Source organism: Lactuca saligna, chromosome 2 (genome assembly GCF_052625555.1).
Source record: "Lactuca saligna cultivar CGN05327 chromosome 2, ASM5262555v1, whole genome shotgun sequence".
Lineage (NCBI taxonomy): Eukaryota > Viridiplantae > Streptophyta > Magnoliopsida > Asterales > Asteraceae > Lactuca > Lactuca saligna.
In genome coordinates this window covers 161,443,674-161,515,762 of record NC_136418.1, presented here as the reverse complement: position 1 = coordinate 161,515,762, position 72,089 = coordinate 161,443,674, and the positions used below count along the sequence as shown (strand labels likewise).

Sequence of the window (72,089 nt, the reverse complement as noted above, 5' to 3'; positions counted from 1 at the left end):
TGAACCCTAATAAAATATTGCTGATCTTACATCATCACAGAAACCCTAATCATTGCTGATGTTTTTCCATAGTAGTAGATTAATTTAACGTGCATGTACCCTAATAAATTACTATTATAAATGTCCATTTGCAGTTAGAAAACGTTGCATTGATCTTTAGAAACGAAACACTTGAATATACCAAAGCCCTTCTGGTAGTCGCAAACTCTCGTCGGATTTCCATTTGACTTTTTTTGAAGGGGAATCTTTGACATTTTCCACCATCGCCATGAAGATAGTTGACTTGAACATGTAAAGAATTGATGATATCTAAGTTCTCTTTGTAATTTGTAATTACAAGTTATATCAAATTGTAATAGTATTTTCCTTGTGGTTTTCTTACAATTCAAAAGTGCCATAATAATTAATATATGATTACATAAAATATTTTATAAAAACTATTAAAATCCTGAACTTTTATCAAAAAAATATGTTGTGATGTCAAAGATAGAGATATGTTGTCATACCAAAGATAAAGATACTGGATTGAGAGACTTTCAAACATACAGAAGAACTATATCTTCACATTACATTTCTTTCACCAAGTTCATAAAAGCTAATAATCAGAATAGATTTCTTATATAAATATACAAATTAATGTATAAACAGTAGTACTATGCACGAAAAACAAGCATCCACCTCATGTGTTATGTGTTAACTTGATGGAATGCTTACTAAACACTAAGTTTGGGTCGAAAATCAGATTTAGCAAATGGAGCTGTGAAGTCATCAGCACAAGCCATCCGGATTCTCTCAGGAGTTGCAGGATTGTCAAGAGGAAACCAGCCATGAAACCCTGATTCAGCTCTTGCACCTATAATCGCATCTTTAATGGCAAAAAACACAGATGAAGCAAGAAAGAATGGAGGTTCACCAACAGCTTTTGATGAATGTATCGCCTTGTCATTTGGAGCATCCTGTATATATTACAATTTACAAACATTCAATTGATATTCATTCTTTTGTTTGGATTTTTACAAGTATATATGTATAATAAGTTGTACCTTCAATAGGGAAACCTTGAATTTGAAAGGAACATCATTAACAGATGGAATCTTGTAATTTCCAGGACCAGATGTAAACAAGAAACCAGGTTGAATCCATTTATGAGCTTCATCTCCCCATTTCAACTCCTCAAGAGCCACCCATCCCATACCTTGCACAAATGCTCCTTCAATCTGTGTATGCAAATCAAAAACACAAATATGATTATAGCGTTTGAAGATCAGGGTCAAGAATGTAAATTAACACGTACCTGTCCAACATCAATGGCTGGATTAATGGAGAATCCAAGGTCCAAGATGACATCAGCAGCCCTTGTGTGGAAATCTCCGGTCAGTGTATCGATTTCAACCTCGGAAAATGCAGCCCCGTATGTGAAGTACCTGAATGGATTACCTTTTCCAGTTGTCCAATCGAACCCAATGTCAGGGATGATGTGAAACCCGTGTGCAGAAAGATCTATACGCTCACAATAACATGTGTTTACCAACTGAAAACGAATCAAAAAGTCAAAAAATGAGAATAATCATGAATTGTTCTGTTGTAAAGTGTTGTTGATGATTGATATATACCTCCTTGAAAGAAGTGTGTTGTTTCTTGGATGCAATCGGCTCCATTCTTGATTTTATTTGGTTACACGCGTCCAAAACTGCTGCACCATACATATCTGAGCTGGCTGAAGCTGCTGTTGGAGACGCATTTGGGACCTAACAAATGTAAAGAAATAGAAACAGAATTAAAGGTTTTTGTTTGGTAGGATGGAATGGAATAACCAAGTAATTCAAAAAAAGAATTCACAGTGCCACATTATACTTTTGAAATGCCACTTTCAACCCCTCAACATTTTTTGTAGAATGGTATTTTCCACCCCTCTACTTTTGAAATGCCACTTTCAACCCCTCAACTTTGAACACCAATATTATCCACCCATCTACTTTGTAAAACGCCACTTTCCACCCCTATACTTTGTAAAATGTCACTTTTACTCCCTCAAGGTAGAACTTCCTAAATTGTCACTTTCACCCCCTCCATTTCCTAAACTTTTGTGTTTACCACCATAGTATTTATAATATGATTTTCCTACAGTTACCACCCCTCAACTTTGTAAAATTACACTTTCACCCCCTCGATTTTGTAAACTTTCGTGTTTATCCCATCCACCAACAGTGGAATCAGTGGTACCGACCTTGTATATTTATCTACTAACAAATGCAACGGTGTCTAACTTTTATCAATACAATCACCAAAATTCAATTTACAAAAAAGATTGGCCACACCACGACACGTGCTGGGCAAAATACTAGTTTAAAAGTAATTCTTATAATTTTCATGTACTTATAATACATTATTTATTACCTTGTCAGTACTAGTTTCTGAAATAAATACAGAACTAAGTGGAATTTCAAAGGCAGATGCAGCAATTTGAGCCACTTTTGTATGTAAACCCTGGCCCATCTCAACACCGCCATGCGTCACCAACACAGTTCCATCTGTATACACTTGAACAAGCGCACCTGCCTGCAGCCAATAAAAAAATTATATTTAAGCTAAAGTTAACTACTGAAACCTTAAAAAACAATAACCAATCATTTCAAACACAACTTCACCTGGTTCATGAACTTTGTAGTAAATGAAATACCAAATTTAGTTGGAACCATAGCAATTCCACGTTTCTTCCATCGATTATGAAGATTAAACTCATCAACTTCACTTCGAATTTTCAAGAAGTTGCAAGATTTCTTGAGTTCATCCCATAGCCGATGCAAAGTACAGTCTTGAATTTGTTGACCATAGTGTAATATCGACCCATCACCAATAAAATTCATTTCCTAAAATAGAATTAATTGATACTTATATTAGTAATATAATAATGTTTATGACACATACGAATAATGATTCAGTTTACAAACGTACTCTGATTTCTTCCGGACTTTTCTCAACTTCCATGGCAATTCTTTGGATCCAATTTTCAGCAATCAACATACCTTGGGGCCCACCAAATCCTCTAAAAGCAGTATTACTAGGATAATTAGTGAAACAAACACTTCCGGAAACTCTAACATTTGGAATCTCATAAACATTATCCGAATGATACATTGCACGTTCAAGTATCGCTTGAGACAAATCAAGTGAATTCCCTCCATTGTTATAGATTTCAAGATCTAAAGCAACCACCTTTCCATCATTTGTGAACCCAACCTAATTACCAAAATACCCCCATGTTAGCAAACATAAAACAACCAAAATGTCGATTGATTCAAATCATGAAAAAACGTTACCTTGTACTTTCCAAGAAAACTATGTCGCTGACCGGATATCATCATGTCTACATCCCTATCCAATGTGAGTTTCACGGGTCGGTTCAAAATGTATGCGGGGACCGCCGCCACCGCAGCAAAAAAAGCAGATCTCGTCTCCTTCCCGCCAAATCCGCCGCCAATTCGCTTCACTTTGCAAACCACTTTTGACATCGGTAGACCGAGCACATGGGAAACGAATTTTTGATGCTTTTGTGGTGCCTAAAAACACGCAAAATCCGTTCAATTTTCCCCAATTTTGGTTTTAAATTATTCTGTTTTAATTGTAAAATCACGTCACGCGATTTCCTTAAATCACGCTATTAGTTGGTTATTTGATTTCGATATGGCGATACCTGCCAAATTAAGATCCACCCTACATTAAGGGTTTAAGGGGTTGGCTAAAAAGACACCCTATTTTACCATTTAGACAACCCTAATTAATGTTTGAAATATTTTTATTGGTTGAAATTGTATTGTTTTCCGAAATAGATGATTACAAGAAGTTGATTATAGGTTGACTTTTTATAAAAAATATTATAGGGTGTCTAAGGGGTGTCTTATTAGCAACACCCAGGGTTTAATGTATGCTTTTAAATTGACCTTGAAAATTAATAAAATTATTGTTTGTGAAACTTTAAAAGAGTGTGATCTTACTTGAGTCGATGAGATCATGTGAACCTCATTGCCACCATCCATGGTCCAAACGAATGAACTTTGTGGCTCCAAATAGAAGTGTTCTTGACCACCAACATGAACCTCACCCTCGATGATTTTATCACATTGGTTTGACTCAAAACAGAGGTCAACATCCCCTTTACTTAATATCCTATTCGAATTTGGAAAAAAGCTTTTGGAGTTCACAGCATCTTTTATGGATAAGATCGGTGGTAAAACTTCGTATTCAATGACCACTTTTCTTGCTGCAAGTTTCGCATTTTCATGAGTATCAGCAACAACGACTCCTATAACCTGAAAACATTTGGCAATAATTTCAAAATCAAGATACGATTAATACAAATCAACCCGATTTCTTTATTAAGAATTAGTTAGAGAGTACCTGGCCGACACAAGTGACAATATCAGAAGCAAAGACTTGTTCATCTTCAACAACAGGGCCAGTGGCATTATCTCCCGGAATGTCTTTGGCAAAAAAGATTCCGGCAAATCCAGGTGATGATCTGGCACCGGAATCATCAATTGAAAGCAAACGAGCATGAGGCTTCTTGCTTAATATCATAGCAGCATGTAAACTGCCAGGTGGCATAGGGGTGTCATCTGTGTACTCAGCCTCTCCTGTTACCTGAAGTCTAGCTGACATATGAACTTCAGGGGACCCCACAGAAGTTCCCTGTTTTGTGATTTCATAATTTTGACTACCCATTACAGATGGACGATGAAATGGCTCAAAAGCTGATAAATGGGAAATGGGTATGGGTTCTTCAAAGAAATCTTGACCTTTCATTTGATGAGATACCCACAAAAAGAATTTGAAAAAGAAACTTAAAGTTAAAGATTTACGAAACTCCACCATGCCACCTGGCGCATCTTCTGAAATCACAACATCCTGTTTCAAGATTTCCATGGCATTTTCCACCATTGCCTTATTCCATGGCTTCCCGATTAGGTAAGCTTTTGTTTTTACAGCTGATAAAGAAACAGGAGCAACACCACCATAAACAACACACGCATCAGAAACAATCCATTTCTGATCTTTTTCTTCAAGAAAAACACGTATTCCAGCATTTACAAGGGCAATATCGTCTTCTCTTCTGTGAGCTTGTTTAAATTCTTTGACATACTCAAACCTTCGATTCCATGGAAGTAAAACCGAATAAAGAATCTCGTTTTTCCCCAAATCCACTTTTCGATACCCCAAAAAGAAATTTTCAGCTAAAGTGGTTCTAAAGTTTCCATTACAATCAACGATTTTAAACTTTGCTTTTGAAGCCATCCAAAGAGGATTCAAATCTGAAATCGGACTTGCAGTACATATATTCCCACCAACAGATGCAACATTTCTTATCTGAGTTCCAGCAAACCATTTTATCTGTTCAATAATCGCCTTACAAGATGATGTTTCATGAGAAGAACGCTCATTGACAACTTTTTTTAACAACTTTTGAAGCTCTGAAAGCCTAACAGCAGCTCCTATCTCCATTCCATCATCATTAATGGTCAAAATATTAAGTTCAGGTACATGGGTCACGGATACAAAAACGGGGTAATGAAGTTTTTTTAACCTAGTTTCTATTCCAACTTCGGTGTTTCCCACAACTAATTTTGCATCAGGGAATCTTGATTTTAACTCTAAAACATGTTTTAGCTCCAATGGCCTATGCCATTTGATCCCATTAAAACCATTCAAACTTAGATAACTTGGTTTCCTCTTCAAAAGCTGAGGTGGGAATATGATTTCTTTGTTTGTGTATGAACTTCCATCAATTTCGTTATATGAAACAGGTCTATAATCATGGCAAATATCGCCTTTTTTGACAGTTTTTGATCCACAAGAACACGGTTTACCAGTTGAAGGGCAAACAAACTCACCATCTGTTTGTGATGAAACAGAATTGGTCGTGTATAATAAGTCATTAGTCTTGGAAAAGACACGAAATGCATCAAGAATAGGTCGATAACCAGTGCATCGACATAAATTTCCTCCAAGGCTTTCTTCAATTTGCTCTTCAGTAGGTGGGGTTTTGCTAGACCTTAATAACGCATACATGGACATGATGAATCCAGGTGTGCAAAATCCACATTGTGACCCATGACTATGTGCTAATAATTCCTGTATATATTTTAAATCTAAGTTGGAAACAACTTTAATAGAAAAAGACATACTCATAAGGAACTAAAAGAGGGTTACCTGAACTGGATGCAAACCAAATTTGTGATTCCCTAAACCTTCCACTGTGATTACATGCATTCCTTCAACAGAATACAATGGAGCTAAGCAAGCATTGATTGCTTGGTGCCTGAAGAACAAAAAACCAGAATTAGATATGAGTCTATGACTTGAATCTTTGATCATATTTGTATTTGAAACAAAAGAGGAAAAAAAGTGGAAGTGAAAAAGAGAAACTCACACGCATTTCTTTGAATTTTGATCCAAGTAAGAAACCATGACAGTGCATGCCCCACAACCTCCTTCACCACAGCCTAGCTTCGTTCCTGTTAAACCTACATCTATATGTGGACAACAGGGGACGAGAAGAGTGAGATGATTTAGTAGGAAAAGGTGGGGGGAGAAAGAAAGAAAACAGATATTAGCAATAAAGTTGAAAGTATGAAGAAGAAGAAGAAGAAGCAACAGATAACATAGAAATTACGCTCTAAAAGCACGAATGCCATAAAAGAAACATGGAACTAGACATTCACAGATGGACCTAGACATATATCAGAAACAAGCATATATGCAAGCAAGAAAGTAAACAGAAGTAAAGAGTAAAGCTTTTCAGAAGTTCCACAACTGATACAAACACAACACTAAAACGAAGTTGGGGACTTTAGCATCTAGAGTCAACTTGCAACATCAGATAGAAATTGCCAAATCTTGTTTCTATCAGAACATCAGTGATAGAAAAAGGTAAAATAGGTTAATCAGATTCGAAAAGAAAGAAAAAAGATTCAGTTTATGTGTTTTCGTTTACCTCTAAGATACTCGAGCAGAGTTAAGTGGGCTAAACCATCAGGGAGCACTTTACGGACTCCGTTAACATACAGAATAGCATCTTTTGAGACTTCTCCGATCACTTCTAGCTCCTCCTCGGTCTTCAAAGATCCCATGTGAACCCAAAATCAGTGTTTCTGTGAGTTTGCGTAAATTTTATGATACAAATCGCGTTTGATCGAAAACTTGGTGGATGAGTGCAGAAGTAGGAAACCCACCAAAAAATGTGGGAACTGTTTGTGATTGCGAGATTGATTGTGATGTTGCTTGTTTGGTTGAGACTCTTGTTGGCCTTTCTTTTTCTTTTCCTGATTTGGATCGAAAGTCGGAAATCGTGGATTCCTGTGTCTCTTATATCTTTGGGATATCTTCTGAAAGGCGGTTCATCGGTTCTAGATGACATGTCCAATGATCTCGAATCTTTTCTTCTTTGGAAGTATTTCGATTTTCATTGATTGACTCAATGACCGATGAGCACGTGATGATATCATTTTTTATTCAGCTGCTTGATGAGTTGCTAAACTTGAACTGCTCCACCTCACATGGAAAGAGTTAATTTACTATTTTTCGCCGGATCTAATTTCCTCGGATGGAAATCTCATAAAGTAGTTTTATAATGTTTTTATAGAGAGTATATGTTTTATGGATTTAAAAAAATTAATATATTTTTATATTTATCTTTATTATTATATAAATCATATTCAACATTCAACTGTTAGAACAGTTTAGAGGCATAAAATCCAACACATCATATACAATCACGTTATGTTTATTGTTCACTACACATATATAAGGTATCAATTTAATTAAATTAAATTAAAAACCTAGCGTAGCATGAAGGAGCACCTACATAGAAACCCTATTTAGATGCTTCTTTTTTTCTCTCACACCACCATCGACCCAGCAGTGAAGTTGCATCCACTCTCCAACTCGCAACATCCGTCGTTTCCACCGTCTCAATGCCCTCGCTCCATTCTTTTGGTGATAAACTCCTACCACCACTATTCGTCTTTGCCTCTCGTTACCCTAACTTATTATCCATCCCCACGATCACTCATCGTCACGGACAACGCAATCGCCGCTGCCCCCACCTCCGCCATCATTTGGTGGTTAAGTGTCGGCGGCCCACCTCCCTTACCAACGTGTCGTTTTCTCTATGTATTTGGTGATATGGACCTCACCAACACTCATGAACTTTTTAAGAAATAGCATTATACTTTTTATGCTATTTGTAAGGCAGGTGGAGAGTAAACTTACCGAATTTTAAGAAATAGCATTATACTTTTTATGTTGCAAGTGTATTATTATCTTCTCTCATCAACTTAATATTCTAAAAAAAAAATGTGAGCTAATTTTTTTGTAAGGGTATAATTAAACTCATTCTCCCTTTTTTGTAGGAGATGAATGGTTTCACCTGGTTTGGTTTCAACATAGAATTTAAATTATAGTTTCATTTGATGGTTTTCCGTTCAGGGGAAGCTAAAAACTCAAGTTATATTTAAAAAATAGGATGATGATCTTCAATTGTGTTATCCTTTGTACAGTCGTGAACCAGACTTTCACTAACATTTTTTCTTTGATTGTTTTCTGCTAGGGTTGTTTTGAAACGAATTAATAAGAAAAGCAATATTTATGTGACATCCCCAAAATCACGGCCAGAAAAGACCGATTTTCCTTTATGCTTTTAAAATAATTTCAGAGTAAATCCTTTTGATTTGAAAGAGTTGCGGAATTTGTTCCCAAAAACAAAACATGATAAAACAATGTTTACCAAAGCATTTCATAAAAGAAATGTATTTTCATTATATAATCAAAACTCGGGGTGTCATGTTCCGATACAGATCAATAAGCATAAACGATAACATTACAAGTCATTCAACAAATATATACATATACAGACTTGTAAACAAAACAACTTGATGGTTCATCCATCTTACGCCCTTGCGCCACTTCCTGTAATACAAATAAAACTGAGTGGGTCAGGCTTGGGAGCCTGGTGAGCATATAGGGTTTTCAACCCACAATAAATAATTAAATAAATTATTATCAACCAACAATAACCCAATTACCCATTCCCGTTATTCTCACTTTATGTCCCTAAAATAACTAACACAAGGGACCTAGTCTAAGAATATTTCATCGCGGTGACAACACATGCTTCAGGGATTCCTCAGTAATATAAGTCAAATAAGGCAACCATGAGGGGGATGGAATACAGCAAATGAACACCCAAGTTCATTTACACCTACAGGTTATGAGTCTGCTAGCGTTCCACTGGACTGTCTAGAAAAGCCTGTGGTCGTCATCTAAATTCCGCTAGATGACTGGATCAAAACAACATCGAGGCCTCTCATCTGTTTATTACACACCAACTATCTACACATGTTCTACCCAACATATTAGTAGATAAAAATATATATTTTTATACATAGTTTAAAACCTGCATAGCATTCTCATTCAATGCATATTCCAAAACAACAGATGAGACACATACACATAACACGTATTTCATAGAGAATAAATCATATCTATGAGATAGAAGAAAGTGAATATACATTCACACACATAACAACCAAATATACACATAGCACGTATCTCGTATAAAATACTTCATAATCATGCGTTAGAAGAAAATAACAACACATTCACACATATAAACGACAATATACTTAATACACTCAAATCATACTTGTGTTATTATCGTGTTTATGAAAGGTAGTATACACTCACTTGATCAGAAGATGATCAGACAGCACTACGACTTGCAAAAGTAGTAATCCTCAACAGATCTGGAAGATCTCTACAAAAATCGAACTTCTCGCGGGCAGAGCTTCGGCTCGGAAACCGCACTTCTCGGGATCTCGGGACTTGCTTCGGGACTCGGGAATATTACCGGGGCTTCGGGGTGGTTTCGGGGGTAAAAATGCAGAGCTTCGGCACGAAATAGAGGAGAAATGAGCAATTATGCCCGGACCCTTCGCATCCTATTTATAAGAGGCTGGAACCTCCCAGTACGCAGGGGGTACATGCCTCCGAAATCGTCACTGCATGCGTCATCCGAAGTGTCGACATTTCTTGTTGTACGCGGGGCATACTCGAGTACGCGGGGCGTACTCCGGATGTGTCTGGTGACTCGTCTTCGGATAAGGCCGGATTTAATAATTAAATTTAATTATTAATTATTTAATAAACTTCGAAAATTCATATCTTCTTCATACGAACTCCGTTTTCGACGTTCTTTATATCCACGCGAAGGTGAGACTACGCTCTACAACTTTCGTTTAGACTGCATCGGCTAATTTTGACTTTATTTTTATTATTTATTTTTAATAGGCCGGGACAGAAATTTTCGTTATAAATTCATAACTTATTCGTTTGACGTCCGTTCTCGCCTAACTTTTTATCGCTTTGATACTAACAATGAGATCTTTGATTCTCGTTTAGATCACTAAGGCTAAATATCACTCTAACGTAACTTTCACTTTTTACGTCATTCAGCGGTGCCGGTTTTGTCGCGAAACTTCGACAGGTCATAACTTCTTCGTTATAACTCGGATTTCGGCATTCTTTATATCTTCGGAAACCTTGTTTCAACTACTACAACATTATCTAAAGATATCAAGTTTATTTTATACTTAAATTTTGACGCTTATTTTTATTCTTAATTAATCAAACCACATAATTAAGCAATTAAGCACAAAACACATAATACTCAAATATTCACTTCTATTATTTCAAAACGGGTTACAAAGGTTAACCTAGACTATTATATTGCTAAAAATGGCAAGCCCAGAAACACATGCGTTACAATTTATATTGATTGTTCTCGGTCGAAATCACTTTTCTCAGGTAGAGTTCTCGACCGAAATTCCCCAAACAGACTATCTTTTTCCTTCACATTTAAGCAACAAAGTTGATCACTTTTACACTTCCAGTAAACAAAATCCTTCACGTTTTCTCTCAAATTATCAACCTTCTTTTGCTTTCACTTTAAGTTCTTCACAAACATCTTCATGCCACTCCTAAGTTTTGGTAAGTTTTATTCATAAAACTAGTGTTATATAACACTTTAAATCATTAGTTTATCTAATTATTATTCGATATTACATGATAATATTATTAGGATACAGCTATAATCACGTATTGTAACCCGAGAATTTTCACGACCACATTGTAACCAACCGGGAACCCACAAACAAGGTGAGTTCATACCCTTACGTTTTCATGATTTTTCACTGTTTTAGGGGGGAGGAATACAAGTGTAACACAAGAAATTTGTAGTAATATCTAAATGTTTTCAATATTTATTAATTGTTGTCGTTATTAAAATTATATATATATATATATATATATATAGAGAGAGAGAGAAAGAGAGAGAGTTAGGTTCTTATATAACCCCTATCTATTGTGTGAATGTATAACCAATTGTAGACCAATCAATAGAAAGGGGCATTGTAGTAAATTTACTAAATAGTTAGTTAAATACCAAAAAAATCGAAGGCCATAATTGTGGAATTAAATTGAAATTCTTTAATTACACACTCAAATCCTCTACTACGTCATCTCCATCTTGCCGACGAGAATCGGCCACAGAAACCCTTACAACCACCATCACCATCATCCTTATCCAGCCACCCGAAACAACCCTCCAACAACACCACCGACCCCCATCACCAGATTCATCGATGAAGAAACAAACATCGAAACAAGATCTAGTCGATTAGGGTCCTGATCATTTGAAATATCTTCCTTAACTGAAGAATCAACCACTACCATCATCATCATTTCAACAATCACAATCCACATCGCTACCATCTTTATGCCAACCGTATAACTCCATCTCTAATAGACCCTACTTCTCCTCTAACCATCAGGTATCACGCACTAGATAACAAGCAAAAAAGGTTAGGGCTGATCACGACTAGATTAACCATCATTAAATTAATCAACGAAAGAATCACAATGCCATCTTTTACAACCTGAACTTGCTGATAGGGCATCATTCTTGAAGCTTTGCACAACTGTTCATGTATTAGTCACTCCTCTATAATCCACAACAATGGTAAAAGAAAGGAAAAGTACTCTCATTTTCTTGTTTTTCTTTTGACTGTAGTTTTGATGATTGCAACATCTATTTTTGGCAGTTCTATAAATTATTCTCATTACAAATAGCCTTTGTTAAGATATTGAAAGTTTGGTTATTTTGCCTTAAGGCTAAACTTTAGTCTGAAGCCAAACTGCCCAATATGTGTTTGATAAAAGTTCTAAGAGAATTCCATCATCGCCCAACATCATCAATATGATAAAATTCTAACACAACTTTAATTGAAGCCTAGTTGCCCAACATGTTCTTAGTAATAGTTTAAATTATTAGCCCTCGACTAGTTTAATTTTTTTTTTTTGCAAGCTTAACTCCAACCTGCATGTATATCTCTAAGAATTCAGGTAAAGATCTCTTTCTTCACCTTTGTTATTATAGAAACCTCATTCTATATGTTTGTAAAAATGAATTATGATAAAGGGTTATTTTTGTTGATCTTTGATGCCTTGAAGATAATTTAGGAAGATGTTCAATATAAGTGGTGTTTGAAGTGATAAAAGGTTTAATAAAATCCGTGAGACCAGATCCTTAAGATGGGTCTAATGGTGGCTAAACCATTATATTTTTATGCACATGATTACTTGACTTGAAGCAAAACTTCCCGGCATGTGTATGATAAAAGTTCTATGAGAATCCCATCATCTCCCATCAACATCAATATGTTAAAATTTTAGCACAAGTTCAATTAAAGCTCAATTTTCCAACATGTTCTTCATAAAAGTACTAGAAAAAAATCAAGGAGTATCAAATGTTTTATTATTTGTCGCCAATATTTAGCTTTTATTTGCTATATATGTGAATCAAAATGTTTATGAATCTTTTTGTTTCCAGAATAAACCAGGTGGAAATGTGATAGAATGGAATTGATGATTCTTGAAGGAATATGGTGATGGAGTGTGTTTTTTTCCATTGAAATATGAATTTTTAGGAATAATGAAGTCTTGATGGTGGAATTTTTATGCATGTAGATGGCACAAGAGGATAGTAATGCAGGTGGTAATCAATATCCATCAGAGAAAATGGAAAGATAAAGCGTTACACATTGTATTTTTCCAATAATTCTTCAAGAATAGTTAAATCTTTAAGAATTCTTCAGTTTCATAAAAAATTTGTGGTCCTATAGAGCTAAATCATTATATTCTTCAAGAATTTCTTCATTTGTATAAAATATGTATAGTATTACAAAGTTAGAATACTTCATTTCTTCAAGAATTCTAAATAATTTTAGTATTACAAAGTTAGAACACTTCAATTATTTAAGAATTCTTTGGTTGTATAAAGAATGAAATATGTTAAACCATTCTTAATCATAAATTCTAAAAGAATATATACATGAAACTCATATTATAATATGAATCGATATAACGTTGTAGTTGTTAAAAAAGTTAGAATAATAATCAAAATTGATTAATAACATCTTTTTATATGTGAAATGTAATTTACATTTTAATTTCAAAGTTAATTCTCAAAAATCTCTTTAATTAACTTGTATTCTTTAAAAATGTTTAATTCTAAACAAAAGTTGAATAAAGTCTTTTTTAATTATCGTGATCCTACGGTTTGTTAAAATAAATGGTGTAATTATCCATAAATGATGGACGTTTAAATTTTAAATATTAAGATAATTAAATATTTAATTCAAATACAACAAAACTAGGAGATAAATAAGGTATCTTCCTTTTTAAGTTTTGACTAATAAACTAAAATACCCTTATTAGTGTTTAATTAAAAAAAAAAAACTAATTATTTAATTCTCAAATATTTACGGTTATGCCACTAAATCTTAGACCATAGATCATTTAAATCGGATGCTCCACATTTGATCATACGTTCACACAATATATACAATTCACATTAAATCCTAACCCTATATATATATATATATATATATATATATATATATATATATATATATATATATATATATATATATATATATATAGGGTTCAACAGGTTTAGAATTGATAATTTGACTCCATTTCCTGTTCCTTGTTTGGTTGTAGACTTGGGGTAGAATTATTTATTCGACTGTCTATTTAATCATAATTATATAAATATTATATTTATATAAGTATAAAAATCATTTTAAACTTATTAAACAAAAATATAATTTTTGCAAACTATTTTTATACCATTCGCGTATAAATATGGAATTTCATGGGACAACTGTATCACAAATTTTTCGACTTAAACTTACCGAATTGTTAACAATACAAAGGTTTTCGTTTCAGTAGAACACAAATATATAAACTATATATAATAAGTATAGTTTATGGAACTTACATATTGTTTTTTAGAGTTCAGATTACAATATAGAAAACAAACATATAAACTATAATAGATATAGTTTATTGATCATATATATTACTTTATATTTTCAGACTAACTTACAGAAAACAAAGATATACTTACAGTTTATCTATTATGAAGTAACTTTTCATTATTCTACATGTAACCGTCAATATAGCATTTGTGAGACACACTTCACGTACTTATCTAAGTATCAACCAAGTCCTGAAATTATAACCAGAGTCTCTTGGAGGGAAAGCGTGACACTTGTGTATAGATCTATACGGGACTGACAATCTCACACCTGAGCTGCTTACCACAACTAGGCCAGCAGGCCTGAGGTGACATATATCATACCGATTTCGACGCCTGAAGAACGTCGTGTTCAGACCATCTTAGGTCATCAAACATGGTTATAATAACTCACAATTTGGTATTGAACAATACGATTAGTGTAAAAATAAGTAAAAAATTTCACATAGGTTTATTAAATAATAAAACTATAATACATAAATTTACAAGTACATATGGTAAATCCAAGCATTTACAATTACACAGTTTTCATACAAGTACAAATACAAAATATTATGTTAATATAGGGAAAACATATTTTTCATGGTTTCATATGAATTAAAACCACATTATTCTATTCCAGAGTACAATAACATTTACATGTTTTGAGTACAACACATTACAACAGAAAATATAGGATTTTCTGGGAAAATATACTTACACTTTCAAGGAACAAATAATAGATTTCAGTTACAAACATGCTTATGAACTCACCAACTTAATTGTTGACACTCTTTTCAAAACTATTTGTATTCTCAGGGAATTAATAAACAGGTACATCCACAGGTTTTTGAGAAGATGGAGTATTATATACTCATGTCTTTTATCTTTTAATATACATTTTGGTGTCATATATACAATGTCTAAATACATATGTAAAAACTTATAATATATCAATACATGGTTGTTGAACTTTGATTACCATTATGCAATTGTTGTGATAATGTACATGACGTCATCAACCCTTGAGCAAATCCGTTGTTCCGGTTTGGGGGTGTGACACAGCATCATACCCCCGTGTTTAATTTTTCCAATTATTTACAAAAATATCACAAATCATCCTGACTTTCTATTATTTTGATCTAACGGCGCTTATTTGGTTCTCAGCTTTCGGGAAACTATAAGTTCTCAAATGATCCTTCCTATATATATATATATATATATATATATATATATATATATATATATGGAAAAGTGAATATACTCTTAAGGGTATATATACTTAGGTACCCGAATTCACCATAATATGTTGTTTTGTTTGATATATTCATTATAATGTTCTTAAACATCAACCCCTAACTTGATTTACTTTCAAAATTTTCAAAATTTCACTATTATCTTCCTCTTACATCATATCTTTATGTCGAACACCTATTAGGTTATATATATATATATATTAGTTGAAAACGAAAATTATGTAAGAGGAAGATAAATGTAAAATATTGGAATTAAATGAAGTTAGAAGTTGAATTAGAATAACATTGGACAATCACAATATGTATATATGATATAAAACGACGTAATATGGTAAGTTTGTGTACCTAAACTTATATACCCTTAAAGCTATATTCATTTTTCCCTATATATATATATATATATATATATATATATATATATATATATATATATATATATATATATATATATATATATATATATATAGAGAGAGAGAGAGAGAGAGATAGAGAGAGAGGGGGAGAGAGCTAGGTTCGAGTATTCTAACTAATTATTGTATGGATATCGTATGCTATGAGAATTACTAAGAGAATAAGTTGTTTAGCAATGCGAATACGTTCAAACTTACAAAAATATCATCATTTTCATGCATTATCGCTAATTATTATTTATTTTTGTTCTCACACATCGTTTTTCACTCATTTTCATTCTGACAGAATACGACCCAATAAACATTCTGATATAAATGAGAATAATAATAATAAGTGTATAATAACGTTATAGAAGATTTAATTAGTGAGAATGTGTTAATGACAATAGTTGTGTAAGATTGAACGTATTCGCATTGCTAAACAACTTATTCTCTTAGTAATTACCATAGCATATGATATCCGCACAATAGTTAGCTAGAATAGAATAACCTATATATATATATATATATATATATATATATATATATATATATATATATAGAGAGAGAGAGAGAGAGATAGATGTTCATCTGAGACCATGCTAATTTTGTGAGATATGGGGACGCAATACTAGTCGCTCATCTTGAAGATCAAAAAATTCTAAAATGAGAAATAAAAAGAAAAATCCAAAAAAAAAATTATAAATATTATTTTCGTTATTTAATTTACCCAAAAAAAATGCAAAAACTAAAATAAAACAATTGCCTTTTTTATTCTAATAGAACGTTATAAATAATCTAATCAAATTTTTTAAAATTTATAATATTCTAATAAAATTGGTAGATATATTAAAATATTCTAATATTCTATTATAATCATTAGATTTGTTAGAATATTCTAATATTCTATTAGAATTTTTTTAATATTTATAGTTTGATATTCTAATAGAATACATTTAAAAATTCGATTTGAATATTTATAGTATAATATTCTATTAGAATATTTTATATATATTTAAAAAAATGGTAATTTTTTTAAATTTTTTATTTTTAGTGGATAATATAAAGGACAAAAATAATATTTAAAATTTTGAAAATTTTCATATTTTACATTTTAAAAATATTTATTTATCTCTAAAATGAATGGATATGATTGCATCATCATGTCTCACAAAATATAATGGTCTCATTGAACTTAATCATATATATATATATATATATATATATATATATATATATATATATATATATATATATAACTCCTTTATGAACAATACTACCTTCTTATTGGTCCAAAAAAAAAATCACTTTTTTAGTAATCTGGCCCTCTTTTTGTCTCTTATTTTAATTTTCATTTTCCCCTTTTATGAAACTTTACTCGTCTCCTTGGTTTGAGAGCGTTCATGTACACTTGGTGGTAGTCAGGATATCTAGTGACGACGTGTTTTAGGGTTAACTGATCTAATGACTCAAATACAGACACTTCCTCGAAGTTGATCCTACGGATGAAAGTGGGTCCAAACCCGGACCGAATGGACCTGGACCCGAAAAACCCAGAACCGGTTAACGAGAATTTATAGAACTGGAAACCGGACCGGTATATAGGAACTGGTTCCGGTTCGGTTACGGGTACGGTACCGGGTAAAGTGGGTCTAGAACCGGAAAACCCAGAAACATCAAAATGGGTAGGTTGGAACCCAATAAAGTGGGTTTAGAACCGGAAAACCCGAAAAAACCGAAATTTTTTGGTAATTACTTACTACTAAGTGGGTTGAACTTTAAAAATTTTGATATTGATATCCCGACTTTGGGGGACTGTAACTCATTGAATATGAAACCAAAATTAACAAAATTATAGTATAAAATCATGTACAAACTCTAAATACACTCCGGAAATGACCGCATGTCAATCCGATTTTAAACGAAAGAGATATGCATGTGTTAACATTTTCATAGAATACAAAGTACAAAAACAAATAGTTGAAAAGTTGAAAATTTTTAATATTGATATCCCGGCTTCGGTGGACTGTAAATCATTGAATATTAAACCAAAAATGACAAAATTATAGTCTAAACTCATGTACAAACTGTAAACTACAAGTAGGAAAAAACTACATGTCAATCCAACTTTAAACGAATTAGATATGCATGTTTTAAAACTTTCACCTAATACAAAAAACTGAATAACTAAAAACTTCCAACTTTGATATCTCGACTATGGGGGAATGTAATTCAATGAATATAAAACTAAAAATGACAAATTTGTAGTCTAAAATTATGTACAAACTCTAAACTAAATGTTGGAAAAAAAAGCGCATGTCAATCGGAGTTGAAACGAATGAGATATGTATCTTTTAAACGTTTCACAAAAATCGGTTCCGACCCTAAAAGTGGTTCCGGTTCCAAAAATTGGTTCCGGTTTTTAGACCCGGTTTCCCGGACACGGTGGGCCCAAACTCGAATTGCCCGGAACCCGGATAAAGCCAGTTTTTAAACTCAGAACAGGAACCGGTTCTATATATTCCGATTCCAACGATTCTGGTTCCGATTTTGGTCCGGTTTTCTAGTTCTAAATCTCATCCCTAGTTGCTCCCACCACCGCCTATCTTCTACTGCTTCATCTCTTTATTCTTCTTTACCTCCTTCGTTTTACTTCTCGCTTCCATCTCTAATACCATAGGCAGAAGTCAGCTTTCATCGCCAATGCTAATAGTACAACCACCGCCACCATGGCAATATTTTTGGTCTAAATTAATGGTGCATGCTCCACTTCTTCCATATTTTCCCTGATTTAGACATCACGTGCTTTCCCAATTTTTCTTCGTCCCTACAAGCTCTTCGTCTCAAGTTCCTATGATTCGGTCAATGTTTACATGAATAAAAAAGATTTCAGATGTCGAAACAAGCTTGAACAAAGTCTTAAAGCAAAAATCTGGTGAGTTCATGATTTTTCCGTGTATTAATTATTTTTTCTTCTTCATATGTTGTTTATATAATGATTTTGACAATTGTATCTGGTTTATACAAGTTCATCAAACACAACCAACAGCAACTGCAAAATCAAGGCTAAACCTGAATTGGTTCTCGCTACCGCGAGTCCAAAATTTTTAATTTTAATAGAAAACGTTTATAAGAAAACATCATCTATTCATATCATTTCATAAAACAATAATCTCATGTCTGAAATCGTATCATAAGAGTAGTAACAATATCAGAGTACAATCCCAAGAAATCTTAAAATGCGGAAATCCAATGTGTGTGAATGATGTGCAGCTACCGCGTCGGCTCCTTCCCCTTCGCTGAAGAGGTACCTGAAAGAAAACTAAAAATTATAAGCATGAAGCTTAGTGAGTTCCCCCATCACACCACATACCACACAAACATAAAACATACATATTGTCGAGCATATCTGGGTGCTGGAATCCCCTTCGGTCCTTTCGACCGGGCATCGGGAACTATTTCACCCCTCTATTACTACCACATAACATATATCACATAATCATAATCTACCTAGCATGACTGGGTATTACTACCCGTTCGGCCCTGTCGATCGATAATTTGTGGGGCTATATCCCCTACTGCTACTATCACATAACATCACAACATACTAGCACATAAACATATTAGGTACTAGTAAACCTAGATGAATATCACAAAGACAATCATCTAACATACAACTCTTACTGGTGGGCCGACATTGTGGTCATAGACCCACCACTACTGGAAAGTAACTCACCTCGTACAAGTGATTGCTGATAAACTGGGTGAGAAACCTCTGTCTGTTGCTGCTCCGGCGACTTCCCGGTTGTAATTTCCATAAAGACACTTAATTAGAAGCTAACAACTAATCTTAGGGTAAAATGACCATTTTACCCCTTTGACCCAATAGGACATACCAAAGTTCCAATTCTAACTTATTAAGCCTAAATCTCCTGTGGTCCTTTAAGGATTACCTAAGGGCCCACTAACTAACCATTCACCGAATTGGACCTCATTCCTTAAATGGGCCCAAAATATCACAGTCCATCATAATAATCCTCAAGGGCCCAACTTGGCCCAAGAAGGCCCAATACTCGAGTCCTAAGTCCTCAAGTCCGAAATCATGCTTCATAGTGGGCCACGGGGCCCAAAAGTCCTGGCTCATTTCCTTTAGGCCCAAAAGTCCATTAGCTCACGAACTGCAGGCGTACGCGTGGCGTAACGGGCATGTACGCTGCCTTGACCAGAGATCGGGGTTTTTACCCAGTACGCGACGCGTAGCGGGGAGTACACCCAGCGTACTGGCCAGTTCCCTAAAAGCTTAATTTTTGACTTAATCCAGTAAGTCTTTTTGTCCAAACTATAGATCCAGGTCTTTTAAGACATCTTAAACCATAAAGTCACGAACTTTATGTGCATACACGCAATGTTGGGGTCAAAACATGACTTTGGTCCATCTAACTATCCCCAAAATTCACTTACCCTTGCATGGTTGTTGCTTAACCATAAAGATCCGATTTTTATGACTCCTAGTGCAGCTAGAAGCCCAAAAGGATAGGTATTATGGTCTGAAGTCATCAAGATGCAAGAACTCTCAACAATTGAGTCCAAAAGTAACTTTAAACACTCCCAACAACAAATCTAAGAAGATAATGGCCAAGGTTGGAACTTGATACTCAACTAAGTCAGAAAAGGTGCTACTCTTCTGGATCTACAAGCTCTTGGCGGATCCTTGCTCCTTCTTCAAGTTCCTTTTTCTTCCAATGCCCCCAAAACTACACTAAGTTCTCTCCAATAGCTAAGAACACACAAAAGTAGGCTACGGTTTTCGAGATGACTGCTTAAGGGAGTTAGGGAGGTTGGTCCAAGGTCATAACATCCTTTATATAGGGATAAGTCCCCAAAATTAGGTTTTAAGACACAGCGCGTGTACGTTGGGTGTACCATTTGGTACGTTGGGTGTACGCGGTTAAGCTCGCGTCTTGGATCCTAGATTACGTTGGGTGTACATGGGGGTTACGCCATTCGTTCGTCCGCCATCAGTCTTATCATGAAGGCCCAAAGGCCCAAGTCCGAACTCATAAAATTATTTTCCTTAAATAAATACAAATTTAATACCTCATAAATCTCGAGCGCTACAAATCACCCCCACTTGAATTAGACTTCTTCCTCTAAGTCCACTGTTGTTGTTAGAAATAACTCGGGGTAGTGCTCCCTCATCTCGTCTTTTGGATCCCACGTCCATTCTGAACCCTTGCGGTGTTGCCACTGCACCTTCACTAGAACTACTTCTTTGTTCCTCAGCACCTTTGTCTTCCTATCTAGAATGGCTATCGGTCGCTCAATGTAGTTCAGGATCTCATCCACCTGGATATCCTCGAGAGGCACCACTGCAGAGTCGTCACCAGACACTTCCATAGCTGGGAGACATGGAAAATTCTATGGATCTAACTGAGTTCTGATGGTAGATCCAACCTATATGCCACCTTGCCCACCCGAGCTATAACCCTGAAGGGTCCAATATACCTAGGCCCCGGCTTGCCCCGCTTCCTAAATCGAATAACACCCTTCCATGGCGACACCTTCAGGAAGACCATATCCCCAACCTGAAACTCCAGGTCTGAAAGGAGCTTGTAGGCATAACTTTTATGCCGACTCTGTGCAGTCTGAAGTCTGCCCCCTGACCTGCTGAATCCCCTCTGTCGTCTTGAGCACCACTTTGGTGCTCCCCATGACCTTATAGCCCACCTCGCCCCAACATATCAGTGTCCTGCACTTCCTCCCATATAGCATCTCAAAGGGAGAACGATCGATACTCGTGTGGTAACTGTTGTTATGGGAGAATTCAGCTAACGGTAGGAAAGTATCCCAACTACCACCGAAGTCTAGCACACACGCCCACAGCATATCCTCTAGAGTCTGGTTGGTCCGCTCACTCTGAGCATCGGTCTGTGGGTGAAAATTGGTGCTAAAGTGTAGACGAGTACCCAACTCGTCGTGGAATTTCTTCCAGAATCTCAAAGTGAACCGTACATCCCTATCGGAAATCACAGCGACTGGAACTCCGTGACGATCCACCACCTCTCGAATGTAGATGTCGGCCAACTTCTCGGCCGATATACTCTCCTGGATCGGTATAAAATGGGCACTCTTGATCAATCGATCCACGAAGACCAATATGGAATCCACTCCTGCTCGGTCTTGGGGAGTTTGGTGATGAAATCCATGGTAATATCTTCCCATTTCCACATGGGAATATCAAACGGCTGCATCTTGTTGTGAGGCCTCTGGTGCTTGGCCTTGACCTTCCTATAGGTCAAGCACCGCTCCACATACCATGCTACATCCCGCTTCATGCAGGGCCACCAATAGTCAAGACGAAGATCTCTATACATCTTCGTCACCCCGGGATGGAGAGAAAACCTGGATTTGTGCGCCTCATCCATCAATATTTGATGCATGCCTCCATGATATGAGACCCACACCCTACGATGACGAGTCAATAACCCTCGGCTATCATAGTCGAAAGAGGAAACTTGACCCATTATACGCTCGCTCTTCCGATGTTCCTCCTTCATAGCTTCCTGTTGGGCCTCTCGGATCTGCTCCAACAGTGGAGTCACTACTGTCATCCACATGAAAATGTCTCTTATCGATGCTGCCTTCCGGCTAAGCACATCGGCCACCACATTGGCCTTCCCTAGGTAGTAAAGGATCTCACAATCATAATCCTTCACCACATCTAACCATCGATGCTACCTCATGTTCAGATTTGGTTGGTCCATGAGGTATCTCGGACTCTTATGGTCCATGTAAATGGTACATCAAACCCCATAGAGATAGCGTCGCAAAATCTTGAGGGTGAAGACGACCGCCCCAACTCCAAATCGTGCTTCGGGTAGTTCGCCTCATGGGGCTTCAACTGCCTCGAGGTGTAGGCGATAACATGCCCTCTCTACATCAGTACTACGCCCAAGCCCGAAATAGATGCGTCGCAGTATACAACAAAATCCTCCATGCCCTCTAGCAGGGCTAAGATCGGCGCCTCGCACAATCTCTGTCTCAGTGTCTCGAACGTTGCCTGCTGCCCCCAACGAAAGACTACGACCTTCTTCGTTAGCCGAGTCAAGGGTACGACTATCTTGGAGAAATCATGGATGAATCTCCAATAGTAGCCGGCTAATCCAAGGAAACTTCGAGTCTTAGATGGAGACTTCGGAACCTCCCATCTCATCACGGCCTCCACCTTGGCCGGGTCAGAATACCGTTATGGTTGACAAGGTGCCCCGGAAACTGCACCTCGCGCAACCAGAACTCACACTTAGAGAACTTAGTGTACAAGCTCTCCCTCCTCAAAATATCCAAAACCTCTCGTAGATGATCCTCATGCTGCTTCTGTTTCTTGGAGTAGACCAAGATGTAATTAATGAAAACTATCACAGACCGATTTACCACCAGTCTACATACGCGGTTCATGAGGTCCATGAATGCGATAGGAGCATTGGTGAGCCCGAAGGGCATCACCACGAACTCATAGTGGCCATAGCGAGTCCAAAAAGCAGTCTTCTGTATATCCTCATCTCTGACCCTCATCTGATGGTAACCTAACTGTAAGTCTATCTTGAAAAACCAAGATGCTCTCTGAAACTGGTCGAACAAATCGTCTATCCTCGGAAGTGAGTAACGGTTCTTCACCGTTACCTTGTTCAACTCCCGGTAATCTATGCACATGTGATGCGACCTGTCCTTCTTTTTGACCAACAGAATCGGGGATCCCCAAGGATAGCTACTCATCCTGATGAATCCCTTGTCTAGTAGCTCCTGCAGCTGCGTAGACAACTCTTGCATCTCGGGAAGAGCCAACCGATATGGTGCCTTGGCTATCGGAGCGGCACCAGGGACTAGGTTGATCCTGAACTCCACCTGTCGCTCCGAAGGTATCCCAGGAAGCTCCTCTGGGAACACATATGCGTAGTCCCGCACCACCGGAACATCGTTCACCGTCCCCTTACCCACCTCCCAGGTATCCATAACATAGGCGACATACCTAGTGCAGCCTTGTTGTAGGTAGCTCCTAGCCCTTGCTGCTGAACACAATATGGTTCCATGATGTGGCTTCTCGTTGTGGATCACCAACTCACCCCCACTTGGGGTCCTGACCTGCACTAACTGATGTGTGCAGTCTATCACTGCTCCATTAGGGCTCAACCAATCCATGCCTATAATCACCTTGCTCCCACACAACGGGATGGGAACCAAGTCTACCAGGTAGCGCTCCTCGAATAACCTCAGTACACAAACTCTGATTACTGATGATGCTCGCACTGATCGGTCATCAACAATCTCAACCTCTAAAGGGCAATCCAACATTCCCGAAGACTCAAGGAACCTCCTGCTAAGTGCAAGGAAAACGAATGATCGAGTGGTACCCGAGTCAAACAACACTTGTACTAAGATACCTTTCACATGGAACGATCCTAAACATATATACACAGAACACATATAAATAACATAAGTAGCATATAAATATATCGGGGGGGAAAGAATCATACCCGTCACCACATCGGGTGCGGCGCGTGCTTCCTCGATAGTCAACTGGAAGGCTCGGCTCCTCACCACTGGAGCCTCCACCTTAACCTGCCGTCCATCTGTAATCCGTAGGGTCGCTGGAGTAGGCGCCTTCACCGGCACTGCTGCTGTCAACTGGGGACAATTGGCCCTTTTGTGGCCCTGTTAGTTGCAGTGGAAACATAGCAAATCTGATGTCTGAAAAGTGGGCGTAGGGTCGATACAATCCTTGATGAGATGCCCCGCCTTGCCACACTTGTAGTAGCCAGACGATCCCAACCTACAAACCCCCTCATGTGCCTTGGCGCATTTCCTGCAGCATCCTCGACTCTGTGGGCCTTTCGACCCCGTGTCTGATCCCTTTGGCTTCTTCCCCAAAGCCCCAACCATATGCTCCTCCTCTACCTTCCTCTTCCTTATGTGCTCCAAATGAATCATTATCTTCCTTGCCCTGGCAATCATGGAATATAGAGTCGGACAAGCTGAAAAATTGACATGCTCCCGGATATCGGCTCGCAGCATGTCATGGTATCGGGTCCTCCTTATATCCTCGTCTCCTACGTACTAGGGCACCAATAAAGCAATCTCCCGGAACTTAGTAGTGATCTCTGCCACTGTCTCGGTCGTCTGTTTCATGTCAAGGAACTCCTAGGTCAGTTGTTGAAGCTCTACTGTGGGTCCGAACTCTGCCCTGAACCGGATCACGAAATCTGACCATGCCATGGCCTCAATAGCCGGGGAGTACGCCCAGCATACTGGCCAGTTCCCTAAAAGCTTAATTTTTTACTTAATCCAGTAAGTCTTTTTGTCCAAACTGTAGATCCAGGTCTTTTAAGACATCTTAAACCATAAAGTCATGAACTTTATGTGCATGCATGCAAGGTTGGGGTCAAAACATGACTTTGGTCCATCTAACTAGCCCCAAAACTCACTAACCTTTGCATGGTTGTTGCTTAACCATCAAGATCTGATTTTTATGACTCCTAGTGCCTCTAGGAGCCCAAAAGGACAGGTATTATGGTCTGAAGTCTTCAAGATGCAATAACTCTTAATAATGGAGTCCAAAAGTAACTTTAAACACTCCCAACAACAAATCTAAGAAGATAATGGCCAAGTTTGGAACTTGATACCTTAACTAAGTCAGAAACTGTTATACTCTTCTAGATCTACAAGCTCTTGGTGGATCCTTGCTCCTTCTTCAACTTCCTTTTTCTTCCAATGCCCCCAAAACTACACCAAATGCTCTCCAATAGCTAAGAACACACAAAAGTAGGTTAGGGTTTTCGAGATGACTGCTTAAGGGAGTTAGGGAGGTTGGTCCAAGGTCATAACATCCTTTATATAGAGATAAATCCCCAAAATTAGGGTTTAAGACATTACGCGTGTATGTTGCGAGTACCCTTTGGTACGTTGGGCGTACGCGGTTAAGCTCGCGTCTTGGATCCTTGATTATGCTAGGCGTACATAGGGGTTACGCCCCGCGTTCGCCCGTCATCGGCCTTATCATGAAGGCCCAAAGGCCCAAGTCCAAACTCATAAAATTATTTTCCTTAAATAATTACAAATTTAATACCTCATAAATCTCGAGCGCTACAGCTACATGTTGGTCTTTCGGCTTTGCAACTGTCATACTTGAAGAATCATGTGATTGAACATAAGGAATGGGAGGAATTCCTAACTATAGTTTTGGGAAGTGGATTTTGGATAAGAAACATTCATATAAGGCGTTCAATGAAATGTTTGGTCCAATTAAGGTATTCATTCCGCCTTACTGTACCTGATTTATTAGTTGATTATGTTTGTTTGATCATCTATTTTCTTATGTTTTTCAGACTTGCTTAGCAGGATATAATTATAGCTTTTGAGATATAACATGAGTTTGTTTTCCCGTTTTATATATATATATATATATATATATATATATATATATATATATATATATAGAGAAAGAGAGAGAGAGAGAGAGAGAGAGAGAGAGAAAGAGAGATTCATTTGAGACCATGCTAATTTTGTGAGACATGGGGACACGATCTTAGTCGCTCATCTTGAAGATCAAAAAAATTGTAAAATGAGAAAAAAAAAATCTAAAAATTCTTTTTATAAATATTATTTTTGAAATTTGGGATGTTACACAAAATAGACTAAAAAAACACGAAAAATTAAAAGGGGTCAACCTCTAATAAGGGGAATGCATATAGATTTACCCTAGTAGTATTGAACGTCTAGTTCCACTTTTAAGTTATCTTTGTAATTTGTCATTACAAGTATAAAATTGTAATAGTATTTTTCCTTGATGATTTACTTAAAATTCACAAGTCTACTATGATAAATGAAGTTTTTTTGTCGCATGTCACACTCTCATTCAATATGTCAAATGTCATTTTGTCGTTATTTTGAATTAATTTTTTTATTCCACATGTCATTTTATGAGTTTTTGTTTTATTAAATTAACATAATATTAATGTAATAATTACAATAAATATAAGATAAAACTTCAAAAATGGTCCCTGTGGTTTCCAAAAATATCAAGTTTAGTCCCTAATTTCAAAAAACCTCACAGATGGTCCTTGTGGTTTCAAAGCTTTTAACAAATGGTCCTTTTCGCTAACTCCGTTAGCTTTTGGCCGTTAAGTGAAGGGCATTTCTATCATTTCACTATTACAGGGACTATTTATGAAGTTTTGCATTATTTTTTTTATAAAAAAAGAAAAAATATATAATTATTTAATATTAAATGGTCTCTCTCTCTCTCTCTCCTCCCAATCCCCACTGCTGATTGTTGCACCTACACGTGAACCTAAGCAGACGAGCCACCGTCGACTAGAGCTTGATCATCGTAAGCTCAATAAAGGCAGCTCTCAGTTAATCTGATGGTCTCGAGCTCGCATATCAGATCTGGATTGAAACTATATCGACCGGTTCAATGATTATTCCTGCAAAATTAGATCGACCAGTTAATTCGAACATTGCTTATTGGATCGTGGTTGTCCGTTCCTCACTCACTTGTTCTCCTGGGTAATTTCATTGAATATATCAACTTCCACTGATTCTAGTTCATACATGATTCATTCATAATCAAATTTCGTTTTTCAAAAATAACCCAAAATCTCTTAACACGAATTCATATTTGATGTTTCACAATTTGGAATTAGATTAAAGACGTAGATCAACATATGTTTACTAAATTGAATATTTGAAGACAAGGATGGATACAACACATGTGCATAAAACTAATAAAAGAAGGGAAAACGAGTCTTGCACAACATATGTTCGATGAAATGCTCGAAAGAAAAATCTCATCTAAATCATAACCTCAAACAGTTACAGAAAAAGTCAAAATTAAGAACTGTGCGATGAACTTACAGTATGTGTAAACGTAGTCCCAGTTGATATCTCGATGAAGGATAAAAATGGAGATTTGAGAAGAAGACCATTTTCTTAGTGTCCATTTGAGAGTTGTTAACCCTTCTTGTACGTCATTTCCGATTGCTACATACTAACATACACCTTCTCCATCATCTGTGTGTGTGCGTTTCTTGGGGTTGTTTTCACTAAATCAAATCAAATGTGAATAAGCCTGTATAGAGAAATGATTGTTGTTGATGGGTTTTGAAATTTGAGAAATCCATTGGTGGGTAATTTGAAGTGTGGTGATAAGGCATTATGAATTGAGGTAGTAGTGGGTTTTAGATGCAGGTGGTGGATAAAGTGTTTACAGTTCGATTTTTACTGCCCAAAATGCACACAAGTTTGATTTTGATTGTAGGTTTTTCTTTGGTTTTGTTTTTGTTTGAGTTGGTTCAGGTGGTGGCTAATGGTGGTTGTGGAGGTGACTAACGGTGGTTGTTGGTGATACCAATGGAAAAGCACTCACCAAAAAATGGTCAGAGAGAGAGAGAGAGAGCATTTAATATTAAATAATTTTATTTTTTTTTATTTTTTTAAATAAATAAAGCAAAAATTCATAAATGGTCCCTGTAATAGTGAAATGACATAAATGTCATTCACTTAACGTCCAAAAGCTAACGGAGTTAACAAAAATGACCATTAGTGAAAAGTTTTGAAACCACAGGGACCATCTGTGAGGTTTTTTGAAATTATGGACTAAACTTGATATTTTCGAAAACCATAAGGATCATTTTTGAAGTTTTGTCTAAATATAATAATAAATGGATATCAATTTAATTAATGGATTTACTTTCTAATTTTAAAATTCTTAAATTAAAACGCATTAGTTTCTTTTGTTTATTTATTTAACTTTAAAAGATAAAAAAAAAAAAAACATTTCAATTTTAATAATTCATTATTTTTTATATATTCAAAATTCTTAAATATTTAAACATTTATATTTAACTTAAAAAAAAATTAATACATGTAATACATGAATATCACAACCATTATCATAATAACGGCTACAATATTACAATTAAGAACATTCATCATAAAAATACCAAAAAAAAAGTTGTCATTAAAGATGTTGGATTGAAAGACTTTCAAACATATCAAAAATTATATCTAACATTACATTAATTCATTTCATCAAGTCATAAAAGCTAATCAGAATAGATTTTTTATATAAATATACAAACTAATGTACAGAAAAATCATGAGCAAAGTTGAGAAGGAGCAAAGTGAGCAGTTGTATAGGATTCAATTTTTTTTATTATATATTTTTATTTAAAAATAAAAAACTATAATAAAGATAAAGGATATTTTTTTTCATTTCCTAAACCTTTAAGAATATCTAATTTCTCAAGACCTACCCATATAAAAAGTAGTAACCATCACAAAAAAAAAAAGGTAGTAACTATGCACGAAAAACAAACATCCACCTTACGTGTAATGTGTTAACTTGACGGAATCCTTCCTAAACACTAAGTTTCGGTCGAAAATCAGATTTGGCAAATGGAGCTGTGAAGTCATCAGCACAAGCCATCCGGATTCTCTCAGGAGTTGCAGGATTGTCAAGAGGAAACCAGCCATGAAACCCTGATTCAGCTCTTGCACCTATAATCGCATCTTTAATGGCAAAAAACACAGATGAAGCAAGAAAGAATGGAGGTTCACCAACAGCTTTTGATGAATGTATCGCCTTGTCATTTGGAGCATCCTGTATATATTACAATTTACAAACATTCAATTGATATTCATTCTTTTGTTTGGATTTTTACAAGTATATATGTATAATAAGTTGTACCTTCAATAGGGAAACCTTGAATTTGAAAGGAACATCATTAACAGATGGAATCTTGTAATTTCCAGGACCAGATGTAAACAAGAAACCAGGTTGAATCCATTTATGAGCTTCATCTCCCCATTTCAACTCCTCAAGAGCCACCCATCCCATACCTTGCACAAATGCTCCTTCAATCTGTGTATGCAAATCAAAAACACAAATATGATTATAGCGTTTGAAGATCAGGGTCAAGAATGTAAATTAACACGTACCTGTCCAACATCAATGGCTGGATTAATGGAGAATCCAAGGTCCAAGATGACATCAGCAGCCCTTGTGTGGAAATCTCCGGTCAGTGTATCGATTTCAACCTCGGAAAATGCAGCCCCGTATGTGAAGTACCTGTATGGATGACCTTTTCCGGTTGTCCAATCGAAACCGATGTCAGGGATGATGTGAAACCCGTGTGCAGAAAGATCTATACGCTCACAATAACATGTGTTTACCAACTGAAAACGAATCAAAAAGTCAAAAAATGAGAATAATCATGAATTGTTCTGTTGTAAAGTGTTGTTGATGATTGATATATACCTCCTTGAAAGAAGTGTGTTGTTTCATGGATGCAATCGGCTCCATTCTTGATTTTATTTGGTTACACGCGTCCAAAACTGCTGCACCATACATATCCGAGCTGGCTGAAGCTGCTGTTGGAGACGCATTAGGAACCTAACAAATGTAAGGAAATAGAATCAGAATTAAAGTTTTTTGTTTGGTAATCATATTGTGTTACCTTGTCAGTACTTGTTTCTGAAATAAATACAGAAGTAAGAGGGATTTCAAAGGCAGAAGCAGCAATTTGAGCAACTTTTGTATGTAAACCCTGACCCATTTCAACACCACCATGTGTCACCAACACAGTTCCATCTGTATACACTTGAACAAGTGCACCCGCCTGCAGCCAATAAGAACAAAAAAAAATGTTTACACTAAAATCTTAAACAAAAAAACAGTAGTTAATCATTTCAATAACAAAATTACCTGGTTCATGAACTTTGTAGTAAATGAAATACCAAATTTAGTTGGAACCATAGCAATTCCACGTTTCTTCCATCGATTATGAAGATTAAACTCATCAACTTCACTTCGAATTTTCAAGAAGTTGCAAGATTTCTTGAGTTCATCCCATAGCCGATGCAAAGTACAGCCTTGAATTTGTTGACCATAGTGTAATATCGACCCATCACCAATAAAATTCATTTCCTAAAATAGAATTAATGGATACTTATATGAGTAATATAATTTAAGAAGACTAACTTTTAGATATCATATTTAATTTATTATATAAAGATATATTCAATTTATCTTTATTTATCCTTTTTATAAAGTTCAAAATATCATATATTCCTTAAATCCTTATTTTTAATATATTTAAATATATTTTTAATCATTTTAAATCCCTATTTTTAAAAAATATCCTCTTATAAAATAATTCATCTATTCCATATCTTTTTGAGATTTGGAGACGGGATTGTTTCTACTTTCTAGTCCATCTAAATAGATATACCGGTAGATGTTTTTAATTCAGTTGGACGTTTTTATTTTAGTTAGTTACATTATTATTATTATTATTATTATTATTATTATTATTATTATTAAAACACTTTTCTCCAATATGAATTGAAATTTAATTTGGTTTCCATCTCATCAATATTTCTCTTTTTTTGTGCAGCAACAAATAGTTTTCATTTGGTCACCAAATTAAGCCTCAAAATCCATAAACCTAATCGATATTTTAATCAAACAAAACCATTTAATCAACCACCCGTTCTGATGTTAAAAATTTGGCGTTGGATTTCTTGCATCCTCCGTCATAATCAACTTTCATCTCTATATTTTCTTAAATCTTCTTCAATAATCCTTACACCTTCATTGAAACAAAAGACTGTAACTACCGTACAACATGGATGGAGGCTATAATTCAATCCATACGGTTCATAGATGGACTAGAAAGTAGAAATAGCCACGTCTCCAAATCTCAAGAAAGTATGGAAGAGTTAGGTTTATAGAATAGATGATAAATTTATAAGAGGGTATAATACACAATTGATAAAAATAAGAATTTAAATTTGTTAAAAAAAAAATTAAAAATGCTAAAAATAAATATTTTGGCAAATATGATATTTTGAAATTTATAAAGGGTAAATATGATATATATTAAATTAGACCTGATAAATATGATATTTTGATGTTTAAGAATGTTATATACAAAATTCTTCCTAATTATATGACACATACGAATATAGATTCAATTTTATAAACGTACTCTGATTTCTTCGGGACTTTTCTTAACTTCCATTGCAATTCTTTGGATCCAATTTTCAGCAACCAACATACCTTGGGGCCCACCAAACCCTCTAAAAGCAGTATTACTAGGATAATTAGTGAAACAAACACTTCCGGAAACTCTAACATTTGGAATCTCATAAACATTATTTGAATGATACATTGCACGTTCAAGTATCGATTGAGACAAATCAAGTGAATTCCCTCCGTTGTTATAGATTTCCAGATCTAAAGCAACCACCACTCCTTTATTTGTGAACCCAACCTACTTACCAAAATACCCCCATGTTAGTAAACATAATCAACCAAAATTTCGATTCATTCAAATCATGAAAAACGTTACCTTGTATTTCCCAAGAAAACTATGTCGCTGACCGGATATCATCATGTCTACATCCCTATCCAATGTAAGTTTTACGGGTCGGTTCAAAATGTATGCGGGGACTGCCGCAACCGCAGCAAAAAAAGCAGATCTCGTCTCCTTCCCACCAAATCCACCGCCAATTCGCTTCACCCTACAAACCACTTTTGACATCGGGAGACCGAGCACATGGGAAACATACTTTTGATGCTTTTGTGGGGCCTAAAAAAACGCAAAATTGGTTCAATTTCCCCCCATATGTATTTGTTATAATTCATGTGATTTCTTTATATTGGTTATCTTATTTGATTATAGTAGTTATCTGATGTTAAGGGTTTTTATTGAAGGTTTTTTATTATAGTAAATAAGGTTAAATGAATAAGGGTAAGGGTCGACCCTAGGAGGTGGACAAGTTTTGATTTCAGTTTAGTTGGAGTTTTCTCGGGTCTCAAAGATAAGGCCCTTTATTGTTTTATTTTCAAGAATTAACTTAAGATTGAGTTATTTTCTAATCGTTTCTTATCAAATTGGTATCAAAGCAATCGCCATAGTAGATTCGAGCACCATTTACAAGATCACCGATTTGGAGGCAGATATGGAACAACTTCGACATAGTCATCCAATCGGTTTGATCATATTGAACAGGAGTTGGCAAACATATGAAAAAAGGAGAAGCGATAGGAAATCGTTAACTAGAGACACGCACACAGAGCTTCTATTGCTCCTATTGAAGGTATCATAATTGTAAGTCTCACCCCCACCACAGACACAACCGATCATCCAAACCCCGCATCGATTAACAATGACAATATCATCTACGATACTCGCGAGAAGTGTCACCAGTGGTGATTGGTTTAATCCACCTATAACTTCGTCGGAGTTCATGTTGATGTTCTAGGTTTTCCTGTATCATCGTACACCTCCAATTCAGGCTCCAGTGATAGGAAACATCAACATTACACGAGCGGAACCTGGTTTAGCAAAGACAGGCACACACATCTAGAAGCAGCGGAAGTGGGACATTCGCCTTTAACAGTGGACCGATAGTCAATATGAACAACGGTCAGGGGGGATGGGTCCTCAAGATGGATTATTTTTTTGAGGAAATTAAAGATGTCATTGTTTGAAGGTGAAAACACTTTCGGATAGGTTTATAAGGTGAAAGATTCTTTAAGATTCAAGGGCTCATATCACCACTAGAGAAGATGCGTGTAGCAATGTTCTGTTTAGAAGGGCCAGTATTAGCGTGGTATTGTTGGGTGAACGGCGAACACCATTCCACAGTTGGGAAGAAGATTATTTAACCGATTCCAACCATCGTGAGAAAGTAATCTCTACGAGAAATTTCTGGCCATTAATAAAAACGGTTCCATCCGTGATTATGTGGGAGCTTTTGAACAGCTTTTCGTCCAGGTTGTTGGTATCTTAGAACAGGTACTATAAGGTACATTCATCCATGTCGGTTCTATATCTATTCGAATAAAATGCTTAGCCAATTCCATGATCAAGTCGGAATTACGAAATAACCATATGAACACTACAACCCATGGGCTAGGGAAAGTGATTAAACTAACTTTAGTATTCAATGAAAACTACTCGAGCTAATTAGGCGGGGTTGGGCAGGCCGTGCAAAAATCGACAGGAAATCATCCGACCATCAAGACCGTCTGGATCCCAATCCAGAATATGATGACCAAAGAAAACGATACCACGGGAACCCAAAATCTCACGACATTCAATAAATGAATGACATAGAGTTTTCCTATAAATAGGTCAAGGGTCTCTGTTTCTGATGTGAAGAAAAATATGGACCAGCTCGTAAATGCCCCAGTAAGACCCTCCAAATCTTATTGATCGACAAAGAAGTAGATGAAGAACAGTAAACAAAAGAGTATGTGCATCTAGGTATCAGCAAGTTCGATAGTGGGGTTCACAACACCACACACTATGAAATTATGGGGTAGGATTGGCGAGCAGGAGTTAGTAGTACTTATTGACATTGGGGTTACCCACAATATCCTGTCTCTTTGTGACTGGTGGGACTGGTGGAAAATTTAGTATAAATATTTATATTTTTACTAACTTTGGACATATATAAATATATACATATGTTGTATATATAACTAATTCTAAGTGGGTTTGTGTTCTCCGCGAGAACTTCGAAACGATATATTATATGTCTAAAATGGAGTATATGTGAATGAGATATCGATACCCAAAGAAGGGTATTTGAGAATACATTTAGAAAAAAGAGATGAATGTGGGAATGAGTCCCACATTGGTAGAAAGACCAAACTCAACAAGGTTTATAAGCATGAAAGACTTACAAGTTTGTGTCTATGTTTTACTACAATTCCTACACCACTGTTACGGTTGTTGTACCCTGGGAACAGACGGCTATCTTAGCGTTGTCGTGTATCAACTAGTAAATGATTTTTACCCTCTAGAGCTCGGTAGTACTAACATAATATTATGAATTAAATGGTTGAGATAATGCTTCGGGGCAAACCCGGATTGAATCATTCTGAGACCTCTTTACAAGAACTGCTCAAGGACTTACAAAGTTTCGACAATAGGATCCTAATAGAAATCAACAACATGGAGGGCACAGAGCAATCGTCCTCATAAGTTCACCCGTCACTAGATGATATTATAGCTAATTTCACCGATGTCTTCTCGTTACACTAAGACCATGAACATGCCATCAATCTGAAGGTGGGCACCAAACCTATCAACATAAGACCCTATCGATATCCACAGTCACAAAAAGATGAGATTGAACAACCGGTGGACGACATTATTATAGTTGGAGTCATTTGTTAACGGTCTCCGATTCCAGTTATTGAAGAACTTCTAGATGAGTTTCATGGGGTTGTAGTATTTAGCAAACTCGAATTGAAGTCGGGGTACCACCAGATTCGCATGAAACCGGAGGACATTCCGAAAACGATATTCCACACCCATGAAGGACATCCCTAGTTCATGCTTGGTCTAATGTCTAATTTATGGGTGCGTATGGCAGTACACTAAGAGCACCTTTCAAGTCTACTAAAAAAAGGAAAAAAAAGGTTTTCTTCATCTTTTCCCCGCTTTTACCATTGATTGCAAAAGGCTTTTTTTCCAGTTTTTAATTCCTCTTTGGCAAGGTTTGAACTTTGCGTGGTGGGAAGGCCTTCACAATTCGGCTAATGCTTTAGTCATACTAGATGACGAGGCTTACCGAACTACCTTTGACGTAACTCGAAGAGAGAATGCCTCTCAACCAAAATTCGAATACGACTCTCTCTAAACAAGAGCTTTTTACTGTTACGTTGATCACATTGTGAATTCCTCTTCATGCTGTTCGGATTGACGAATGCACCATCAACATTTTCAATCCCTCGTGAACAAGGTTTTTGGATTGTATCTTAGAAAAAATTTTCTTGTTTTTACGATATATTTGTTTATAATAAAACAATGGAAGACCACAACGAGCCCCTTCGATCGTTTTTTACTGCATGCGAGTCAAGAGCATGTTTTGTAACCGAAAAAAATGTCTATTTAGGCATGATCAGGTGGATTATTTAGGGGCATATCATGGCCCAATATGGGGTAATGACTGATCCATGCAAGTTCATGGGAATAACCGAGTGGCCGATTCCAAAGACAGTTCGGAAATTACATGGGTTTCTTGGTTTAACGACCTACTATTAAAATTGTGTACATAGCTATGGCTGGATTTCTGAAGTGTTGATTGACCTTTAAAAAGATAAATTTTGTTGGAATGATGAGGCCATGCATGCCTGGAAGAAAGCGATGGCACAGGTACGGGTTTTGGCTTTACCAAAATTTTCCAAAAATTTTACCATTGAAATGATGCATCAAGGGCATAGAGTAGGAGCAAAGAGTAGGAGAGGCGCTGATGCAGAAAGGTCGAACGATGTTTTATTTTAGTTAGGTGTTAGGGAGTCGGGACCAACTTAAGGCGGTATATGAGCAGAAACATATGGCAATTGTTATGGCAGTTCATAAATAGCAATTATACGTGTTGGGAAAAAGTTTGAAACACTTGTTAGAACAACGAGTAGTGGTGGTAGAACATCAGCTATGGATTTCCATGTTGACTGGGTATGATTTTGAAATTCTTTATCGCCATGAAAAGAAAAATGGGGTAGCCGATGCATTATCTTCATGAGGGGAGCGGGTCACGCTGGCAGAACTCATGATTTCTATGTCCAGCAACCATGCCTACTTGCTACAACATTTAAGTCGAGACCCCGAAATATTAGCTATTCATCGGAGAATTGAAACTGTAGCATACGGAACAGAGGGGTACGAGTTGGTTCATGAGCTTGTTAGGTTTAAAAGATGGTTGGTGCTTCCAAGTACTTCAAGTTGGGTTACGTGGTTGCTCTAAGAATGTTATGCTAGGGCAACAAGGGATTATGAGAGATCCCAAAAGACGTATAATAGTTAGCACGTGAGTTCTTTTGGAACGACATTGAGAGGGATGTGGTGAAATTGGTGGTGGACCGTAGGGTATGTCAGTGCAATAAATATTCAAACTTAGCGTCAGCTGGATTGTTGCAGCCTTTGGAGTTGTCGGTTCATATTTGGAAAGATGTGACCATTGTCTTTATCGAGGGTCTTCTAAAATCAACCGGATACAACATCATCTTGGTGGTGGTTGACTGTCTCAGTAAGTCGACTATTTTTATTCTCCTTAAGCACCCATTCACATCGGCTTCGGTAGCGGTACGTGGTCTTTATCGGTGAGGTTGTACGGTTACACATGATTCCTTGATTAGTTATTTTTTTACCGAGACAAAGTGTTTCTTAGTCACTTTTGGAAGGAATTATTCTGGAACCAGGGTACCATGCTCAAGCGAAGCACGACTTACCACCAGCATATGGACGGACAACGAAAAGTTGGCAATCGAAGTTTAGAGACGTACCTGCAATGCTTCTCTTCATCTCGACTGAAAGAATGGGTCAAGTGGCTTCCTTGGGCGGAGTATTGGTATAATACTTCGCATCATTCGACTATTCACATGACTCCTTTTAAGGTCTTGTATTGTTGAGAGCCTCCGTGTTTGGTTAGTTATGATCATGACTCGATAGTCACATTTGAATAATTATTTGTGGGAGTGGGATGGGGTACTTAAGCAGCTTAAAATGCACCTTAGCAGGCTGCAACAACTTATGAAGGCTCAAATGGATGGGAAACGTCAGGATATCGAGTTCAAAGTGGGAGATTTAGTTTATTTGAAATTGCGACCCTATCAACAAATCTTAGTTGCAAAGAAAAGAAATGAAAAGTTAGCACCAAGGTTTTATGGCCATTTGAGGTTTTGGCTCGTGTTGGTAAATTTGTGTATAAGTTAAAAATGTCGGATACCACTACCATAAATTTTGGTATTTCATATCTCACAACTTAAGAATGTGGTAGGTAATCATGAGACAGTAAATGCTCTTCTTAATGGTTTGACGGAGAAAATGGCGGTATTACTTACTCCAGATAAGGTAAACGGTACATGAGAGAATGGTGGTGTCACGGAGATCTTGGTCCAGTGAAAAGGTATTAGCCTAGCTTATATTTATGTAAACTATTAGATTTATTGTATACTTGAGGGGTGTATACTGTATCATTTTTCTAGTATTTATATAAGATAACTCCCATGCCTATTGGTGTGGTATTCCATTCATTACATGGTATCAAGAGCCCTTCAACCCCTCTCTTCCTCTCCCTCCTCATAACCGACTCCTCCATTGTTTCCGGCGATCTCACCATGGCCGGCTCCTCTAATGACTCCACCCTCCCGATGAACACCCTCATTCATCTCATCACCATTCGTCTCTCTTCTTCCAATTATCTTTTGTGGGTAAATCAAATGGTTCCCCTCCTAAATTATCAACATCTCCTTGCACATGTCGATGGCTCCTCGGAAGCTCCACCCACTCATCATACCGTGGACGCCAAGCAAGTTGAGAATCCGGCCTTTGCAGAATGGCAAGCCGACGATCAACGCACAATTCTTCTCCTCCAAGCCTCCCTCATGGAGGAAGTTTTTTCTGAAATCGTGGGTCTTTCCTCCGCCCGCGCCATCTGGACTGCTCTCGAATCCACCTATGGAAACTCCTCCATGGAACGGATTCAAAATCTACGCGACCAACTTAAGCTTCTCTCCAAGGGTGACTCTCCTGTTTCTGATTATGGTCGCAAGTTCAAGGCCATTTGTGACCAACTAGCGGCTATTGGTCAAGCCGTTCATGAATCCGATAAATGTCATTGGTTTTTATGTGGCCTCGGCGGCAGTTTTGAAGCTTTTTCCATTGGGATTCGCACCTCGCGTATCATTCACTCATTCCGGGATCTCCTTGCGCAAGCCGAAAGCCATGAATTGTTCATCAAATCGATCCATGGGCAGCCCACCCCTGCTGTCGCCTTTTCCGCTGTTTCAGCGCTTAGCGGGGCTGCTCCCGCATTTTCTGTTGGTCGGGGTCGCGGTGGTGGCTCCGGTGGTCGTGGTGCTTTTCGTGGTGGTCGTGGTCGCGGCCGTCGGCCTCCTCATTGCCAACTGTGTAGACTAAATGGGCATTTTGCTAGTGCTTACCCTCGACTTTCCACTTTTGCATCTAACTCTATTCCAAATGAAAGGGACTTGACGAAAGCGTTTTTAGCGAATTGTCGCGTCACTCCACCCGCTCCGGATTGGTATGTTGACTCCGGGGCCTCATACCATATGGTCTCCTCCTCGGGCTCGATCACTCAATCCGAGCCTTTCCATGGCGACGGTTCGGTTCATTTTGGTAATGGTACAACTCTTCCAATTACCTCTATTGGGACTTCTACTCTCACAAATCGTATTAAATTGCGAGATGTTTTAGTTGTCCCAAAACTTACTAAAAATTTATTATCTGTTAGCAAGTTGACTTCTGATAATGATTTCGATGTCCTTTTCTCGAAAAATTCATGTTCTATTCAGGATCCGGTCACGAAGAAAATTCTAGCACGAGGAAGGCATGACCGCGGGCTTTATGTTCTCCCCAATAAACCGGTGGCTTGTTCGTTGTTTGCTACTAAACATCCCACCGCATCTTTTGAATTATGGCACTCCCGTTTAGGGCACGTGAATTTTGATGTTATTTCTAAATTGAATAAAGATGGTCATGTAATGGTTTCTTCTATTTTACCAAAACCCGTTGTATGTTCTCCTTGTCAACTTGCCAAGTCTCATCGTATGCCCTTTGAGATTAATGACCAACGTGCCTCAAAGGTCTTGGATTTAATTCATTGTGACCTTTGGGGTCCATCTCCTGTTGTTTCGGTTGCCTCCTATCGATATTATGTTACATTTATGGATGACTTTTCGTGTTTCACGTGGTTCTATCCACTTAAAAATAAATCCGATTTTTATGGAGTTTTTGCGACATTTATGGCCTTTGTTGAGACACAATTTTCTACAAAAATCAAGACTTTTCAAACTGATGGGGGTACGGAATTTTTAAACAATAAAGTAAAGGCTTTGTTACAAAGCCATGGCATTTTTCACCGTATCTCTTGCCCTTACACGCCTCAACAAAACGGACGGGTCGAACGTAAACACCGCCATATTGTGGAAATGGGCCTTGATATGATGTTTCATGACTATCTTCTGGTCTCTTATTGGACGCATGCTTTTAGTACCGCGGTGCACATAATTAATCGTCTTCCCACTAAGGTGTTGGCCATGCGCTCTCCATTTGAGGTTTTATTTGATCGCGCCCCCATTTATGCCAATTTTCGTATTCTAGGTTGTCGGGTTTATCCATATTTGCGGGACTATGTGGATCATAAACTATCACCACGGAGCATTCCGTGTGTTTTTATTGGGTATCACTCGCAATACAAGGGGTTTCTTTGTCTCGATCCGGTTTCTAATCGTGTGTTTGTCACCCGCCATGCCCGGTTTGATGAATCCTGTTTTCCGTTTCGAGACACACATACTACCGCCCACATTGGGTCTCTTCCGCTGCGGTCCTTTGTCGCTGGTTCTGAGCCCGTCGACCTCGTGGTTCCTCCTACCGCTGTTCCTGCTCCTCCTCCCAAGGTCTCCAGCCCGACTACTTCGCGCCCTTGCACCGTGTGCACTGATCCGGTACCGCCCCAGACGCCGGCAACTTTCCCGTCTGATTCCGACTCGTCGCAGGGTGCCGCCTCTGATCCATCATCCGCCTCTGATGCTTCGTCGTCCGAGTCTGACTCCGATCCTGATACTGGTGTTGAATCGGGCCCTGATTTCGAGTCGGATTCTCCTCTGTCGCCTCGCATGCCACCTCCCTCTCATCCGATGACCACACGAGCAAAATCTGGGATCTTCAAGTCGCGTTACCGGGTTGATTTGGCACACTTACATTCTCACTCTTTGTTTACGCAGGTTTTTTCTGCCCTGGTGCCTTCGTCTTATGCGGATGTCTTGTGTATTTCTCATTGGCGTGATGCCATGCATGCTGAGGTTGCGGCTCTTCATCAAAATAAGACGTGGACTCTCGTTCCTCGTCCGTCTCATGCCAATATTGTCGGTTGCCGGTGGTTGTTTCGCACCAAGTATCGTGCGGATGGGACGGTTGAGCGCCACAAAGCTTGCCTTGTTGCGCAAGGATTTAGTCAAGTTTCGGGTCTTCATTTCTCTCATACGTTTAGTCCGGTGGTCAAGGCGGCTACCGTTCGTGTTGTTATCACTCTTGCCGTTGTTAATGGTTGGCGGTTGCGCCAACTCGATGTGAACAATGCCTTCCTTCACGGCACCTTGGATGACACGGTGTTCATGCACCAACCCAAGGGCTTTGCGGATGCTTGCCATCCCGACTATGTGTGCAAACTTAATAAAGCTATTTATGGTCTAAAACAGGCACCGCGTGCATGGTTTCATCGTCTCAGTTCGTTTTTAGTTCAACATGGTTTTACTTGTAGCCGTGCTGATCCGTCTCTATTTGTGTTTCGCCGAGACTCCTGCATTATTTATTTGTTGGTCTATGTTGATGACTTGATTGTCACCGGCTTCGATGATGCTATCATATCCTCGTTTATTTCTCGTCTTCATGCTGAGTTTTGTATTAAAGATCTTGGGCGGCTAAATTACTTTCTTGGCCTCGAAGCTGTGCATCATTCTAGTGGCCTGCTTCTGTGTCAGGCCAAGTATGCTCATGACATTGTCTCACGTGTCGGTCTTCTTCATGCCAAACCGGTGCCTACTCCTCTTGCTGTCAATACCGTTTTGGTTCGTGACGGTCCTGCCTTTGCCGATCCCACCCTCTTCCGCTCGTTGGTTGGCGCTCTGCAATATTTGACCATTACTCGCCCCGACATTTCCTATGCGGTTAACCAACTTAGTCAGTTTCTTGCTGTTCCGACCGAGGCTCATTTTCAGGCGGTCAAACGCCTTATTCGCTATGTCAAGGGTACTCTATCGTTTGGCCTCACCTTCACACGCCCTCGGTCTGTTGCCATTGTTGGTTATTCTGATGCCGATTGGGCCCGATGTCTTGAAACTCGCCGCTCTACTTATGGGTACTCGATATTCCTGGGGGGTAATCTTGTATCATGGAGTGCTAAGAAACACCCACAGTTTCCCGCTCCAGTTGTGAGTCTGAATATCGAGCCATGGCGAACACGGCAGCTGAAATTATTTGGATTACTCATCTGTTACAAGAGTTATATGTTTTGCCCACCGGCCGTCCTACACTTCTTTGTGATAATCAGAGTGCATTATTTCTCACTCAAAATCCAGTCGCTCACAAACGTGCTAAACACATTGACCTTGACTATCATTTTGTTCGCGAGCTAGTTGCATCCGGAAAACTGGTCACCATGTTTGTTCCTACCAAGCTTCAAGTCGCTGACATCTTCACCAAGAGTCTTCCTCGACCGCAGTTTGAGCAGTTTCGTCGCATGTTGCGCCTTGGGTCACCGCCTCTTGCTTGAGGGGGGATATTAGCCTAGCTTATATTTATGTAAACTATTAGATTTATTGTATACTGTATCATTTTTCTAGTATTTATATAAGATAACCCTCATGCCTATTGGTGTGGTATTCCATTCATTACAAAAGGTTTACTGGACAATGATGTGGGAAGATAATTCGTAGATTCAACAATAGTTTCCGAAATACCACTTTGAGGTGGATTTTCAAGGAGGGTTATTGATATGAATCGGTTTAGGAGATCTGGAGAGATGGGACCATGTCTATACCAGGAAGAAATAAGAGGGAACATTCACTAATTTCTTATTAGATATTTTATTTGATTATAGCAGTCATATGATGTTTATATGTTTATTTGGAAATTTCCTATTTTAATAGATAGGATTAAATAAATAGGGGTAAGGGCCCGCCCTAGGAGGCAGGCAAGTTTTGATTTCAGTTTTGTTGGAGATTTCTGGAGTATCTTGATGATCAAAGATCGGGGCCCTAATTGTATTCGTTTCAAGTGTTAAATTAAGATTGAGTTATTTCCTAATCGTTTCTTATCAAAATCTATCTTGAAAATTAATAAAAATCTTGTTTGTAGAACTCTGAAGAGTGTGATCTTACTTGAGTGGATGAGATCATGTGAACCTCATTGCCACCATCCATGGTCCAAACGAACGAACTTTGTGGCTCCAAATAGAAGTGTTCTTGGCCACCAACATGAACCTCACCCTCGATGATTTTATCACATTGGTTTGACTCAAAACAGAGATCAACATCCCCTTTACATAATATCCTATTCGAATTTGGAAAAAAACTTTTGGATTTTACAGCATCTTTTATGGATAAGATCGGTGGTAAAACTTCATATTCAATGACAACTTTTCTTGCCGCAAATTTCGCATTTTCATGAGTATCAGCAACAACCACTCCTATAACCTGCAAAATTTTGGGAATAACTTGTAAATCAAGATACAATTCTGATTTCTTTATTTTGAAATAAGTATTACTTAGATTACCTGGCCAACACAAGTGACAATATCAGAAGCAAAGACTTCTTCATCTTCAACAATAGGCCCGGTGGCATTATCTCCCGGAATATCTTTGGCAAAAAAGATTCCGGCGAATCCAGGTGATGATCTGGCACCAGAATCATCAATCGAAAGCAAACGAGCATGAGGGTTCTTGCTTAATATCATAGCAGCATGTAAACCGCCAGGTGGCATAGGGGTGTCATCTGTGTACTCCGCCTCTCCCGTTACCTGAAGTCTAGCTGACATATGAACTTCAGGGGACCCCACAGAAGTTCCCTGTTTTGTAATTTCATAATCTTGACTACCGATTATGGATGGACGATGAAACGACTCAAAAGCTGATAAATGGGACACGGGTATGGGTTCTTCAAAGAAATCTTGACCTTTCATTTGGTGAGATACCCACAAAAAGAATTTGAAAAAGAAACTTAAAGTTAAAGATTTACGAAACTCCACCATGCCACCTGGCGCATCTTCTGAAATCACAACATCCTGTTTCAAGATTTCCATGGCATTTTCCACCATTTCCTTATTCCAAGGCTTCCCGATTAGGTAAGCTTTTGTTTTTACAACTGATAAAGAAACAGGAGCAACACCGCCATAAACAACACAAGCATCAGAAACAACCCATTTCTGATCTTTTTCTTCAAGAAAAACACGCATTCCAGCATTTACAAGGGCAATATCGTCTTCTCTTCTGTGTGCCTGTTTAAATTCTTTCACATACTCAAACTTTCGAGTCCACGGAAGGAAAACCGAATAAAGAATCTCGTTTTTCCCCAAATCCACTTTTCGATACCCCAAAAAGAAATTTTCAGCTAAAGTGGTTCTAAAGTTTCCATTACAATCAACGATTTTAAACTTTGCTTTTGAAGCCATCCAAAGAGGATTTAAATCTGAAATCGGACTTGCAGTACATATATTCCCACCAACAGATGCAACATTTCGTATCTGAGTTCCAGCAAACCATTTTATTTGTTCGATGATCGCCTTACATGATGATGTTTCATGAGAAGAACGCTCATTGACAACTTTTTTTAACAACCTTTGAAGCTCTGAAAGCCTAACAGCAGCTCCTATCTCCATTCCATCATCATTAATGGTCAAAATATTAAGTTCAGGTACATGGGTCACGGATACGAAAATCGGGTAATGAATTTTTTTTAACCTAGTTTCGATTCCGACCTCCGTATTTCCCACAACTAATTTTGCATCAGGGAATCTTGATTTTAACTCTAAAACATGTTTTAGCTCCAATGGCCTATGCCATTTGATCCCATTAAAACCATTCAAGCTTAGACAACTTGGTTTCCTCATTAAAAGTTGAGGTGGGAATATGATTTCTTTGTTTGTGTATGAACTTCCATCAATTTCGTTATAAGAAACAGGTTTATAATCGTGGCAAATATCACCTTTTTTGATAGTTTTTGATCCACAAGAACACGGTTTACCAGTTGAAGGGCAAACAAAGTCACCATCTGTTTGTGATGAAACAGAATTGTTCGTGTATAATAAGTCATTAGTCTTGGAAAAGACACGAAATGCATCGAGAATAGGTCGATAACCAGTGCATCGACATAAATTTCCTCCAATGCTCTCTTCAATTTGCTCTTCAGTAGGTGGGGTTTTGCTAGACCTTAACAGCGCGTACATGGACATGATGAATCCAGGTGTGCAAAATCCACATTGTGAGCCGTGATTACGTGCTAACAATTCCTGTATATATTTTAAAATATTTTTGAAAGCCGTATACGGGTTTTTCAAAAAAAAGTTAAATATTAACCATTTATCAGATTGAATTTATAAGGAAATTGGAAAAAATTTGATTTATTGCAATTGAAGTACTTATTTTTTTTTTTTAACTTAAATAAATAATTTTCATAAAAATAAACAAAGGAAATAATTCAACTTTAATTTAAGAATTTTAAAATTAAAAAGAAAGCTGCATTAATGAAATTTATACACATTTATTATTACAATTATTATATTTAAATATTATATAAAATTTTAAAAAATGAATAAAAACCATAAAATGAAATGAAATTTTTTTTTAAATAATCAAGAAAATGATATATGGCAAAATAAATATGACTGACATATGGCATAAAAATTATTTTTATTTATTAATATAGATTTAAGTTTTGAAAAAACATAAGGAACCAAAGGATGGTTACCTGAATTGGATGCAAACCAAATTTGCGATTGCCTAGACCTTCCACCGTGATTACATGCATTCCTTCAACAAAATACAATGGAGCCAAGCAAGCATTGATTGCATGGTGCCTGAAGAACAAAAAATACATAATTAGATATGACTTGAATCTTTGATCATATTTGAAGAGGGTTGGTTGGTCTATTGATTTTAGGGACGCTATGCAAAGACTGAAATAGAGGTGTAATTGAATTGAGCACTGCTAAGCTCGAAACTCGATTTGACTAAATAACTCGAGCTTGAAACTCGAATCAAGCTTGACTTGAGCCTTAATTTCAAGCTTGAATTTGATCTGAATAAAGTAATTGACACTTTCGAGTTCGGTTCGATTAACTACGAAGAAAATAAAATTACATTAAATTACAATAGATATAAGGGTAAGCTAATATAAATGTGGGATTCTTGACTTCTTCCAAGAAACGGCTAAAAAAAAGAGCTTTTGCACCTATGTTTTGAACCCGTGTGTTTTCTTTAAGAGGCATCAGCCGACAAACTAACAACTTGTTTTAATTCTCAAACTTAAAGTATATATAGTATAACAACTTCCTACCAATATGAAATGATGATATGTGTCATATTTTGATAAAATTAATTATATTTTGGACACCTGATATCATTTCAAATGAATAGGAAGATAATTAGGGAAAAAATTGGAGGATATTTAATTTCTCTAAAATCTATCTCTTCTAATAAATGAAACTTAAAAATGACATGTGTCAGTTTTTAAAAATATCTCTTTGACACGTGGAATTTTTCTATGATTTTTTTTTTTTGTAACAAATCAAATTCAATTCAAAATTTGAAAATACAAAATCATATTTATTTTTCTTAACATATTAATTCATAAGTACTTACAATGGACAATATATTGTTTTTTTACATTTATTATTTTTTATCTATTTAAAAATTTTAAATATACCTATGGTGGTTTTCACGGATATATATATATATATATATATATATATATATATATATATATATATATATATATATATATATATATATAAAGTAAATAAAAGCTGAAACCGGCCGCACACTTAGGCACTTAGCATGAGCTCTGGGCCGGGTATGTATTTGAAAGAAAATAGGAAAAAAAAAAAAAAAGTGGGAGTGAAGGAGAGAAACTCACACGCATTTTTTTGAATTTTGATCCAAGTAAGAAACCATGACAGTGCATGCCCCACAACCTCCTTCACCACAGCCTAGCTTCGTTCCTGTTAAACCTACATCTATATGTGGACAACAGGGACAACAATACAAAAGTAAAGAGTTCAGAAGTTTCACAGCTGATACAAACATAACACCAAAACGAAGTTGGGAACTTTAACATCTAGAGCCAACTTGCAACATCAGATAGAAATTTCCAAATCCTTTTTCTATCAGAACATTCAGCATCATTTTAGAAAATGTAAAATAGTTTAATCAGATTCGAAAAGAAAGAAAAAGATTCAGTTTATGTGTTTTCTTTTACCTCTAAGATACTCGAGCAGAGTTAAGTGGGCTAAACCATCAGGGAGCACTTTACGGACTCCATTAACATATAGAATAACATCTTTTGAGTCTTCTCCGATCACTTCTAGCTCCTCCTCGCTCTTCAAAAATCCCATGGGAACCCCCAAGATCAGTGTTTCTGTGAGTGTGGGTAAATTTAATGATACAAATCGAGTTTGATTGAAAACTTGCACTAGTAGGAAACCCAAAAATGGCAAAAAATGTGGTTGTTGGAATTTTCTTTTTTCTTTTCCTGATTTGGATCGAAAGTAGGCAATCGTGGATTCGTGGGTCTCTTTTATCTTTGACATATTCATCTGAGAGGCAGTTCTGGGATGTAAAATTACACATGTCCAATGATTCCAAATCTTTCTTTTTTTGAAGAATTTCAATTTTCATTGATTGATCGATAAACACGTGAATGACGTGATGATATCAGCTGCGATGCTTTTCTTTTTATTCCTACCTGCTCAGTTGAGTTTATAAACTTCACTTACTGTTTTCTTTATGGATCTAGTTTCGTTTAGGTCAAATTTGTAAAAACGTGAACTTTATTGTAGTTTTAAAATAGAGTAAATTAAAGAAATGGTCCTTGTGTTTTAGTTGAATTCACATTTTTGGTCTTTGAATTTAAAATTTAATAAGTTACATCCTTATAGTTTATGAAAATTACATTGCAGATCCCTGGTCCATATAATAAGACCAAATTACCCTTTCCTTCCTTTTTTTTAACAATTTATTATTATTATTATTATTATTATTATTATTATATTGTTTTTTTATATTTATTTTAATAGAATTAATATAAATTATTTATAAAATTGTTTATATTTTTAAATCAATTATCTAAGTTATATAAAATCATATTATTATTATTATTATTATTATTATTATTATTATTATTATTTATTTTTTGTTTTATTTATTTATCTTTTGTTTTGTGGTATAAAAATCTTTAATATTTTTGACGTTTTATTTAAATATATTTTTTAATGTTTGTTGCTTTATTTTTATTTTTTTTTTGACGTTTTATCGTTTGAATTATATAATGATTTTTTGACCTTTTTTCGAATAAACAAATTAAAACAATAACCCGCACATGAAAAAAATTATTGTTCATTTAGTTAAATGAACGAACATTAATAATGGTTTCATTCGTTAATTTACGTTCATGAACGTTCGTTTACGTTCATTTATGTTCGTTTGTTTAATTTATTTATATGCATTTATATTCAAAAAAAATTATTATATTACCATATTATATGTTTGTTTATGTTCATATATGTTCAATTGTGTTTGTTTATTTTTATTCGTTTATATTCTTTTAATAAATTCACGAACATAAATGAATGAATATGAACAAGATAATATGTTAAACGACAAACGCAAAAAAGAAAATATTTTTCGTTTATCTGTTCGTGTTCATTTATTTGTTCAACTAACTTAAACAAACGAACACGAAGATAAACAAACACCGCTTGTTCGTTTATTTATTAAACGAACATGAACAAACTCATTCATTTATATGTCAGTGCTTCTTCATTTATTGCCTATTTAATTACATTTTTTTCGTATAACTATTTTTGAAAAAAAACAAAAACAAAGTAGAATTATATATATATATATATATATATATATATATATATATATATATATATAGAGAGAGAGAGAGAGAGAGAGAGAGAGAAAGAAAGAGAGAGAGAGAAAGAAAAAAAAATGAAATATCATCATACCTTTTCTTTTTATTTATCTTCTTACCCTTATGAAATTCTGACAAGTGTTATATTTAGATAAACCTAATGATATTTTAGGATACTTGTCATCATTTCAAATGGGTAGCAAGATAATTATGAAGAAAAATAGGAGGATATTCAATTTATCATATATATGGGCTTAGGTTATTATATTCAAAGTAATTATTATGTTGTTGTATGCATAAATATGTGCCAATCATTTTACTTATTTTAAGAAAGTGATTAATACATATTATTAAACTAAATATAATTGAAAAATATCATCTAATTTAACTAGAAGGGTATTTTAGTCAATTAACATAGATTTAATAAAGGAAAGTTGCATATTTTAGGGATCATAGATTCTATTAATTTTAAAAATCCGATTTTACGAATTATAAGGTTTTAATTCGGATATTTTGACAGAATATGTTTGAGTATGTTCGAAAACAAAAATATTCCTAAACCATAAAATAATAAAAATATTCTTGAACATATTTCTTGATCATGATTTTAAAAATTTATTGTAGAATAACAAAATTCTCGAACCATCAATTGAAGAATTAAAACAAAAATTACATTAATTCTTGTAGAATACATGTAACATTTGCTAAAAAATTACATTTATTGTTAAAGAAAAAAAAAAACTAAAAACACTTTCAAATCTTAAAAAAAAAAAAAAAAAAAAAAAAAAAAAAAAAAAAATCTAAATCTAACAAAGACACTAATACATTCTAAAAGAATAATGTTGCTAAGAGGCTTCGTTCAAATTTAGTGGTCCATTCTTCAAGCATCAGCTTCTGTAGAAACAAATCCAGTGAATAAGTTAGTGAGAAAATATCCATATTTCATTCCAATGTAATTGGAATTCGTGATTCCATTCTGATAGAAATTGGAATTCATTTACCAATACTTATATTAATTCGAGGAATTCTAACAGAGTACAAAAACGGAGAAATATCATTCAGTTGAAGCATTTCAGCGATCGCTTGGTGTGCATCAAAACAACTTTCAATTTCGAATGAACAACATACATAAATTGTTCATACCACATCAACCTTCACATAAATGAATAACATTATTCCAAGATTCTAATTGTCAAATACCAAATGCAATTAAAAATTCACCTAGGCAGGATACACCTGGCCTCCTGATATTGTATGGCTGTAACATATTGTATGGCAGAGTAAACATAAAGAAAGCAAAAGCAGTTAGTTCTTTTCTAGTATTACGAAATATATATTAATTTGAAGTAAGATTGTTATTTAAATAAAATACGCAGCTCTACTTTTAAGTTTTAACACGATGGGTGTATTAAATCCCCAAAAAGACAAGAAACGCTAAATTAAGTCTAAATAACATATGCAACTCTAATTTGAAGTAAGAATGTCCATACTAGTATTGATTTACACTCTTATAGCCTTCCATCCAAACTCAAATTATACAAAGGAATAAAAAAAATAAAAAAAAATAAAAAAAAAAATCTCTACCATATGGAGCAGGCGGCTGTAACAACCCCTCCTCCACCTTCTTCTTCGTCTTCTGCAACGACCACACACTCTAATGTTGGTTAAAATTCAGCCCATATATCTTATTATGTAGGCTAACGAGTTCTTATATGAGATTGATGTGTGATTGAGAGTATAATATTCACTTCCATGTTCTGTCAAATCATTCGTCTTTTCATTAAGTACTTAAAATATGTCCTAGTACCTTCATTCAATCATATTATGTATGAAATTTAGTGGCTTTAGTCCTTTGTCAAAAGTCATAAAGCAGCTGGTGATTTTTGGTAAAAGTTGGAAATTTGCACAACAATTTTGACCTGTCTTGTGAGGCCTGTAGAGGCAATTATGATATGTTTTAGAGAAAATAACCAAAAGAAAAAAGTTGTAGGAAACCGAGTTTAATTTCCAGAAAGTCCTGAATCATCCCGTTTGGAGTTGTAGATTTTGTTTTATGATCAAAACACTGAACATGGGTCATGGATGGAATTATAAAAAATACAATATAAAGTTAAAATATGATGCGATAAACTTATAGAATTTAAATGCAATTAGTAACTTGATTATATATGTGATTTAAGTGAGGTCTTGACATCTTTAAGGGAGCTCAAAACTCTAAGTTATTAAAGGATTCATCAAGGCCAAGGTGAGTTAGTAATTTTACTCACTAAATGTGCATAAGTCAAAAAGTACATTTTATACATGAATCATTGATTCAATTTATGTATAACTTAGCCATTGGTTTATATTTGAGTATGATATGCTTATTTTCTAGTTGTCATGCTTAAGGTCTAAATTGATATTTGACCCCATTACGATGATTATGATGTTTATGGCATGCTAACATATATTTAATTGAAATGATGATAGTTGGCTATGCTTTGGTGAACTGTTGATGAATTTGGTGAATATGATTATATTAATTGATTGTATGAAATTGTGTGCTTAATATGATGATTTATTGAATTTTACGGGGCATTGCGTAGTGGGTTGGGTAGTGTAACATCCTGTATATTAAATAAATAAATAGATAAGGGTTAATATGAATAATAATCCTAAAGTAAATAATATTTAGCGGAGTGTTGGTATTAGGGAGCTAATTGATATAATTTTGGATTTTAGGGTTAAATGTGTAAGCTATGGATTTAATTTGAAAAGATTTGAAGGCTTAAGGGGCTGATTGGTAATTTCGGGACCTATGATGAAAGGATTTCTGAAGATAGGGGTTATTAGGTAAGTTTTGGACTCAAATTGAACGAACTTTGGAGTGATGGGGGCTATATGGTAAATTTCGGATGTTATTTGAAAAGAATAAAGGGAGGAGGGATTAAAAGCGTTAATATGGCAATCTTGTGAGAATGGGCGGTGGATCAAACCCGTAACCTTATTACTCCCCAAACCCTAACCTTATCTTCCAGCCGCCATACATGATGCTCAGCCGCCGCCTTCCCCCCTTCGTCCACTGTTCTGATCAGGCAGGGCCACCTGCCGCCTCGATGTTGCCCACTGCCACAACATGCATTGTTGTCGGAGGCATAGTGAGAAGCCAGAAGCTCGAAGCCAAACGTGTGCACTGTCGTCGCAGGTGACCACGAAGATTGGTGTGTTCGTGGTCGTCACTGAATCTATTTCCGCCGGTAATGACTCCTTTCGTTTCTCTTGTCATTTCTCGAGTCTTGTCGTCATCTTAGCTCTAGACGTTTCCCCTATCATTGAGCCTTTGGCTGCCATCAACCACCGTAAGGTTTGTGGCTGTGTGTGTGTGTGTGTCACTGCGTGTATTTGGTATTTACTCAACTTATAGCGGCAAATGAATGCACCCAGTCGAGTGTAGGTGTGTATGAGTTGCCGGAAATCGCAAGCAACCACCATGGCAGCCAACCATGGTGGCTGCCACCCCTGCCACCGTCTTCTGCCGCCACCAGCCACTGTGTAGGGTGGTAGTGTATGTGTGTGTGTGTGCATTATGTGTAAAGTGATTTATGTGATTTTTGAGTTAAGATTTCAAGCGACCACCATTGGAAATGGTGGTCGTGGTCGTGAGCCGCCACTGACCACCACTACCTGAGGTGGTAGTGGGTGGTGCTTGGCATAGTAAACCCTAATCGACCCAAAATTCTTGATCTAGGCTAGTTGGATGGTTATTGGGCTATAAACCCTAATTAGGACTTAGAAAACCCTAATTTTGCGGTTTGTGGGTTTGGACTTATTGGGACCCGCGTTTGGACTGTGGACTGAAGTTGTGACTCATGCCTATTCCGTTGTATGATGGCTTACTTAAATAGTGGACTTAATGGGTTAAGTAAGAAATACTTAACCCTAATCGTCATTTTATGTGAAAACCCTATTTATGTTGGGCCTTTTTATTAGGCCTTGGCGATTGGGCTATTGATGGGCCATCCAAGAGCAATCATGTGAACTATAATATTTAGATGGGCTTTAGGGTAAGGCCCATATGAGGGTTTGGGCCCAATTTGGAAAATTGGGCCAAGTTGGGCCATTAGTGGACTTTTGTGGACCTATTTGTTATTGGGCCTTAGTGGGCCCAATGGGCTTGGGTTATTTATGGACCATATTTAGACCTAATATGTGAAGGTTGGTTTTAAATCCTAATGGGATTAATTATGGGTTTGGCTCAGAGTTAGAGGTCGGAGTACAGCAGCAACATTATAGGATCTGATCGCCATCCGAGGTGAGTCTTCTCACTATACTTACATGTGTTGTAATTTGTGTGTGACCGGAAGGTCTTATTCTTGTTGATGACCGGAGGGTCGTATTTACACTATTAATCGGAGGGCCTTAGTATATTATTGACCGGAGGGTCACTGTACATTGTAGACCGGAGGGTCACTGTACATTGTAGACCGGAGGGTCTTGTTTGTTTATAATGTGATATGTATTATCATGCATTCTGTCTTTGTGACTTATGTTGTTATAGTAACCTGTGTAAATTTTGATCTTATCTGCATATGTTGTGTGTTGAGATATCCTGCTTATTGTTGTTGTGATATGTATGCTGTGATTAATTGAGTTACCGAGTTGAGGGACCGAAGGGTCCATCTGAGTTATGGGACCAAAGGGTCCCACTAAGACACATTGACCGGAGGGTATTATTGTGAGTATATTTATGAGGGGCTAATGGGATGTGGGTGGTATTTTGGGGAACTCACTAAACTTCGTGCTTACCGTGTTATGTGTTATGTGTTTTAGGTATTTCACAAGGATCACAGGAAGGTGCCGACTTGATTGTACACACGAGATGAAGAATTATATTTTGGAGGATCCTGGATTACTCATCAAACAATTATGGAATTGTGTTTTGTAATTTGATAATTTGGGGTTTTTTGTGAAATGTATTATGAGAATTTTGTGATTTAAAAATGAAAATTGTATATGAAAATTTACGGCGTTACAGGTAGTTTATGACACTTGCCTTAAACCTATCCAGATACCTTTGGTGACATAATATGTTGAAAGAGGACCTATAAGAAAGAGCTTATGCCATTTTGGTGTTAGTTGCCCGATCTATCTAGAAGATCCCACAACACATGGTATACATACACCGTCACTACATTGTTTGTGGACTAGAGTGTTGTGGTCATGAAAAAGAGGATCAGTACAAACATCACGTTGGATTGGGAGGTGTTATAGATGTACGACACCGTTAGTACCATATCTTGAACGACATCACGGAACACTTGTGTTTCGCATAGTCGAAGTAGCGAAAGGGGTGTCTGGGGTTGTTGTTTCGGGTAGAAGTTACGAGCCACTTAGAGCATTCGATAATGCGGGCACACGAGTAGTGAACTGGATAGTTCCCTTGGGATAAGATGTGCGTAGAGATTCATGCCTATCATAGGATGCTTTTGGTGATATTCTTTTAGTGATATTCTTTTAGTGACATTCTTTTGGTGATACGCGTGATGCTTTTGGTGATATGTTATGTTTTGGAGATATGTGATGCTTTTGGTGATATATGTTGTGTTTGGTGATATGTTATGCTTTTGGTGGTACGTGATGAATTTGTTGTTATATGTATTGTATATGTAAGGAATATTTGTTGCTTAACGTTGTTATGTCATAAACTAAATTGTTGACCTGTTTGGGAATTGTATGTTTTCCATACGACTATATGTAACTTATATTAACTCAATCAGCAGGAGTTGACACTTGTTTATTGTAGCTTGTGCCTTTGGCTCGGTACATGTAACTTAGGAGCATGGATTAGGTAGGTTGGGAGCGTTTATCTTTGGGGTAGTTTGATATTACTTAAACGATACCACTTGGACATGTTTTGGTTGTTACTTTTTGTTCAATAATGGTTTTCTTAAACTTAAACGGTTTTAACTGAGTTGTTTCTGAAAGATGGTAACATGTGGTTTATTTAAAGTTAATTTTATAAAAGACTTTCGTTGCATTTTCTGTTAAAAAATGTTAAATAAAAAGAAAAATTTTGGGGAAAAAATCACGACGTTACACACCACAACCGAGGGCATCCTAAAATTCGTCATTGACGTCAGACTCATATGGATCATCGGTCAATCCATTATGAAAAACATCTAGCATTTCATCGCTCCACGTTGGCGTCCCCATAACATAAATATGGTATTATCAAGCCCAAGAGTCTAATCAGAAGAAAACGACTCCATTATGGTGTTGATACACCGAAGATTTGGTATCAAATAAAATAAGTATTGAAGAGATTTGATAATTTATTGGGTCAGGTTATTTGACGTTTCTTGAAATTGATAGTTAAAATTTATTGAAACCGATATCAAATTGAATTGGTGCTGGAAATTTATTAGATCAGATGGTGCTGATACACTGAGTTACGAGATTTTTGTTATGCTTGATTTTCGAGAGGATTGTTAGTTTGTGGGTGATTTACACAACGATTAAAAACAGGACTTTGTTGAAACGTCGGTCAAAAAGACAATGAGAATGCGACCATTTGTATAAAGTATCCTAAAAATAACACTTTTTGAAAACCAAAACCATAACAACCATGTTTGAAATGAAAAATTGTCTAATCGTAACTATTTAATTTAAAAGAAAAATGTAATATTGAGATTTTGGATTGGTCTAGAGTGACATGCATCTCTCGATCTTTCAAAAGTAACCCTATTGTTATTGTGTAATTTTGCCTTAGAAAAGTAATCCACAAACACTCCTCTAGATTCGCCCGCCACCATGACTTGCGCCACAACCCATAACACTAACGCCTCCCCTACCTTTTGCTGTTTGGAACAACGGTGAACCAATGTCTCCTTAGGTTAAAATCAATCAACGCAATCGATTTCACCCCCCTTTTCCTTCCGATATTGAGGACACCCAGATCCCTTTACCCCTTTCTTACTAATGACCCTCCCTCCCTCCCTCTGTCTATTTCAATGGCAACGCAGATTCGTCTTTGAGTTGAGATTGTCTTACTTCTTTTGCAGCGTAGGTAGATGAATTAAAGGTCTGTTTATTTTTCGTATCTGATAGACTTACTATTGATTCAAATATCATGTTTGCTCTTTCCCCCTTTTTCTTTTAGGATGTCAATGTCATATGTTAATTAAAGTTTACCTCCATTCCTAGAACGATTGAAACGTTTATAACTGACATGCATGTTTCGGTTTTCTAGCTTGAGAATGTACTGTTTATTTTTTTTTAACGGAAATCCTATTCTATAATATGCAACAAAAACAAATCTATCGAAGATTTGAAGCTAACAATCGAGCCCATTGGACATTCATGGTCTTTTCTGAGGAGTTGGGAGATTAACTAAACGGTTGAATGTCTTTTTAATATTGAGATAAAAATATTGGAAGTCTCTTGTTTAGGTTTATCCGTTTATGCATCTGTTAAACTCAGTGTCACATTTTAGTTTTGTTTAGATGTGCCTCAGTTACTATCCTAGTTGTAATGTGATTGTGGAAGGCTGTGGTTTTGGTATAAATAAATGTGAATTTTGGAATACGTATAGTTTTATATATGAACAGCTTGGTGTTCTAGACACTTATAGTATGAAACTTTATGTGGTACTTTTGGAATTTATATCTTACTTTTGTTTCGTTTCTTTGGTGCCCCTTTTTTAGGAAGTGAGATCTGAGTTAATAAGAATATCGTGGAACGCATTCCCATTATTGTAATCTACAGAAAACGTGAGAGGCTCTAATGAATTCAATACTAAAGTACAAGAATAAAAGATGGGACCTCATGGTTCAACCATACAAGTATTTGACAGGTTCAAATTATTGTGAGAAAACCTGTTATCGATCTTTAACCCGAAAAACTCTTGTAACAAATCGGTTTTCTGGGAATAGTATTATCAGAAGATATCTTTCAAACCCTTCAAAGCTTTCCAGCTCTTCTTCTCCAAGATTACTTGCAGGCTCATACACAAATTCTAGTGGTTCTTTTCGATTTTATAGCTCAGAGGGTGATGGAAGAAATTCAAGTGAAGATAAACATGTGCCCTTGAAAGATGCATTGAAGTCTGATAAGGGTAGTATCGGAAAAGAAAGTATCAAGGAGGATGTGAATCACCATGATGCACATGCTCGTTTAGGTGAACAAGATCAAAAGGAATGGCTTATTAACGAGAAATTGGCTATTGAAAGTAAAAGAAAAGAATCACCCTTTTTAACTAAAAGACAAAGATTCAAGAACGAGTTCTTACGAAGGATTATTCCATGGGAGAAACAAACTGTCTCATGGGATTCATTTCCTTACTATATACAGTAAGCTTCAAGATATTGTATTATTACATCGTTCTTTTACTTTCAAAGTTCTTACTTTTTTTCATCTTATCACAGTGAACATTCCAAGAATCTTTTAGTTGAATGTGCTGCTTCTCATTTGAAAAACAAGAAATTTACCACAACATATGGTTCACGTCTAGATTCTTCAAGTGGGAGAATACTGCTCCAGAGTGTACCAGGTATGAATGAATTGAAAAAGGGTAAATTTGGGTTAAATTAAAAAAAAACTTTAGTTACTGAGTGTAAGAATGATTAATGATTGTGATGATGCAATGCAGGCACTGAGCTTTATAGAGAAAGATTCATCAGAGCACTTGCACGCGATTTACAAGTTCCATTATTGATTCTTGACAGCAGTGTTTTAGCTCCTTATGTAAGTTTAGATGTGCAATTGTTTTCTACCTTTTGGATTCTTGAAATGGTTGTGGTTGTGGTTGTTAAATGTTAATTGTTGCAGGATTTTGGTGAAGATAATTCAGAAAACGAGTCAGATGAAGAACATGGTGAATCAGGTGAAGAGATGACATCAGAATCAGAAATTGATGATGAAGCAAGCAATGAAGAAGAGTGGACTAGCAGTGGTGAGCCAGGGTCAGATGATGAAGATGTTGAAGCTCGTGCAGCTGAAGCCTTGAAGAAACTTGTTCCTGGGAACCTTGAAGATTTTACAAAAGTAAGACCTTACATAACAAGGGTACATTTGTAATTAGTTAATTACCTTTTTAAAAAACTTCATTTCACACTTCTATCTATAACAGAACATTGCTGTTGTTGGGGAGATTCCTCCTGAATCATCAAAACAGGACACCGAATGTTCTGAGGACACAAAGGAGCCTTTAAAGAAAGGTAGATTTTCATTTTCATTTTCATTTTCCTTTTTGTTTTCTATTAAGTAATTAATTATAAATTCATTTTTTGTTTGGTAACAGGGGATCGTGTGAAGTATGTTGGGCCTTCTGTCCATGTGGAAGAAGATAACAGGTTATTATCTTCTTCTACTTCTTCAGTTATTTCTCTCCCAATTAGTTGCTGCAAATGCAATTACTTTATTTGCTAGTGCTTGCTGTGTAAAGCCTCTTGAATACCTTAAAATCAACTCAAGTATTGAAGTTTGAAACCCTAGTTGCTGTAATTACTTTATGTTCAATTAGTAGTTGAATGCATCACAGGATAAAATTGGGGTCGATAGCAACGTCTGATGGTCCCACAAATGCATATACCGTTATTTCACGCAGGTGGGTTGGTAAGTTGTATGGAATAATAAAAATAAAAAAAACAACTGTTGATAAATGCATGTATATCAAGATTCCAATAGTTTCATGTTACTTAAATCTTTCATTCTTTCTTGATTTGCTTTTGGTTTTGCTTGTTTATGATTGTGAATGTAGTTATAAAACTTAATTCTTTACAAATAGAGTTATTGGTGTTAATCTGTTTCTGGTAATTTTTATTTTCTTTTTCAGACCTTTAGGCACTGGTCAACGTGGGGAGATTTATGAGATTAGTGGGGAAAGAGTTGCAGTTATCCTGGATAACACAGAAGACAATGATCAATCTGCAAAACCATCAATATATTGGCTTCTTGGTAATTTTCTTTTTGTATATCTAACAACATTAATGAATGCTGTAATGAAGATGAAGATGAAAATGAAAATGAGAATGTTGTTGTTTATATGCAGTTAAGCATGTTGAGCGTGATTTTGATACTGAAGCTGAAGACTGTTATATTGCAATGCAGGCATTATCCGAGGTTACTATGTTCATTATAACATAATATAAATGAAAAGTAAAACATGTATTTTGTTTGTTTGTTTGTTAATTATCTTATTGTGATTGGCTACAGGTGTTGAAGTCTGTGCAACCTCTTATTGTGTATTTCCCAGACTCATCTTTATGGTTGTCAAGAGCTGTTTCTAAGTCAAACCGAAAAGAATTTGTGAATAGGCTTCAGGAAATGTTTGACCAGATATCGGGTCCTGTTGTTTTGATATGTGGGCAAAATAAAGTTGCTACTGGATCAAAAGAGAAGGAGAAATTTGTAAGTTTTGTTTTCTGTTGTCATGTTTCTTACCTTTCTTATATCATTCATACTAAAAAGATTTGGTAATGCTTTTGTTTTGTTAGCAGACTATGATCCTTCCAAATTTAGGTCGCCTTGCAAAACTGGTAATTCTTTGATTTTTTCAGAATACTCTGTGTTATCACTTATTTTATTCAAAACAGATTATATTCTATGCAAAATATGCAATGACATTTCATTTTTGGGACCAAAAGATGCAACATTTTAAGAGTTGACATTCATTAACTGCAATTGGAACTTGTATTATTATTCAGCCTCTCTCTTTAAAGCGACTTACTGAGGGACTAAAGCCAACAAGAAGGCCAGAGGACAATGATATATACAAGATATTCACTAATATCATGTCGTTGCATCCTCCAAAGGTAATTAACAAACTGGAAGCTTAGTGGAATTCCATTTAACAGATTTACAATTACAGACTTGTTTATTATTCTTGGTCTTTTTCATTCCAGGAGGAAGATCCGCTTAGAGTATTCAATAAACAAATTGATGAAGACAGAAGGATTGTGATATCAAGGAGCAATATAAATGAATTGCATAAGGTATATACATCTTTTCTCTCTTTTTTAATGTGATGCATTTATTGTTTTTGATACGTGTTTTCTGTTTATGGGTATTTAAACTACAAATCTGTTTCAGGTTCTTGAGGAAAATGAACTCTCTTGTGTGGACCTCTTGCATGTAAATACTGATGGAGTGATACTGACAACAAAGAGTAAGACCTGTTTCTTTTTCTTTTCTTTTTTTCTTCCAGTAAGTGATGTAGGGAAAAAGTTGGCTAAATGGAGATAGCCTCATTTCCTTGAATTTCTTTATTAAGTTTCTCATTCTTCAATAAGTAAAAAAGAAACACTTATATTGAGATTCTGTTATGTTTTTTTGTAGAAGCTGAGAATGTTGTTGGTTGGGCTAAAAATCATTATCTATCCACTTGTGATCTTCCTTCTGTCAAGTCTGATAGATTAAATTTGCCCCGTGAAAGGTATTGTAGGTGCTTTTGATTAGTTTCATTTCTGACTTCCATTTTGTGGGCATTGACTAATGATGTGGGGACCACAAAGTAAAGTTGAATTTGGCTGAAGTAATCAGCTCACTTTATTGAATTACCTTTAACTGACTTATCTTTTGAAACATGAAGCCTTGAAATTGCAATTATGAGACTAACAGAGCAGGAATTGATCTCCAAGAAGCCTGCACAAAACCTAAAGGTTTGTTCTTTGCTTTATTTCATCTTAATTAAATGTATACATGCTTTTAGAAGGCCATACATATGCTTTTCATGACAATAGAATAAGTATAATCATGGTGTGTGTTTTTAAAGGATAAGGTCATAACATAACTATGTACTTTTTGATTTGTCCTACTTAGGTCGCTGTTCTTTTTTGGACTTATTACAGGAAATAACAATGCACCTTCACTATAATATAGATTATAGGCGATGCACTTTACTTTTTTACCCATGATGACAAATCCATAATAGCAATGAACTTACATTTTACTGATAATAGCAATATGTAAACTGAAACTTGTAAAGTTCACTTTTGTGTATGGCTATGTACTTGGATTTCTTTATGGATAATAACTACACAAAAAGCTTTCTTGTATCATTCATACACAAAAAAAAAAAACACACAATATAAATATGATTTTGAACATATGTGATATATAAGAAACACGAATGAATGAATGCCACAGAACCTTGCAAAGGATGAGTATGAGAGCAACTTCATTTCAGCAGTGGTGCCTCCGGGTGAAATTGGTATAAAGTTTGATGACATTGGTGCCCTTGAGGATGTGAAAACTGCATTGCATGAACTTGCCATTCTTCCAATGAAAAGACCCGAGCTTTTCTCTCGTGGAAATCTACTCAGGGTCCGTATTTTTTATTTGGTTTTATCTTATCTTTTGAATGGCTTTGTGTAGCCTGCCACACCTAACAAAAAAAAAGTTTTCTTTTGATTTGTTCTTCAGCCTTGCAAAGGAATATTGCTTTTCGGGCCTCCTGGAACTGGGAAAACACTTCTTGCAAAAGCACTTGCAACTGAAGCAGGAGCTAACTTTATCAGCATAACTGGTTCCACACTTACATCCAAGGTAACCTACTCTACTTTCATTTCCACCCAATCCATAAATAAATACCAAATTACCAAGTGATATTTTTCCTTCTGTCATGGACTGATTGGCTCCTGTTTTTCTGATATTTATTGTTATGTATGTATGTATGTATGTATACGCAGTGGTTTGGTGATGCGGAAAAACTTACAAAGGCCCTCTTCTCCTTTGCCAGCAAGTTGGCCCCTGTTATTGTTTTTGTTGATGAGGTGGGTGGATCATGTTTATTTATCAAATCAATAACATGATCCTTATGTTTATTTATATTTTCAGTTTAGTTTTTTTTTTTTTTTTTTTTTTAAACATTATTTGGTGGATGTGGATGTGGATGTGGATGTTGAACAGGTAGACAGTCTGCTTGGAGCGCGTGGAGGGGGGTTTGAGCATGAGGCAACGCGAAGAATGAGGAATGAGTTCATGGCAGCATGGGATGGATTGAGATCAAAAGACAGTCAGAGGATTCTCATTCTTGGTGCCACAAATCGACCCTTTGATCTTGATGATGCTGTCATCCGTAGATTACCAAGAAGGTTACAACATAACATAACATATTTTTACAATTTAATGTAATGTTTGCTTAGATTGGGGTTGGTTTTGGTTTTTAGGATATATGTGGATCTTCCAGATGCGGATAATAGATTGAAGATACTGAAAATATTTCTTGCCCAAGAGAATGTAGCACCTGGTTTTGATATCAGAGCTCTTGCAAATGCAACTGAAGGATACTCCGGGAGTGATTTAAAGGTAATCAATCATCTTCCTTTCTTTCTATCTAAATGTCATCTGTGTTATAAATAAAAAATACTTGAGAAAATTAACAATGGGGGCGCATTTGGAAGGAAATGAGTTTTGTAAAAAAGTTGGGACAATGAGAAAGTCTCTTCTTTTCTTGCTGTATTATGTCCTCTCCTCGTTATTAAGTAAAAACAAAAGAAACAACACATCTGATAATTTGACTTTGTTATTATTATTATTATTTTTTTTTGGTTTGATTATATCTCTTTCTCCCTTCTTTTGTTTTGTGCAGAATCTGTGTATTGCTGCGGCATATAGACCTGTTCAAGAACTTTTAGATGAAGAAAAGAAAGTAAGTTTTTTTCTTTCAGCTTTATAACCAACTAACTAACTAACTAACTCATTGTAGTCCTTTATAATTTTCTGTTTATTTTTTATTTATACATCAATCCCATTCCCATTTCACAGGGAAAGAAACACGACACAACTCCAGCAGCAGCATTAAGAGCACTTAATTTGGATGATTTTCTACAATCCAAAGCCAAGGTTCTTTTCCAACAACTCAAACAACACTTCACTTTTATTGTCTTTTCGGTTGGTTATAAACTTAAAATTGTTGGATGATATATATATTTATATTTATAGGTGGGCCCATCTGTTGCTTATGATGCAACAAGCATGAATGAACTCAGAAAATGGAACGAGCAATATGGAGAAGGCGGAAGCAGGAGGAAATCACCTTTCGGATTTTGATGGATGACATAGACGGATTTTGATTTTAGGGCATTGCCATCTGCCAAAGATGGAAGATGGAAGATGGAAGATAATGTAGGTAGGTCGCACAGACACACACAATGTTTGTTTGTACTTGTGGTGAAGAAAAGAAGAGCCTTGCTTGCATAAGGAAATATGATATGATTTTATGTATTCTATCTTGTCAATACTACACTCTCTGTTAAAGATGATAGATAGATATAGATAGCACCCGATGAAGAGAAGACTAATAATTCCTTATAAAATTTTCCATTCATCTCATAAGTAGCCTAAATCTTCCCAATCTCAATCCCATGATAATGGGATTCTTTCTCAAGTGAATGTGAATGTAGAGAATAATAAATACACAAACAAATAAATGCAAGTCTTATTTAGTCTTATTTTATTTAAGAAGGAAGACAAGACAAACCTCGGCCTCCACCATTCATTCATTGTCAGACTCTATCGCATGAGTCTCAATTTGACGAGAATACTTGGCAAGAAGTTTGGTTGTGGCAGGCCAACGACTTTCATCACCAATACTCGATCCAACCTTCCCATGGAATTTACATTGTCTCGAGTCTTGTCCCATTGTAAAAGAAGCTTCAACACTTCCTCACTGAGTAGGTCCTTAATGTATTTCGTTTTTGCACAATACGTCATTTATGTATGAATTCACGTGTCCGTTGAACCATTTTGAGAAATGTGAAGCAATCATCCAATTTTGTTGAGTTGATGATACTAAATATATTTTTTTAATGACATGTAAGTATTCAGCATCATTTAAATGAGGTATTGATATAAAGGTGGTATAGTTTCTTCCATCGGTTTGTTCCATAAACAAAAAAGTAGAACAAAAAAAAACCCCAGGGTTTTTTTAAGTGTAAAAGCATCTAAGCAGTGAACGTGGCAAATCCACATCCTAATGGAGTTTATGCAAAGGTGGAGCTCAATTATGATGGGGTTTTGTTTGTGATCTCCTTTTATGCTAATGGTTTCACCTTTATCATTGACGATCATGATTTTGTTGGCATGACATACTTTGAGTGTGTAACCTGGCTTGAACGTTTCATGTAAGAATAAACTTTACTATTGTGAGCCAGATGAAACATTGTTGGATGGAATTCTTCCTATTGCAAATGATATAGACTATGCATCTTTCAATTTTTATGCTTATGAAACAAATGGTAAAATTTCTCTCTATGTGGACCACACCGATGTTAGAATAGAGGAATTGTTTGCTAATGAAGTCAATGAATAAAATGAACATGATCCATGAATCATGGGTGGGGAAATGAGGAAGAAGTAGCTAATATGGGTGAACTTTATGTTGATTATAATGAGGAAACATTACTTGTGAACATAACATCAAATGGAGAATTTATGAGTAAATTGTCTGCTCAAGAGGGAGAGGACTTCAACATTAACAATGATGAAGTTGATGAGGGTGCAAGTGAGACTAGGTATATGCCATTTTTAATGAATCGTTACATTGAAAAAAGAAAAAGCATGTACTTGGTATGGGGTTTAAGGACTCAAGGCAAGTGAAACCATGTTGTGAAACTATGTTTTGGCCACTGAGTACCAACTTTGTTTAAAAGAATGATACGAAAAGACAATTAGTTTTATGTTATAAGGGTTCTTGCAGATTCAGGTTATGTGCATCCTGAATGAGTGATGAAGAGACTTTGCAGATAAAATATTTGAAGAGTGAGCATAATTTTGCAAGAAACATTAACTTATGGTCACTTGTTACATACACATGGATAGGGAGTCACTATAGTAACTAAATTTTACATATGTAGAAGATTAGTGTAAGGAAACTTAGATTGAAAGTAAGAAGTTTGGTATTCAAGTAAGTCTTGGACAATGTAGAAGAGCTAAAAAATATGCATTGCAACTTATTGAATAATATATTGTGGAACACTATGCAACATTATGGTCCTACGGTAAAGAAATAAGTAGATCAAATCCAGGGTCTTTTGTGAAGCTTGATGTCAATTGCATGCCGGGTAGGAAAAACTATTTTACTAAATTATAAGTGTGCTTTTAAGGAGTAAACAAGGGATAGATGGAGAGTTGTACACAAATAATAGGTCTTGATGGGTGTTTTTTTAAAGGGAATTTACAGAGGAGAATTGATTAGTGCTATTGCTGGGGATACAAACAACCAAATTTACCATATGGCATGAACAATTGTTTGTGTAGAGAACAAGGACAATTGGAAGTGGTTTTTGGATAATCTCGTTGACCTACAACTGAATTTAGGAAATGGCTATACTTTGATGTCGTGTCCACACAAGGTAATCGTTAATGTTTACATTTTTATTTTTTTATTTAAACATGATTTGTCATAACTTATTTGTTTTCTTAACAGGGCCTGCTAGAGGCAACGAAAGAAATGTTACCCTCTGTAGAGTACAAACATTGTGTAGACATATTTGTGAGAAATTGAAGAAAATATATAATGGTGCGCACTATAAACTTTATTTTAGAGAGCATCCAAAGCTTCAACCGAACCAACATTCAAATCTACCATGAAGGAAATTAATGCATTGAATCTAAGTGTTCATAATTACTTGATGGATAAAGACCCAAAGACTCAGTCAAGAGCATTTTACCAAACTGGTATATGTTGTGATTATATGGAAAGTGGAATATCTGATAGTTTTAATGCTCTAATAGTTGATGCTAGGAAAACGCCAATAATCACAATGTTTGAGGAATTAAGAGTGTATGTGATGGAGAGGTTGTACAATCTGAAGCTAAATGGGCAGACATGGGAAAATCAGGTATGTCAAACCATTATGGAGATATTTAATGAACTTAACATTCACCATGGGAATTTTTAGGTGCTACCTAGAGACTTAAATCAATTTGAAGTTATGGGGATGTGTGATGCATTAAAGTTGATCTTGAAAGATGTAACATCCCAAAAATCCAACCTTAAATATTTTGAAAATCAGAGTATATATTTTTACCAAAAGGTTTTATTCATAATCATTAGTAAAATAATAAGTTGTCATTTTACGTTATATTAATACAAACATAATAAAATTGCGGAAGCTATGTCGTGTATTGAAAACCATAACGTAATAAAGAACATGTAGCTAGATGCAGTTCCCTTCCGAGAATATCCATATATCCCAATCATGTCAGCTCTCTGTCCTTTGAACATGAAGGACCTGCAACTAAAAATATAAAGTAGCAACTGTAAGTCTAAGGCTTAGTGAGTCATCACAACACGCACTCATTATATAGATCATATGCAATACACATAACATATATAAACATCAAGTGATTAATCACATATTACATACATTTTATCATATAAATGCTAGCATACATATTCCAGATGGTACCACTAGATTCTCATCCTATCACATAAATGCTAACATGCATGCTCTAGATGGTACTACTGGATTCCCATCATGTCATATAAATGCTAGCATACATACTCCAGATAGCACCACTTGATTCCCATCCTGACCACCTACCCGCACTGGGACCTTCAATGGTCGACCACCTACCCATACTAGGACCTTCTGTGGTCTGAATATTACACCATCTACCCACACCGGGACCTTCAATGGTGTAACATACACATATAATATATTAATATCACAGTCTATATAATAAATAAGTTCATGAGAACTCACCTGAAGAAGCAAAAACACATGATAAAACCACTAAAGTGGCTAAGATGAATTGTCGAGCTTCTTGATCGCCAACATCCCAACAATAGTCTCTACTACGTTCAAAATTCAAGTATTATATTATAATATTTATTAAATACTTAATTTTGGTTATCTTTAAAGTAACACATTCTAATTAATGACCATTTTACCCCTCCTATTAATTATAAACATGTCTTCGAATATCTTCTATAATTTATTTCCAACTATGTTACATTATCATTTCATAAATACAATATATTATTCAAAACGTTATATATTTATTTATTTTAAAATATAAATCACCTTACTTTTGGTTTAAACCGATCCATATATCCATATAACATACTTAACCATTTAATTGATATAATCTCCAATTAGACACGATTATCTCTTATTTTTAACTCAATAATCAAATCCTTAAATATTGTTTTCCTAAATGGTTTTGAGTTTAATTGAAAGTCGAAGATAGTGTAGCCCATGTGAATTAACCCAAAAATGTTTAAGCCCATAAAATGGATCCAAGATACAATCTAACCTAAATTTGGTACAAGATACGCCTTTTAGAGCATCCACATCGTAGGATTGCAATTTCCTTTCTTTTTTTATGCCAAGACATGTCCTTGCAAATATAGCAAGCCTTGCAAAATGATTTGTAATATTAAATTTTGCTTTTGTTTTTACTATTTTCTATATATATATATATATATATATATATATATATATATATATATATATATATATATATATATATATATATATATATATATATAATAGAAGCTTGGACGTTCTTTGATTTATGTTTAGCATATCATTTTAATTTTAATTTTAATTATTATTTATTTAACAAATATTAGTATATTTATGTTTATATATATATATATATATATATATATATATATATATATATATATATATATATATATATATATATATATATATATATATATATATATATAAAGTAATTGTTGATGTGGCGGTGGGGATCACTTTTGAAAAATTAGTGACATTTCACTGATGTGGATGGTCTAACTTCAATTAATCCAAATGAAAGTCAAATATGGTCAAAGAGGATATCTAGTTCGCTTCCGCGCACAAACCCTCTCTTGTGGCCAGAAAATCTTTCTTCTCTGGCTAATCTCTCCTACGTCGATGATTCTGACCCCGACGACGAGGAGTCAACTCATGCATACTGTAGCACCTGGTTCCCGGTACGTATTTTTTGTAATAATTATTCTAAATTCATGCATTTTTGCTTTGGACTCGGCGAGTTGAAGGACCGACTCGCCGAGTAGGAGCGGGATGAGACACGAGGTCTGAGCCTTGGACTCGGCGAGTCAGTGCCCCGACTCGGCGAGTAGGCCCTGTTTGGGCAATAACCATAACCCCAGTGTTGGCACCCTATTTAAGCACACTAACTCGGCCTCCCTTGTCCCTAACGCTTCTAGAGAGCTGTAGTGAGAGACCCTAGCCCCCATATTATTCTTATGAGTGATTTTGCTTGGTGAAGGAAGTTTGGAGCTTAAAAGAATAAGGAGGAGGTTGAAGAGTGCAAGGAGGGGAGTAGATCCGAAATCTACACTGTGAGAAGCTTCCATTCAGGTAGAAAAGTTCCTACCTTGATCACTAGGTCATTAGATACCATTTTTGTCCCAAATTGGTGGTTTTCAAGCCCTAAAACACCAAACTCCATGTGTTTGTGCTCAATGATCTGAAAGGACTTCAGACCTAGACCTTGTGGACATATTAGAAGCATAAAGTTCCTGTGGATGAAGTGATTGAGGTCCCCATTGAGTGCATGACCTCATAAAGAGCTTGGATTTGCCTTTTGAAGCTTGTAGGGCCATGTATGCACGTAAAGTTTGCAACTTTACATAATAAGCATGCCCTAGGAACATAGATCTATGGTTTTGAAGCGTTGCATGTCTCAGATTTGGTCTATATAGGAAATGGGTCAAGGGACTCGACGAGTCCCAAAGTGGAACTCGGCGAGTTCTTTGAAGACGGCCTTAGACTCGACGAGTTGGATGAACAACTCGGCAAGTCCTATGAAGATTGCCTGGTACTCGACGAGTTGTTCTTCAAACTCGGAAAGTCAGATGAACAGTTACTGAATAAGCGGGGTTTAGATGTTGAAGGTCCAACCCTTCGTATTTACACGCGGAATTAGCAACCTAACGTGTTGCAATAGTCCCAGAAACCCAAATCCTCATAAGGGATGCTCTGGTGAGGATTTAGAAGCGAGTGGGAGGTCTGCTCGTATGTACTCGACGAGTTGTTCTTGGACTCGGCGAGTCGGATCGCGAGCCGGTTCTATCGTCCCAAGTAGTGAGTTAAGGGTGACTCAGTGAGTGGGAAGAGGGGCTTGTAGAGTAGGATCAGGTTAGTTGGAGAAGGACTCGGTGAGTCGGTGCCATGACTCGGCAAGTCCAGTCAACTGGAAGTTGACTTTGGCCAAGGAGTTGACCTTGGACCAGGGGTGGGTCAGTCATCTGACCTAAGGGTATGAATGAGTGGCTAATCTATGTTTATGATTTATAGTCGGAGGATTTCCGATTCAGCAGTCAGGTGCTTAGCAAGCAGGCTTTCAGCAGCCACTTTTCGAGGTGAGTTATCTTCCAGTAGCAGTGGGTATAAGGCCACAATGCCGGCCCACCAGTAGGAGATGTATGATAGATGATTGTCTTTGTGATATCATCTAGGTTTGTTACTACCTGATATGTTATATGCTAGCATGATATGTGGTATGTGATAGTAGTAGAGTTCGGGTGTTAGGACCGAAGGGTAGTCAGACACCCCAGGTACGTCTGACAGTATGTGATGATATGTTTGCATGCTGGCTTGTTATGTTATATGCGATAGAGGTAGTAGGAGGGGACTAGTCCCCAAGTTCGGTTGTTAGGACCGAAGGGTACTTCAGGCACCCCATATATGTCTGATAATATGCTTATGTTATGTTATATGTGATCGTAGTAGTAGGGGTGAAATAGTCCCCGAGGTTCGGTTGTTAGGACCGAAGGGTAGTCAGCACCCCAGAATGGCTTGACATGGGTAGGTCGGCACCTTAGAATGGCCGTACAGGTAGGTCGGCACCCCAGAATGGCCGTACCGGGTAGGTCGGGTACCCCAAAAATGTCTGGCAGTATGTATGTGATATGATTGTATGGTATGTGGTACAATGGGGGGACTCACTAAGCTTTGTGCTTACAGTTTTCAGTTTTGGTTTCAGGTACCTTTTCAGCGAAGGGGAAGGAGCCAGCGCGGTAGTGGCACATCATATACACACACTTTGGATTTTCGCATTATGAGATGTTCTGGGATTTTACTCTGACATTATTATTATTTTCTTGTTTTGGGTTTTCAGACACGTAATATGTTTTATGAAATGATATGATCGGATGATGTTTTGCTATAAGTATTTTACAAACCACTTATTTTAAATGAAATTTTTGGGCGTGAAAATTGGGTTGTTACACATAGCCTGGTGTCATCCCAAGAGCATACCCCGAAGGCCACGACCACCACATACCATCAACCCAGCTTCATCGAGGAATCCTTCTTGCGTTCGGACCTTTAACCCGATCTTTTCCTCTGACTACTCTCGATCTGACCTTGCTTGGGGAAACTCATTGATATTAAACATGGTGAAACAAAAGTAGGTCGTAGCAGGTCAGACTAACGATGAAGAATTGAAACAGAACAAACAAACAATGGATGGTTGATAGAGCCTTCTTAGTCGTGCTCCCTTTTCCACCAGATTAACCACCATTCAACTTTTTTTCCAATGAGCAATAATGATAGAATCGATAACAAGTATAATGATGGGGATCCTCCCATCCGAAGCACTCAATTCCCGTTCTGATGGCAAAACCTGTTCAAAGAGAGAACTCATGGCTTTTGTAAGCAATGAAGTAAGAAGGATCATATGCATATTGATAAAGGAAGGTAAATCCAACGTATTAACTACAGATCTTGCTTTGACTCATATCCCTCTTGGTACATAATGACTCTACATTAGTGGTTTTCGGCCATACATAATCTTATATGTAAGCTTCTTGGACCCCTGAAGTTGGAAGCATACCAAAACTTAGCCCAAAAAATTCCATTTGGTCACCGAAACTGAGTTGATCCCTAAGATGATGCCTCACTACTTCCATCACTATCCCAACTAGCCCTTGAAGATGAGCCAACACTCCTCGATACCTCAAACATATCGCTGACTTGTCCTTGATTTGATCAACTGCACATGAGGTTTTGAGCCAAACCCTTCCTAACACCATGTCTAAACGCCCCTCATCACATATCCATGCATCCAAAATATAGCCTTCAGTGATAAGATAATCAATAATGTGGGGCTTTTAACCAATAATCGAGCAGCCTCACTTGCTTTCTTCCCCCCTCATTTTTGCTATTAGAGACCAATAACTAGGGGTGGGAATTTATGACACGACACGACAAAAATACACAACACGAAACGAAATTGGGACGAAATTGAAATTTGAATTCGTGTTCGTGCCGTGTTCGTGTTAACTGTAAAAAACACGATGTCATGTCGTGTCGTGTTCGTGTTAAAAAATTGACACGAAATTGACACGATTTAGCAGTTCTTTATCGTGTTTGTCGTGTTATATTTGATAAAGCATTCATTAAATAAACTAGTTTTTAGTATATGTTATATTTTTCGTGTCGTGTCGTGTTTGTCGTTTTTTAATTCGTTCGTTTTCGTGTTAGCTAAAAAAACCACGACATCGTGTCGTGTCGTGTTCGTGTTACATAAAACATTGTCGTGTCGTGTCGTGTCAGACAAAAACACGAAACGATAGCACGATTTGCCACCCCTACCAATAACAAGTTTCATTGAATTTTGAAAGTAGAATCTCCTGAATAAAATTTCTCTTCAGAATTTAACCCATCTTCCCCAGAATCGGTTATTGACAAAACATGAGGCGGTGGTTCCCCAAGGTATGTATGTAATTACTAGATTTAAGTTTATATGAGTCATGAAACTCAGAATTGTAATTTCTATAGGTTTGAACATACCATAACTTGGTCAAACCTGTTTCATGATCATAAGTGGACCCCATTTGACTTGTGCACAAGGATAAAATTGGAAACCTGAGTTAGATGAGGTTTTAAGTGTTTCTTGAGGAAATTTAATCAAAGAAGGATGATTTTGAGGATTGAAAACACTTTGAAAAGGGTTTAGTTTGTATGATTGTGTGAATGGTGTTGGGAGATAAGAAGTGAAACTCCATGTGAGGAAACGGTGAAATTGATACGGACAAGAAAGTTGAGTACGTGGTTAGCAGTGAAAGGAGTAAATTTGTTACGGTTGTTACTAAACATTATTTACTTATATAATTATTACCTAATTACCAATTGTTAGGGTTTACAAGGGTTATGGTGGAGAACAATTCTAATAGATCGAGTATGTTCGCTTTCCGAAGAATTCGGATTTTACATTATGATACTAATTCAAATTTCCGAAGACCTTTTGAGGCCACCGCCAGTGTTCTGCCCCTTGTACCCCACTAGGGGTGCTAACTCTTAGACCCTGCAAGGTAGGGATGAGCAAAAGGATCGAACCGGTCCGAACCGGA

At 36.3% G+C, this 72,089-nt stretch overlaps 3 protein-coding genes across 7 annotated transcripts; 1 reads left to right on the top strand and 2 right to left on the bottom strand.

Moving 5' to 3' along the window:
• Positions 1–495: 495 nt before the first annotated feature.
• Positions 496–7,532, bottom strand: LOC145032452 (xanthine dehydrogenase 1-like). The gene is made up of 13 exons (XM_078981265.1): positions 6,992–7,532; positions 6,428–6,527; positions 6,208–6,316; positions 4,399–6,129; positions 3,996–4,310; positions 3,321–3,560; positions 2,956–3,240; positions 2,649–2,870; positions 2,398–2,559; positions 1,614–1,748; positions 1,295–1,531; positions 1,044–1,217; positions 496–956 (listed from the first exon to the last, which is right to left on the bottom strand). Exons 1-13 carry the CDS (start codon positions 7,125–7,127, stop codon positions 714–716), a joined length of 4,089 nt encoding a protein of 1,362 aa, XP_078837391.1. The 5' UTR covers positions 7,128–7,532; the 3' UTR covers positions 496–713.
• Positions 7,533–29,244: 21,712 nt separating this feature from the next.
• On the bottom strand, positions 29,245–47,413 carry LOC145032451 (xanthine dehydrogenase 1-like). 2 transcript variants are annotated; one of them, XM_078981263.1, is made up of 13 exons: positions 47,129–47,413; positions 46,787–46,886; positions 45,620–45,728; positions 43,431–45,161; positions 43,036–43,350; positions 32,468–32,707; positions 32,105–32,389; positions 30,820–31,041; positions 30,572–30,733; positions 30,373–30,507; positions 30,054–30,290; positions 29,803–29,976; positions 29,245–29,715 (listed from the first exon to the last, which is right to left on the bottom strand). In XM_078981263.1, the coding sequence occupies exons 1-13, from the start codon at positions 47,262–47,264 to the stop codon at positions 29,473–29,475; spliced, it is 4,089 nt and encodes a 1,362-aa protein (XP_078837389.1). In that variant the 5' UTR covers positions 47,265–47,413; the 3' UTR covers positions 29,245–29,472. The 2 variants fall into 2 exon arrangements, with proteins under 2 accessions (XP_078837389.1, XP_078837390.1); XM_078981264.1 differs by lacking the exons at positions 32,105–32,389; positions 32,468–32,707 and having other exon boundaries at positions 47,129–47,412.
• An 8,112-nt stretch (positions 47,414–55,525) lies between these two features.
• Positions 55,526–63,100, top strand: LOC145032449 (uncharacterized). 4 transcript variants are annotated; one of them, XM_078981260.1, is made up of 25 exons: positions 55,526–55,847; positions 56,470–57,114; positions 57,190–57,314; positions 57,414–57,508; positions 57,593–57,808; positions 57,894–57,981; positions 58,065–58,116; positions 58,305–58,370; positions 58,599–58,720; positions 58,815–58,885; positions 58,979–59,173; positions 59,263–59,301; positions 59,470–59,577; positions 59,668–59,757; positions 59,855–59,930; positions 60,101–60,197; positions 60,354–60,423; positions 60,911–61,087; positions 61,187–61,309; positions 61,453–61,536; positions 61,673–61,857; positions 61,933–62,071; positions 62,355–62,414; positions 62,531–62,608; positions 62,708–63,100. In XM_078981260.1, the coding sequence occupies exons 2-25, from the start codon at positions 56,549–56,551 to the stop codon at positions 62,813–62,815; spliced, it is 3,030 nt and encodes a 1,009-aa protein (XP_078837386.1). In that variant the 5' UTR covers positions 55,526–55,847; positions 56,470–56,548; the 3' UTR covers positions 62,816–63,100. The 4 variants fall into 4 exon arrangements, with proteins under 4 accessions (XP_078837386.1, XP_078837385.1, XP_078837387.1 ...); XM_078981259.1 differs by having other exon boundaries at positions 59,260–59,301; XM_078981261.1 differs by lacking the exon at positions 58,305–58,370 and having other exon boundaries at positions 59,260–59,301.
• Positions 63,101–72,089: the final 8,989 nt, after the last annotated feature.

Bases quoted from the DNA above. Each gene is read 5' to 3' on its own strand.
- LOC145032452 (XM_078981265.1), bottom strand. From the start codon at position 7,127: ATGGGATCTTTGAAGACCGAGGAGGAGCTAGAAGTGATCGGAGAAGTC. The intron at 2,871-2,955 runs GTACGTTTGTAA...ATTCTATTTTAG, and splicing joins AAAGTCCGGAAGAAATCAGA to GAAATGAATTTTATTGGTGA. The intron at 1,532-1,613 runs GTATATATCAAT...ATTCGTTTTCAG, and splicing joins AACACACTTCTTTCAAGGAG to TTGGTAAACACATGTTATTG.
- LOC145032451 (XM_078981263.1), bottom strand. From the start codon at position 47,264: ATGGGATTTTTGAAGAGCGAGGAGGAGCTAGAAGTGATCGGAGAAGAC. The intron at 32,390-32,467 runs GTAACGTTTTTC...TTTGGTAAGTAG, and splicing joins GTTTTCTTGGGAAATACAAG to GTTGGGTTCACAAATAAAGG. The intron at 29,716-29,802 runs GTACAACTTATT...TAATATATACAG, and splicing joins TCAAGGTTTCCCTATTGAAG to GATGCTCCAAATGACAAGGC.
- LOC145032449 (XM_078981259.1), top strand. From the start codon at position 56,549: ATGAATTCAATACTAAAGTACAAGAATAAAAGATGGGACCTCATGGTT. The intron at 57,315-57,413 runs GTATGAATGAAT...GATGCAATGCAG, and splicing joins ACTGCTCCAGAGTGTACCAG to GCACTGAGCTTTATAGAGAA. The intron at 58,721-58,814 runs GTAATTTTCTTT...GTTTATATGCAG, and splicing joins ATCAATATATTGGCTTCTTG to TTAAGCATGTTGAGCGTGAT.